A 72,089-nucleotide genomic window follows, 5' to 3' on the forward strand; every position below is an offset into this window, starting at 1 on the left:
CTCACCTTTAGGCAAAACGACCAAAAGAAGAACAGACTTATAATCCTGTTGTCAATCTTTCTAAAGTGGATTCTAGCTTGAGCCGCTGGTGATGCAGTTGGTTTCTCATCAACTCACCGTCCTTCTATTCCGAAGATCGCGGCCGAGGTCGGTGGTGGCATCTTAAGTGGGTTTAAATGGGACAGTTTTCGGTCATGGCTTTTTTAACTGTTAACACATTGAAGACTGAGCAGATGAGTGGGATCTTACACTCTGGACTGAGCATTTTAGTGCGTTTTCACATTTTTATGCAAAAATAACTGATAACCTTACTTAGTCACAAACCTATTTTGGATTCAGCAACGTTTGAGGTACGCATGCATACCTCGTTTTTCAAAATTGGGGCAAAACCACTAACTGTTATAAATAAATTAAAATGCCTTTTTCTTACTTTCAATTTTTCAAATTTTTACAACACATATTAAAAGTTATGTATTCACACATACCACAATACATTTAAGAAACACAACATATACCATATACTAATCGTTGAGACATGAAAAAAAAATTACATTAATTGTGGAAATGGGCTCTAGCCATCGGCCACACGAGACCATGCGGCTATGAAGCTGCTTCGGTAGTACCAACTTAGTATCGTAATAGAATTAGGTTCCAATGATGTGCTGCTACCTTGTAATTTTTTAATGAACTACAAGCACTGCAGAATGACTTCCAGTACTCTGCTAACATTTGTAGTACGTTAAAGCAGATATATAAACATTACAACGCAACAGCATACGTCGCTCGTTGTCCACGGAACATTACCAGCCATGTACGGCACATGGTGCTCGTCTTCAAAGTGTTAAAGGACATTTATGAGTCTAAAAATTTACAACAAAAGAAATTAAATGTAAATAGAATATCATTATTATTGGGGACATGATTAGCTGTTGGTATCCACCTGAGGTTCTAATCCCAGTCCATTCCAGGTTGCAATTTTCACCTGAAAATTCACATGGTAAGAAAGGACATCCAACCTTTTAACCTTTGGTGAGAAACAAAATGAGCCAAGGTGGCTCCTGTGTCACCGAAATACTGGAGATAAGCCAAAGAAAAAGTTACTATTATTACTAGAACTCAGATTTTTAGGTGCTAAAACTGTTATTTTACATGCCTAAAAGAAGATAAGAAAAAAAATAGGCTCTAAAAATATATTTTAAGCAGCTTCAATTTTACTTATTTATCAATTAAAATGCAATGTTTATTTTCCTAAATTGACAATAACGTTTTAGTGGGAAATATAAAACATACAGTTTTGCCAGAAAGTTTAGGGACACACTATAATTTGAACATTGGGCACCCTGTCGCTATGCTCCATGGCTAAGTGGTTAGCGTGCTGGTCTGTGGCCACAGTGGTCCCGGGTTCGATTCCCGGTAGGGTCGGGAATTTTAACCATCATTGGTTAATTTCGCTGGCACGAGGCCTGGGTGTATGTGTCAATTTCATCTTCATCATGACGCGCAGGTCACCTATGGGGTCAAATCAAAAGACCTGCACCTGGCGAGCCCAACATGTCCTCGGACACTCCCGGCACTAAAAGCCATACACCATTTCATTTTCCTGTCGCTGTACTGTTAGATTAAACGACAATGGTTTCAGCTGTTAACTTACAATGGGACACGAGTATTAGTTCCGACCAAACAAGGCACAAAGAAGTAACAGTGGGTGGTAACAACATTGCACATGTACCTCACTGTCTTAGAGAACTTCTGCATCTGGGTGCAATATTCAGAATGAGCACAGGTTTCATGAGTAAATGTTTAGACTGTAAACATTTCTCTACTGGTGGTCCAAACTAAATACAAGTACATGTGAGTTCATCCAAGCACCAACTTGGTCTGTGTATCACACCGGGAGGGAATTCTTGTCTACTTTCTTAAAAGCTCTCAGATTTTTTTGATTTCCCAGTTAGAGTGAGAGGAAACTTGTGTGTTCCCAAAACATGTATGGTAAAATAAATAGTTTTCTATCATTATAAGGTTTTTTTTTCTAGTTGTTTTATGTCACACCGACACAGATACGTCTTACGGCGACGATGGGACAGGAAAGGGCTAGGAGTGGGAAGGAAGCGGCCGTGGCCTAAATTAAGCCCCAGCATTTGCCTGGTGTGAAAATGGGAAACCACAGAAAACCATTTTCAGGGCTGCCGACAGTAGGGATCGAACCTACTATCTCCCGAATACTGGATACTGGCCGCACTTAAGCGACTGCAGCTATCGAGCTCGGTATTATAAGGTGTATTGACAAGGTGGACTCAAGTTAAAACTATTTTAAATACTTCTTTAATAGATTCAGACAAGTCAATACAGGATCAAACATAATACCTATTATGGTTAAGTTTATCAACCCATCATCAGATTCGAGACCTGTGAAAGCCAACATGAAGGAGTTTACAAAAAGAAAATAAACAAATCATTTATGAACGTACAATAATTAAATTCATTTGAGAAGAATATCATCTTGTAAATGTCTGTCATTGGTTTAATGATAGGAGCTAGTGGGACCATCCCTAAATTCTTTGCTGATTTCTACAATTCTAATAATAATGTTATTGGCTTTACGTCCCACTAACTAGTATTACGGTTTTCGGAGACGCAGAGGTGCCAGAATTTAGTCCCGCAGGAGTTCTTTTACGTGCCAGTAAATCTACTGACATGAGGCTGACGTATTTGAGAACCAAATACCACCGGACTGAGCCAGGATCGAGCCTGACAACTTGGGGCCAGAAGGTCTGCACCTCAACCGTCTGAGTCACTCAGCCCGGCTCTACAATTCTACTCATCAGAGTCTTTAATTGCACTTGTATGTTCAGGAACGATATTTTTGGACCAAGTAGTCTTAGAATCTCTCAAGAGGAAATACCAGCAGAAATTATTCACCCTTCTGATCATGATATTAGATAACAATGGTGTGTGGCAGGTCTTTCAAGTTGACGCTGTATGGACGATCTGCATGTCTGTGAGGATGGGGTCACACCTATGATGGATTCTAATGCTGAAGACGACACACACATCCAGCCCCTGAGCTGTTGGAATCAACCAATGAAGGTTAAGATCCCCGACCTGGCCAGGAATCTAACCCAGGACTTCTTGGGCCAAAGGCCAGCATGCTAACCACTTAGTCATGAAGCTGGACATGATATTAAATGAAGGACGAGAAGTGGTTGAAACTCTGAAACAAGAGGACATGTTGGATGTTGTTTCATGGATTTCAGACGTATGGGGCAATATTCAGCCAACAACTCTTGGACCACAAAGAGGATGAGAATTTGGGTGAAACTCGCTCTAGTGAAGACCAACACAAGGATGATGAAAACTCTAAAATGAGAGCAATGACAGAAAAAGTTGTGGGTAATGAGAGAATTGAAAATGAAGACATTGATGAGTGATGAAATGCACAAGTTGACAGATGACAACATTGTTGATATGGTGTCGAAAAAGGAAACTCAACATGGTCATGAAACAGAAGAAGAAAAATAATCTCTGTCAGCATGAGTCAAACAGAGGGCATGAAATTCCTGGAAGGTGCTCTTGCATATGTACCAGAGCAGAGCAAGGTGGCAGCTGCTGATCTAATTCTACTGTAGAGATGGAGAAATATTGCACTTGAGGAAAACAGTGCAATACAAGATTCAAGCAACAACAGCCAAATTTTTCAAGAGACAGTAGGTCATGTACTACTGACAAAGTTTGATTTTTTCTTAACTGCACGGTGGTGTTGTTGTTGTTGTTTGAGTCATAAATCCATAGACTGGTTTGATGCAGCTCTCCATGCCACCCTATCCCGTGCTAACCTTTTCATTTCTACGTAACTATTGCATCCTACATCTGCTCTAATCTGATTGTCATATTCATACCTTGGCCTACCCCTATCGTTCTTATCACCTACACTTCCTTCAGAAACCAACTGAACAAGTCATGGCTGTCTTAAGATGTGTCCTATCATTCTATCTCTTCTTCTCGTCAAATTTAGCCAAATCCTTCTCTCACCAGCTCGATTCAGTATCTCTTCATTCATGATTAAATCTGTCCATCTCACTTTCAGCATTCTTCTGTAACAACACATTTCAGAAGCTTCTATTCTCTTTCTTTCTGAGCTAGTTATCATCCATATTTCATTTCCCTACAATGCCACGCTCCATACGAAATTCTTCAAAAACATCTAATTCCTATATCAATGTTTGAAGTGAGCAAATTTCTTTTTTTTTTTAAGAAAGCTCTTCCTTGCTTGTGCTAGTCTGCATTTTATGTCCTCCTTGCTTCTGCCATCGTTAGTTATTTTATTACCCACGTAACAATATTCATCTACTTCATTTCCTAATCTAATATTTCCTGCATCACTTGCCTTTGTTCGACTGCTCTCCATTACTTTTGTTTTGGACTTATTTATTTTCATCTTGTACTCCTTACCCAAGACTTTGTCCATACCATTCATCAGCAAATCTCAAGGTTTTGATTTCCTCTCCTTGGATTGTGATTCCCTTTCCAAATTCCTCTTTGATTTCCTTTACTGCCTGTTCTATGTAAACATTGAAAAGGAGGGGGAACAAACTGCAGCCTTACCTCACTCCTTTCTGGATTGTTGCTTCCTTTTCAAAGCCCTCGATTCTTATCACTGCTATGAACATTATTTAAAGTCAAAACTATCAATGTTCAGACAGTACTGTACTGTATTATGAATACAAATTTATTGTGTATGTGAGTAAATCTTTCTACATTACTGAGACCCGTTATTAATACTTTATCAAAAATTATATAGCACTTTCACCTTGTGAATTATCTGAATTGACCTTGGCTCATATAGTCTGGACAATCGAGACTGTTATAGTGAAAAATCAAATATGGGCTCTTAAGTAATAATTAATAAATTAGCAAAGGACCTGTAATCTTCTACCTACTGGTTATCTTGCAACCAGATGTGGACCAAGCGAGTTGATGCGTAGCTGTTTGCATTTGGAAGATGGCGGAGTAGTACCACAAAATTGACAGCCCGAAGATGGCTTTCCCATATCTGCATCAGATAAATTGCGGAACAGTACGCCTCAGAGGCTCTTAATTTGGGAGAGTGGTTTGACAACCATTGGGCCCTTAGCCGAGTCCTGGCATTGCTTTCACTTAATTGTGTTAGGCTCCTCACTTTCATCTAATCTATCCAACCTCCCTTGGTCTACTCTCGTTCTTTTCCGACCCTGGCAGTATTACATTTCCAGGGCCTAGGGAGGCTTTCATTTTCACTTCCTTCATACCCCTTGTCTTTCTCTGATATCTTCATTTCTCGTCGTCTTGGACTCTTTCCAATTTTTCCCTCTTACTTATAGTATGGCTTTTTAGTGCCAGGAGTGTCCAAGGACATGTTTGGCTTGCCTGGTGATGGTCTTTCTATTTGACACCCATGGGTGACCTGCACATCTGTGAATGTGGGTTGATGACGACGATGAGGTAGGGAGAGGGTGAAACCTGGTGTCGGCACATAGCCTACTCCTGTCAGATAACACCAAGGGGGCTGCTCTCAAGGCTTTACGTCTGCATCCACCGGACAAATCACCATCAATAGCGTCATATGCCCTCACTACATGCAAGCACTGCGAAGAGATTTGGAATTGAATCCAGGCTTTTGGCACGCAATCTAGTGATTAGAAATTGTATACCACCACCTCCTCTACCCTGCTAGCCAACATTCTGATGGTGAAAATGTTTTCGACCAAGGGGACTCGAACTGGCTAACCATGGCGTCAGACCCTTTAGACTTGATGCCTTAAGAATCGTGGCCACGAGGCAGTCTTTGTCCTTCTGATTAGTGTTAATAAAAAAATGCTTACCCAGTTATACTTCTTCTTAAAACAGTAATCACCACCACCACTAGTACAGTACCTTAATTAAGGCCATGGTTTCTTTCCTCCCAGTTCTTTCCTATACCATCATTGCCAAAAGTCCTGACTGAATGGTGCAATAATTACCTGGAACAACTAGCAGAATAAAAAGGAAGAAGAACCAACCAGAAGTATTCTGCATATTGAGACGGTTGTCGTGTTTTGGATAAATCTGTATTAGTTTGGACGGAAGAAATCTCGGAAATTTACTCTCTACCATTTGCTCAACAACATGACAGTAGCATGTTCTGACCTGCTTCTTCCAAATACAGGGTGTAACAACAAGGTACGATCTAACTTGTAGCACACATTCCTCACACATAGAAGAAGAAAATATCATCCCCACTATGGCAAACTAGCAAAAGTGATGAACTAGGGAACCTGTAGTTCTAAATTTTTGGTCTAGATTTTATTATTATTCATGTAATATCTACCCTCTGACAAAGTCTCACATCTGCAGCTTGTTCTGTATGACTTAACACACAAAACCAATCATTAAATATAAAAATGTATGACATGAGTAATCACAACTTCTTTCAGCTCTCCTAATTATTTTATTTTTTTACATTTGTTAGTTTGCCAGAGGTGGGACAATATGTTATATGGACATGGGTCTGTAAATGCTTTATTTCCATGATAAAACTGATTTTCTCCAACTCTACATGGTATATTAATTATGGGAAACACACAGAAACAGAATGTACCAACATACCACATGAAACTCTTTCTTGTATGGAATGCTGAAAATGTCCTCTGTTAGCACTGATATTTACGTCAACCCATTGTGGCATTGAATCCCGGATTTGCTGATGTATCCTTATGACAGCAGGTTGATGCATGTATCATGTGGTATGCTGGTATATTCTGTTCCTGTGTGTTTTCCAATAATTGATGTACTGCTATTTGTTTTACGTCACACCAACACAGATAGGTCTTATGGTGACGATGGGACAGGAAAGGCCTAGGAATAGGAAAGAAGCGGCCGTGGCCTTAATTAAGGTACAGCCCCAGCATTTGCCTGGTGTGAAAATGGGAAACCACGGAAAACCGTCTTCAGGGCTGCCGACAGTGGGGTTCGAACCCACTATCTCCCGAATACTGGATACTGGCCGCACTTAAGCGACTGCAGCTACCGAGCTTGGTATTGATGTACTGTACTCTGTAGAGTTGTAGGGAAACAGTTCTGACATGGATATTAAGCATTTTCAAACCCATGTTCATATAACATATTTTCTTCTTCTACGTGTGAGGAAACTGTCCCCAAAGTTTGGCCATATCTTTTTTTTTTTTTTTTTTACAACTTGCTTTACGTCGCATTGACACAGATAGATCTTATGGCGACAAAGGGATAGGAAAGGGCTAGGGGTGGGAAAGAAACGCTCATGGCCTTAATTAAGGTACAGCCCCAGCATTTGCCTAATGTGAAAATGGGAAACCATGGAAAACCATCTTCAGGGGTGCCAACAGTGGGGTTCGAACCCACTATCTCCCGGATGCAAGCTCACAGCCGTGCGCCCCTAACCGCATGGCCAACTCCCCCAGTATATCTTATTGTTACACCCTGTATGTTGAACAGTAGCATAATACTGTTCAAAGAGTGTTGAAAAGATCACAGGACATAGGATTAACTACATAGCTGCTTAGAAGCATTTATTTCTCGCTTATTCACTCGCATCTACTTTACATGAATGTAATTTGGGTTTCATGCAATAGAGAACAAATAAATTAACTTGAAATACTTCAGAAAAGTGCCCTAAGATTAATCTATAAGTACAACTTTTTGAAACGCTCCAGTGAGATATACAGGACGCGAATATCTTACCTGTCAGAATGCATAAGACATACTCTGAGGCACTACTCGTCTACAAATCTAAAAATGGTATGATCTCCTTAAACACAGAAATTAGATATAGGAAAGACATTCATAACTATCAAACTAGGCCAGTAGATCAGATATACACTGGCCATGTACCTTCTTCATGGTATGGAATAAAAAGTACTGAGTTAAGGAGTATTTAAAAAATTCACTATTCAGCAAGTCTGTTTCTAGATATTTATTACAAAAATATATAGAAATGTATTAATTATTATTGCCACATTTAAATATAATTGTTCATTATTTCCAGTCCTTTTCAATGGTTACCATTACTATGCAACATTCAGCCTCCTCACATCAGATGGCAAAGCACCCTTGTTAGACTGTGGACCAGGTACTGAAGAACAGTTACTTGTACCTCCCAATACATCGGGATACAGATAAAAATGTAGTAACAAGACTGAAATCATGGAAACCTGCCTGGAAGATGGCAAAGGAATTAGTTAATTCACATTTTAAACCTGATGAAACATGGAAACATGAATAGTTTCAATTACACTCTCACAGCATTGTCAACATCAGGGATCCAACTACAATGTTGCCTGGGTTCAAGCTTCCTCGCTCCACCTGGACCACACTTAACAGGATATGCAACGGAGTCGGAAGAAGTGCTTCTGCTCTGCATCAGTAGGGCTGGAAAGACTCTTCAGCTTGTGACTGTGGTGCTGAAGTTCAAACCATCATGCACGTTCTGAAGGAATGCCTTCTGCGAGTGTGACACCTGAGGCACTCTCGTGGTGGGTAGAGCTGGACATTTGTCTATAAGAGACTGAAGGCCCTCCACATTAACATTTTAATGTAGACTTTGTATATATACACTGAAACCGAGGTTTCGTTTGTCTCCTTTCCACCAACGTTTTGAGTTTGCCTATTACGGTGTAGAAAACTGTGTTGTAATTTTCTTCTGCTTTCAACGGTGTTCTCACAATATTTCATGTTTATCTCTGCGAGCGCATGTGAGCTCTGATTGTTACCGCCATCTACGGCTATGTTGGGAACTACTTATCCCCTTTCTCCTTGAAGCTGCTCCGGCCAATCAGCGCTTGGTGTCAGCCATCTTGATGTAGATACTCTCTCTGGCGCGAGAGAGAGGGAAGCGAAGCGAGCAGGCAGTTGCTGCTTGGCAATCATGGCTAAAGGTCGTTGGCGTTCTGTACTCAAAGTGATGCTTTGGGATAGCATCATGGAGGGTGGATAGTAAATCGTAAGGATGTGGGGATGTGCTCCACACCCTCATAATATTTCCTTTTTTCTCAATTTGTAACCTCGTAGTGAGTGATTGTTTTTAAAATGCTGCAAAGGAATATCTCCAACTGGTAAAGTACACATGGCCGAGCCATGTATATATCATACTACTGATTGAGCAAGCAACCATCCTGTAAGTCAACCTTTGTTTTTTTTGGTATTTTCATCAGCGGTGAACTGTTCGTGTGATTTCTTCGGTGGAAACTTATTAATTATCAAAGTAGTGCGTTTCGATTATAATGATGTGGACCTTTTCATTGTTGGGTAAAATTATTGTGCTCTTCCAAAACAAAGTATCGGGTTGAAAAGACCTTGTTAATTCAGATTACCTAGTGTATAACATTTCTTGTAATGGAATTTAAGTGTTACTTGGGGTAATTTTCAAAGAAAAGCAGTGGTGTAAAATTTTTATTATTATTATTATTATTATTATCATCACACCGTAAAGATGATACTGCTGCTCTGAAATTTATTTTGGTTTTTAAAAGGTAGGGTAATACGTGGGAGATCCAGTAGGGATTATTGGTGCTATGCTGGTTTATTTTAATTTAATTTACCTTTTTTGGGGGGCTTTATACGTGTTTTGCGTATGATCTTTGCCCTTCTGGCCTCCATTGTTTTGGTCCCATTGTTGGTTCTTCCATCGGGATTGGTTCTCCCATGGTTTAACAATTGCTTTTGTTGCCGGGGTAATGGATGTTGATTTTGTAATGGAATGATGTTGGTGATGATTTTTATGTTGGGAGACTACCCTGTCTGATGTTGTTTCTGTATTTTTGACACCCCGTTGCGCATTTACTGTTTCTTGGGCACCCCAGTTGCTCTCTTTCCCTTTTCCTTCTATGTTTGTTGTGGAGGGTTTCTTTCCCTTTGTAAATTATTATGAAAAGCACTTAGCATCCCATGACTGGAACTCCCACCGTATTAGTGGTACCCGTTTGTTGATGTGAAACGGATAGAGAGTAGGAAACTCTCAAGGAATAACGGTGAACCAAGAAGGTTGTATTTTCTAATTTTTAACAAGGTATCCTTTCCGAATGGAATCCACTGATAAATGATTTGGTGGTTGTTACTAAGTAAACTGGTTGAGGTGATTGTAATACTTTCTGCAGCCTATATCTTTCTTGCCGACTGGCGTTTTGTGTTTTAATTCCTTAATTTTGGTCTTTTCCTAACTCAAGGTACCATTTAATTTACTTTCATTACTTTCTTACCGTCCGGCGGTTTTTTAAAAAATGATTTTTCTTTAATTTATCTTTTGGTGTTTCTTGAGTTTAATTGTGTTTTCCTGTGGTTTTAAGTGAGGTCTGCTTCCCTTATTTTACCTAATTTAAATTAATCTTGTTGAATTTTAAAGGCCTCCTTATTTTAATCCTATGTCATCTGATTTTATTTAGTTTCTGGTACCTATTTTTTTTTAAATACTACTAACTACGAGGTTGTCATTTTTTTAAATTTATTAACCTGAGTTTGATGAATTATATATATTCTTTAAAAAAAAAAAAAGGAAGTTTTGTCTTTATTTCCACGCCACATTTATTTGACACACTGTCGGTTGGTAGCTTGATCCACCGGTTTATTTCCTACCACCTGGAGGTAAGTTGGTTTTTTTCTATGTTCCTTTTGGTGTTTTCTGGGTGTGTAGTGTTTATCACGCTTCCGTTTCGTTCCTATCAACTAGATCTTTGTTCTGTGTTGTGTTTTTACTGCCAATCAGTTTAGTTGGCACCGGGTAACCTAACTGGTGGGGCAGTAAGTGGTAGCTTCAGAGCGTGGTTCCTAAGTTGACTACGCTCGTGCTAGTGTTAATTACCTGTAGGTCGGTCGTATCCCCCTTTCTTGAAAACTGTACAGTGTGTCAAATAGTTGAGTGGTGGAAAAAAGGCAAATGGTCTTAAAAGTTACTTACTTTTGTGAAAAGAAGCGCATTTATCTTGATTAATTTGTTGGAATTTTGTTTCATGTACCTCCACGATGTCTCGAGCGGTCCTGTTTCCCCACAAGCTCCGTAAGGCAGAGTTAACCTATGAGCTAGCGATACGTGGAGCTAGTCCTGCGGGTTCTGTTGCTGATTGTGCTAATCTTCTTTCCGAGCTTATTCAGGTGCCCATTAATCCATCCCGTGTTCGCCCCAGCAATGTTGGTGAGTCTCTTCATTTTATCACTGAGGCCTTGACAGAGATAGAAGTAATTAGGGAAGAGTTCTTGGAATTGTCTCCTACTAAAGCACAAATTGACCGTTTAAAGGCCAGAGTATATCACTACTTGGGAAGGATCCATGATTTGTTGTCGCTTAAACCTGAACCCGAGTTTATCTCTCAGTGCACCAAATTGTTGGCTATTGCCTCTAGCATTTCTGCTGAGCTGGACCTGATGATTGCCAGCAGAGATATGGATTACCTAAAAATCAGTCAAAAATGTAATCCTTCTGACCCTATTCCTCAGTGTTCCTCAAACCATGTAGTTACCCCTCCTAATAACCAGGGCTTATGTTGTGCTGCCTCTCCCGTCCTGGAAAGTTTGTTGTCTAAAATGAGCCTTACTCCCACCTACAACCCTTTAAAGGAGCTTTTCCATGGGGTGAAAAATTTCTCAGTAGATTCGATTGAGGAAAGCATTCGTTTTCTGCGGTTTCTAGTAGAAATGAAGGATTCCGGTAAAGTTTATTCTATCGATGATTTGGGTATCCTTCGTGCTCTTTTCTCCCATTGTGAAGGTATTCTGAAACGGGAAATCTCAGAGGCCATTTCATCAAAACTTAAGGTTGATGAATTTCATGAATCGGTGTTGAAAAAATTTATTCCCTCCTTGGCGTTACAGAGCTTAATTCCTCAACATTGTTTTCGGACGCAGTTCCTTCATGAAAATTTACTTTCTTATATCCTTGACCTCAGATTTTTCTGTAAAGTTTTCAAAATTACTGTTCCCGAGGAAGAAATGGTGGCAAGAATTTTAAAAGGGATCTCTCCTTCATACAGGTCCTACCTTTCCCTGAGTAAGTGCCCCACTAATTTTGATGAACTGGAGGTTGCATGCTCCTTCGCTGAAGACGTCAAGTATGGAGATGCCTCCAGAACTGTAAGTTTACCTCCACCCGCCAAACCTGTTCCTCCTGTCCACTCTTCTATGTATAATGATGCCAATGCCAAGAAGTGTTTTAACTGCGGTTCTAGGAATCACCTCAGGAATGCTTGTACTGTAGTTAAGCGCAACTCTAGGGGTTGTTGCTATACTTGCGGATCTGCTCAGCATCTTAAGAATAATTGCCCCTTGTCTGCTCCAAAATCCGGTCAATGACTAGGAGTTTCCCAGATAAAGTATAAAAATTCTAATTTTGGAAGGTCTCCGGGTTCTGCTAAGGTTATCTGTCCCCAAAGGTGTAATAAGATTTCTACCTGTGGTGTTTCCCAGGGTACTTTTGCTGAAGTGGAAGTAAATAACGAACCCCTGTTAGCTTTGATTGATTCTGGCAGTATTGTCAACGTGATTAATTTTGGATGGTATTCCAAGCTGAAGAGTGCTTGTAAACTGGATGAATTATTACCTGTTGGTGTGAAGTGTGTGGCTGCTAATGGGAACAAGTTGGAAATTCTGGGGGCTGTAAAGGTAAAAGTAAGAATTGGGAATTTCACCTGGAAAATCACGTGCCTTGTGGCACCTAACCTGTCTTGCAACATGATTTTAGGGACAGGTTTCTTGTCGAAAACGGGACTAGTTATGGATCTTCAAGCTAGGATGTTTTTCTTTAAATTTTCTCCTGATTCTAAATTTAATTTTAGGGATCTTTCCTCGTGTGCAATCAAGGTTTCCTGTGTAGATGAGTCAGTGCCGGAAGGAGTTGGTGAAATTGATAAATTGGATCTCAGCCATTTAAGTGAGGAGGAAGCTGAACGTATTCGTGTTCTATGTAATGATTTCCCTGATGTGTTTACTAGCAAGCTAGGAGTTACTGATGTTCTCGAGTATCAGATTGAGTTATCAGATAACACTCCTGTCAGATCCCCTCCTTACCGCCTCTCACCTCCTCGTATGCTCGAGCTTAAAAAGATTATTGACCAAATGTTAGCTGACGGAGTGATCCGTCCATCTACCTCTCCCTATGCATCCCCGGTCTTCCTGGTACCTAAACCCTCTGGAGGTTTCAGGGCTGTTATCGATTACAGGGCTTTAAACCGCAAGGTCATCTTGCAATCCATCCCTTTACCCGATCTGCACACTTGTTTTGGGTGGTTCTCGGGTGCCAAGTTTTTCACCGTGTTAGATCTCAATCAGGCATATTACCAAGTCCCATTGTCTAAGTCTTCCATTCCACTGACCGCTTTCATCACCGATTGGAACCTCTATGAATTTCTGAGACTTCCGTTTGGCATCTCTTGTGGCGCGGCTGTTCTCACGAGGCTGTTAGACACTATTCTCTCTGATATTAAGTTTAGGTTCATCTTTAATTACCTTGATGACCTGGTTATATTCTCAAAAACCTTCGAAGAACATGTCGAACATGTTAGAGAAGTCTTGGATCGCTTGAGGAAAGCTGGACTGACTGTCAAGTTGTCAAAGGTAGCGTTTGCTAAGCCGAGTATGTCTTTCCTTGGACATGTGGTTTCCTCCGATGGTATCTCCATCGACCACTCTAGGACTCAGGCTATTAGGGACTTTCGACCCCCTAAAGATGTTAAAGGCATCGCACGGTTTGTAGGCATGGTCAATTTTTTTAGGAAGTTCATTCCTAATTTTGCAGAGATAGCTGCTCCGTTAAATCATCTTAGACGTAAAGACGTGAAGTTCTTCTGGGGTCGTCCTCAGCAAGAAGCCTTTGAAGCTTTGAAATCCGCTCTGATGAATGCTCCCGTTTTGGCTATTCCAAATTTTAATAAAAGGTTCATAGTGCAAACTGACGCCTCTGGCAAAGCGATTGCTGGTGTTCTTCTACAAGAGTACGAGGATGGGCGTAGGCCCGTAGCTTACGTGTCCAGGACTCTTACCAACTTAGAAAACAAGTACTCCATTTATGAGTTGGAATCTCTGGCCGTGTTGTTTGCCCTGGAAAAATTCAGACCCTTCATCGAGCATGTTAATTTTGATCTCGAGACAGACAACCAAGCTCTTTCTTGGGTATTGAACCGACCCAAGAGAACTGGTCGTATCACTAGATGGGCTTTGAGGATTTCATCTTTCAATTTCAATGTCAGGCATATCAGGGGTTCTGAGAACGTCATCGCTGACAGCCTAAGTAGGATGTTTGAAGATAATTTTGGCACCGATGTAAATCCTGATGATAAAAAAGTTGTAACTAACGTCTTTGGAGTTAATGCCATTCTTTCGGATCTTCCTCTACTATATCATGAAATTGCAGATCATCAGAAAACTGATCCTGATTTGAAGGATATCATTGATAAGCTTAACGGAGGATCTGTAGTAAAGCCATACTCTCTTGTTAAGGGTGTTCTTTGTTGTAAAGGTCGAAAGAGTCGGAATTTCAAAATTGTTGTCCCTAGGGTCCTTGTCCCGGAAATTTTCAAATATTATCACTGCTCTCCCATTGGGGGACATTTGGGTACGTTCAAGACTAGGGAAAAGATTAGACAGATCTTCATTTGGAAAAAGATGGATAATGACATTAGAAACATGGTGAAATCTTGTCAAGCCTGTGCTATTAGCAAACCGAGTTTGAACAACCGTGTGGGATTTTTATCTTCTTCTCAAGCCTCTCGCCCAATGGAACGGCTCTTCATCGATTTCTTGGGTCCGCTCCCCCGTTCTACCTTAGGAAACACCCACATTTTCGTGTGCATTGATGCCTTTTCTCGATTCAGCTGGATTATCCCTACGAGATCTACTGACACTCGAACGACTATCAGTTGTTTGAACTCTATCTTTGCGTCCTTTGGTCCTCCCAAGTTTTTAGTCTCCGACAATGCCAGTACTTTCACCAGCCATTCATTCAGGAAATATTTGTTCGAGTTGTGCATCTCACATGTAACTACCACTCCATACTATCCTAACCCATCTTACGCTGAGAGAATGAACAGGAATCTAAAGTCCACCTTGATTGCGTTTCATCATAACAATCAGTCCAAGTGGGATTCTTGCCTGCACTGGTTGGCCCATGCGTTCAACTCAGCCTTACACGAAACTCATGGTAAGACGCCTATGTCTCTGATGTTTGGTTATCCTCCGTATTCGCCCATGTCCAACCTACTTGGAATCGATGACCTTCTTCCTGACCTGTCCAAGCCCAATGATCTTCAGAAAATTTGGGATGAAGCGAGGAAAAATCTGTCTGTATCGTACGAGAAGGCTAAGAAACGGTACAACAAGGGTAGAAAATCAACAAGGTTGAAGGTTGGAGACCAAGTCTTCATTAAATGCTACCCAATTAGTAAAGCTATCAAAAAATTTACTGCTAAACTGGCTCCCAGGTACCAAGGACCTTGTACCATTTTGCAGTTCTTGTCCCCCGTATCAGTGTTAGTTAGTGATCCCATCGCTAAGAGAATTAGGCGAGTTCATCTGTCTCAAATCAAATCTGGTTAAGGTGTAGTTTCCCTTTGGTTTCCCTTTAATTTTGGTGTTTGGTGCAACCTTTGGTTGGATGTGGTGTACGGTTTAAAGATGCACCTAAGAACTACCTTTAGTGGGCTAATTAGGGTTAATTCATTGGTAGTGTGTAAAACCATGGAATATTTTCTGATTTTTTTTTTTTTTTTTTTTTTTTTTTTAAACTCTGTATTCATTCCCTGGTTAATGATGATTTCCTGTGCGAGCTTTTCCTTCGATAGGTCTGGAAAATTATCCTGTAATGTCTCTTGTTGATATTTCGTAATGAATCGGACTTGGCATGTGAAGCTTTATTATCTTATGTAGACCTTGTAGCTCCGCTATTTGGTGAATTTCTAGTCAATCTACCTGTGTTAAGTTAAAACTTGGCTAAAATCGTCCTGCCTGTGCTATCTTTCCGTGCCCTGCTAGGTTCTATTTCTTGTTCCCATTCTAGGGTAGCTTGGGTTTGTCTACAACCCTGGATTGTTCTCCCAAAAAAAATTAAGTCTGCATAATCTGTAGCTATTGATTTTCATCGTGATTTGCGTATGCACTGTGGGGTTAGGGCTCCCTTTCGAGATGTTGTACATTATCATTATCTCTGATTTCTCTGGTTCTTCTGTCTCTGGGCTGTTTGTTTCATTTCTACTGTAAGATTGCTCTCTCGTGCTGATAGTAAGGTGCCATTGCAGGATTTGGCTTCCCTTGTAATATCATTTGTTAATTGGGGTAGGTTGAAAAACTCTTCTAATGTCAGTGAAGCCTTCTTTATGTTAAATCTTTGGCGGATGTGATTAGTTGTGAAGGAGCTCTGTTGATTGGTGTTGAGAGTGGTAACCTGTTTGCCTTGTGCATGGACTTGAGTCTTCCTGGTTCTCCACTGCCTGACGGTTGGTAATAGGTGCTCCTCCCTTGCTAATTCATCTTATGTCCTGTTCCTTACTATTCCCATGTCTTTGGGAGTTGTGAGTTCCTTTTGAGATTGGCTGGTCGCTAGTTCGTTGTATCTAAAAGTTCTTCGTACTCTATTTGATAACTGTTGGAAATTTCCTTTTCATTATTGATTTCTGTAGCCCCACGATAATCTTTTAGTTCTCTGCTCCTCTGGAAGCTTTATTCGCCAGGTTCCTTGTTTCAAATTATTTGATCTGTTTCCTGTTCTGTGCTGTTCTATGCGAGTTGTGTGTTCTTGTAGTATATAGTGTATCCTACCTTATCTACCTGTTGTGTTTGGTTGTCAAGTAAGGTCCTTAACCTGAGAATTCTACTTCTTTAGCTGCGTTTGGTTTGGTGTTGGGCCTGTATCTGGTGGCGTTATCTCGGTACCGAAGTGTTGTTTGATGTGTAAATTTTGATGGTCGCATGATGACTTCTTTGCATGGTGTTGAAGATTGTGAAATCTTTTAAACCCTGATGGGCTGGCACATGTTTCTGGAAGTTATTGTGGTTTTGATGTTGTGTAGTCATTATTGGGTAGTTATGACACTTGATAGAAGATTGTACGGCCTTCTGATTTCTCCTGTGTCCTGGTAGATTTGGGAATTGTTGTTTTTTGGTTGCACGCAACTCTTGTAGTATTGTATGAAGGTGGATTTAGGTAACTGGTTTCCTGTTGTATTTTGTTTCTGCCATTCCCTTGTTTTCATGCATAACCTGTTTCTCTGATGTCATCATGTATTCCTTTATTATTGCTATAAGTTCATTTAATGTCGACCTACCGCTCTAGGTGTTTCTTGGCGGATTTCGATGCTTGTCGATATGGTCGTTTTAACGTCTATCGTTCTGTGTTTCTTCAAATAAGTATGGGATTATTTGAGGAAACTCTGGATGTATGCTAGCGTCCTTCCGCTAAATGATCATGAGGTTTGTGGGTAGCCTTCCTTCCTTCTTTCTAGTCTTATGGAATGTTTTTCCTATCGTCCTGCCTCGTCTCTGCCATTTATTCTTTTATTTACCTCATCTCCTTGGGAAATGGAGATAGGTACCTGTCTACTGTTGAGCAACAGGGTGATGTCACTTATCTTTAGTCCGATTTGTGTCGAGGTCCTGACGGGCTACTGGTAGGTTATGTTGTGTAGGACATGGTTCCCCTTCTTCCTGCTGGTCAACTGATCTGAGGCGTATTTCACGTTCCTTTTAATTTGATTAGCTGTCCGGGTGGGAAATAACTGGAGTTAGCGGACGTTGGTTGGTCTTTGGGTTGTGCTCGTCTCTAAACTCATGAAATTTTATTTTCTCAAAACCTCTCCTGTTATGTTTTTCCCATGGTACTGCTATGGTCTTGTGAAATTTAATTCTGTCCATCCCGGTTACTCGTTACCTGATGCTGTTGATAGTTTGGTCGTTGATGACCAACTTGAACGCGTGCCCTCCATCTATTTGAGCTCTAGATGTCTCCGTCCGTTCTATCAATTTGCTCTTCCTGAGTAAACCTTTACCCTGTAGCCATGGATTTGTTTTTTGCTAAACTTGTCTTTCTGGTGTACTTATTCTGATCGCTATACTGTGTCATATTTTCTTTCTACTGGGTTATGTATGTGATTTCTTGTGTGGCACTGTAAACCTGAGTATTCCTAATTTTGGGAAGATTTCTGTAGTATATTTGGTAATCTAGCCTTTGGTTGGCTCCACTATGGGTGGTTCTGCGGCGTTTCTGTGGCAGTTCTGTGGAATTGCATGGTCATGTTGCCTATTTCCTAAACTGTACTTTTCGAGGTACGTGGTTTTTTTTTTTGCAATCATGTATCTACCGTCTAGTCATCTTGTTGAAACTCCCTAAAGTGAGTAATTGGGCTTCGTTTAGTTTTCCTTTCCTAAGGTTAAGCTGTGTCTGTGCGTAGCCTAGCTACCGTGTTGTATTTAATATGTAAGTGTGCTCCTTCGTTGAGGGCATTAATTCTCCTTAATTAATTGGTGTAAATTTTAATTGACCTTATTTTAGGTGGTTTCTTTCTGATATCGGAAACCTTGATTGTGCTCCGATTGTATGCATGTGACATCTGTTATTGTAATTTTTGCTCCTTGCTTTTTTTTTTTGGAAAATATTCTGTTTAGTATGGTTCCTTTCCTTTCCTTTACTTATTTTTTGTTTTCCTTGCTCTTGGTACCTTCTCAAGCCAAAGATATACACTAGTGCCAACCTAAATAATCTCGTGACCTGGATATTTTGGATTTTATCACCTTATTTTTGATTACTCACCAACGTTGCATTTTCCTTCCCTCCCTTTGGTCCTTGTTTTTTCTCTTGCGGGCCATTTCGCTGTAATTGAAACAATCTTGATGGTGCGTTTCTTTATTAGCAACCCGATTTAACAAAGAAAATTGGTTTAAAGGTTGGAAGGGTACTGTAAGAAATGTTAGGTGATCTACCCTGAACTGTAGTGGACTTAAAATACGATTTTCTAAAGGTCCATTGAACTTGTAAACAAGATGTGTTTGGTGATTGAAGTCTGCAAGCGAAGAACATTGGTTCTGGTTATGTGAAAATTTTTAAAAACTTCCAGATTCCACATGAACTCAGGAATGGTTAGGGTAAAGCGTTTGCTATGAAACTGTATGTGAAAGGTAATCTAAAGCGAACTTGGTGTAAAACATGTAGGAAAATTGAATCTTTAAACTGTTTGGAGATTGTGAATTTCAAAAGAAAAACTGTGTTGTGGCGCTGTGTAAGTTTATCGTAACCTATAACTTCCGGACCTTGAACTGTGTTCAATGAACTTAATGGTTGATTGGTGGTGAGCTATGTACATTGCCCGTTTTGGAATGCTTTAACTTCTGCATGCTATGACAATCTGAAGATGGACTTGGTACCAGTGACTTTTATTTGTTGTGGACTGAAACACTTAAAATCTAGCTTAATTTCATACACTGGACTACGTCAAGGAGTGATGTAAGAAGATATGTAACCCTTAAAGGGGGGGAGGCTGAAACCGAGGTTTCGTTTGTCTCCTTTCCACCAACGTTTTGAGTTTGCCTATTACGGTGTAGAAAACTGTGTTGTAATTTTCTTCTGCTTTCAACGGTGTTCTCACAATATTTCATGTTTATCTCTGCGAGCGCATGTGAGCTCTGATTGTTACCGCCATCTACGGCTATGTTGGGAACTACTTATCCCCTTTCTCCTTGAAGCTGCTCCGGCCAATCAGCGCTTGGTGTCAGCCATCTTGATGTAGATACTCTCTCTGGCGCGAGAGAGAGGGAAGCGAAGCGAGCAGGCAGTTGCTGCTTGGCAATCATGGCTAAAGGTCGTTGGCGTTCTGTACTCAAAGTGATGCTTTGGGATAGCATCATGGAGGGTGGATAGTAAATCGTAAGGATGTGGGGATGTGCTCCACACCCTCATAATATTTCCTTTTTTCTCAATTTGTAACCTCGTAGTGAGTGATTGTTTTTAAAATGCTGCAAAGGAATATCTCCAACTGGTAAAGTACACATGGCCGAGCCATGTATATATCATACTACTGATTGAGCAAGCAACCATCCTGTAAGTCAACCTTTGTTTTTTTTGGTATTTTCATCAGCGGTGAACTGTTCGTGTGATTTCTTCGGTGGAAACTTATTAATTATCAAAGTAGTGCGTTTCGATTATAATGATGTGGACCTTTTCATTGTTGGGTAAAATTATTGTGCTCTTCCAAAACAAAGTATCGGGTTGAAAAGACCTTGTTAATTCAGATTACCTAGTGTATAACATTTCTTGTAATGGAATTTAAGTGTTACTTGGGGTAATTTTCAAAGAAAAGCAGTGGTGTAAAATTTTTATTATTATTATTATTATTATTATCATCACACCGTAAAGATGATACTGCTGCTCTGAAATTTATTTTGGTTTTTAAAAGGTAGGGTAATACGTGGGAGATCCAGTAGGGATTATTGGTGCTATGCTGGTTTATTTTAATTTAATTTACCTTTTTTGGGGGGCTTTATACGTGTTTTGCGTATGATCTTTGCCCTTCTGGCCTCCATTGTTTTGGTCCCATTGTTGGTTCTTCCATCGGGATTGGTTCTCCCATGGTTTAACAATTGCTTTTGTTGCCGGGGTAATGGATGTTGATTTTGTAATGGAATGATGTTGGTGATGATTTTTATGTTGGGAGACTACCCTGTCTGATGTTGTTTCTGTATTTTTGACACCCCGTTGCGCATTTACTGTTTCTTGGGCACCCCAGTTGCTCTCTTTCCCTTTTCCTTCTATGTTTGTGTGGAGGGTTTCTTTCCCTTTGTAAATTATTATGAAAAGCACTTAGCATCCCATGACTGGAACTCCCACCGTATTAGTGGTACCCGTTTGTTGATGTGAAACGGATAGAGAGTAGGAAACTCTCAAGGAATAACGGTGAACCAAGAAGGTTGTATTTTCTAATTTTTAACAAGGTATCCTTTCCGAATGGAATCCACTGATAAATGATTTGGTGGTTGTTACTAAGTAAACTGGTTGAGGTGATTGTAATACTTTCTGCAGCCTATATCTTTCTTGCCGACTGGCGTTTTGTGTTTTAATTCCTTAATTTTGGTCTTTTCCTAACTCAAGGTACCATTTAATTTACTTTCATTACTTTCTTACCGTCCGGCGGTTTTTTTTAAAATGATTTTTCTTTAATTTATCTTTTGGTGTTTCTTGAGTTTAATTGTGTTTTCCTGTGGTTTTAAGTGAGGTCTGCTTCCCTTATTTTACCTAATTTAAATTAATCTTATTGAATTTTAAAGGCCTCCTTATTTTAATCCTATGTCATCTGATTTTATTTAGTTTCTGGTACCTATTTTTTTTTAAATACTACTAACTACGAGGTTGTCATTTTTTAAAATTTATTAACCTGAGTTTGATGAATTATATATATTCTTAAAAAAAAAAAAAAGGAAGTTTTGTCTTTATTTCCACGCCACATTTATTTGACACACTGTCGGTTGGTAGCTTGATCCACCGGTTTATTTCCTACCACCTGGAGGTAAGTTGGTTTTTTTCTATGTTCCTTTTGGTGTTTTCTGGGTGTGTAGTGTTTATCACGCTTCCGTTTCGTTCCTATCAACTAGATCTTTGTTCTGTGTTGTGTTTTTACTGCCAATCAGTTTAGTTGGCACCGGGTAACCTAACTGGTGGGGCAACACGGTATATTTTTTTAAGGTGTATATAGAGTCTATTGTATATCTTTCTTTTTTCTGTGTGTGTGTGTCAAGAATGTGTACATAGAGTCGACTGTCAACTGTAGCATCATATGCTAAATAATAAAATAATAAGAAACAATAAGTATCTCCAGCTTACTGCCAATGTAGTTGTGGAGAACATATAATATGAATATTTAAAAAAATGACCATTCATTGTAAAGCCATAACTACAAAAGGCAGTCTGTCTTTCAAGCCAATAACTCACTGGGACAATACTCAGAAAAAATAAATAAAACTCTATGTTATGTCAGACAATTAATAGAGAAAATCCAAATATCCACTTTGGGAAACAATACTTGATTGAAATACATACTCAGAGTAAGTGTATGGAACTGATGACCGGGATCTGTATCAGTCCTAACTGAGTGAGAGGACCAAATATTTTACTAACTTGTAGATCAGATTCTTATTGTTGTTTTGGTGTTATCAGCAATTTATAAACACCCTGTAGCAAGGAAATTCCTCTGCATCCTTCACTCACCTATTGACTGGCATAACAAAGAAACCTTATTAATGTTAAAGAAAGAAAAACTGGTTTGGATGGCTGAGTACCAAAATACATTCTTATAACTCTGCGACAAGACAGGCGGGACCTCAGTTTTGTTATAACATCAGCCTTGGCAACATCTCCAGATATGAGAGGAATTGTAGTTGTTTGCCTTCTGGTGATATACCCGAGGTATATGAACACAGAAAACACAGATGAAGTAATTCTATCTACTATCAGTGACATCATATCTCAACTGAACAGTTCTGTCCCAGAGAATTATCAAGACACGACTATACATCAGACGGATCACAATGAGAAGGAAAACTTGAGAATCACAAAGTCTGTCCCTTCAATTAATGAGAGCAGTGAAGAGGCAACAGGCAAGAACTTGGAGAGTTCTGGCAACAGCAGTAAGAAAGGTGAACGGAGAAGTCGGCAGATATTTCAGCCCGTTGTTGGAGTCCCACTACTGTGGAGGAATGGTAAAGTACAAATCTCTCATACATACAATAGTTAAATGTTTCAGAAGTTCATCCAGTGAAAACAAATGATTTTGAAATTCATAAATGTTTTGTATGGGAAATATATCAGCAAATGATATAATACTCAGTCCTTTGCATGTTATAAATTGCATTCCATATTGACTGATATCACTTTACAAATTATACAGTCTTATATTGTCCTCCTTTTCAATACAAAAACCATCTATATTAGATGTAATAATATCTATATATCCTGTATCCAGTATATATATATATATATATATATATATATAAATAATAAGTATCTCTAGCTTACTGCCAATGTAATTATGGAGAACATATAATATGAATATTATGTATATATATTTGTTAAAGGTGTATATAGAGTCAATTGTATATTTTTTTCTGTGTGTGTGTTAAGTATGTGTACATAGAGTCGATTGTCGACTGTAGCATCATATGCTATCTATATTAGCCTATCTAAAAGGCTATCCTCAGTAGAAGCTCAAATATCACATTTATAGAAACAAATAAAAACACACAAAAAAAAAGTGTGTGGAATTAAAAGACAATGATCATAAACATATTAAAAAGATACAAACATGTTGAGGTAGAAAGAATTCCACTCGTCTAAAAACTCATTTGATTGGCATAAAAACTTGCTAATCCTATTAAATATGAAAATCTGTGTTTCGCAGCGTAGTGAGACCGCCATTAAGAGGATAATGAGTGTGCATCATCTGCAATCAGAAAAAAGGAATGAATGGATGAAACAAACAAACCCAAAAATATCACGTGAAAAGAAAAGGCTCAATTAACTTACTCATTAGAAGGCTGTCATCTCGAGTGATACGACCTTGTTGGTCTTTAGATAGGCTGAAACATGTATCTCATCTAACATAGATGGTTTCTTCGTTTTGAAAAGGAGGGTAATATAAGACTTTTTTTTACTTTTTAAGGTGATACTCAGTCCTTATATATGTAAATGCTGTGTTGGCAATGTAGTTTCTTCTAAGGGCAGCATTTTTGTTCCCCGCCCCCCAAACCCTATTGCACAACAGCCCCAAGGGGCCATGGCCTACCAAGCAACCGCTGCTCAGCCCGAAGGCCTGCAGATTACAAGGTGTCATGTGGTCAGCACAACGGATCCTCTCGGCCGTTATTCTTGGGTTTCTAGACTGGGGCCGCTATCTCACCGTCAGATAGCTCCTCAATTGTAATCACTTAGGCTGAGTGGACCTCGAATCAGCCCTCAGATCCAGGTAAAAATCCTTGACCTGGCCAGGAATCGAACCCGGGGCCTCTGGGTAAGAGGCAAGTACGCTACCCCTACACCGTGGGGCTGGCTATTTTCTATTTGCATTGTTTATTTATCTAATTTGATCCGAAGTAGGTTTGCCAAAGAGGCATAGCATAACTAACGATATACTTGTTTTAAAAAATATAATTATGCCTCAAGTTCATACTAATAAAAGGCTAATGATTACTAGGCAGTGGTTTCATATGCACTAAAAATAACTATAAATTTCCTGTTGAAAACTGAAAAAAAATATGCATTACATGTTTAAATACACGTAAATATTCATAACCTTTATTGTTTTCACTTTACAAAAGAAGAGTTTTTATTACGTCCTTCTATTTGATACATCTATCCACCTTTTGATGGAGTGATTTTAATCAAACATGTTTCAGCACATTTGAGCCATATTCAGTGAAAACATGTTAAAAACTTTATGAATTTAACATTAATTCATAGATATTTTAGATTTTTGTAACAAAAATATATACAAATGTACTAATTATTATTGCTACATTAAATATAACTATTAATTATCTGCCATGTATTGCCAAAATAGTGGACAACATATATTATAGACATAATACAGGCTTTTGGGGTTATGCCGTGTCAAGAAAATAAGGTGAAATTCTTTACGTTTTGCAAAGAACTGTGCTCTGCATCATCAGAAGAAAATCTCATGGACAGATTGTTTAAGAAGCTTTTCTAGTGGACAGTCGAGATTTCCTTCTGATGATGCAGAGCACAGTTCTTTGCAAAACGTAAAGAATTTCACCTTATTTTCTTGACACGGCATGAGCCCAAAAGTCTATGTCATGTCTAGAAGTACGGGCCGGGAAACCGTCAATGGCAGCATATATTATATTAGGAATATTAAATATTTTTACCATTAATTGTAAAGCCATAAGTATAAAGGGTAGTTCCTCCCTTGAGCTAATAGCTCATTGATAAAATAAATAAATAAATAAATAAATAAATAAATAAATAAATAAATAAATAAAACTATATTTAGTTGTTAGACAATTAATAGAGAAAATCCAAATATCCCCTTTTGGGAATCAATACCTGATTGAGATACGTGCTCAGTACTCAGTGTAAGTGATGAGCTGATGACCATGATCTATATCAGTGAAAAAATGTTAAAAATTACATGAATTTAACATCATTTCATACTGATAAAAGGTTAGTGATAACTAAAAATATCCTGTTAAAAACTTAACGAAAAATGTACATAAATTCATATAGTTTTTAACATTTCTTCACTGCCAAAAAATGTTTGATTAAAATCACTCCATCAAAAGATCGGTACATGTATTGAATAGAAGGGCATAATTTAAAAAAATTATTTTGTTAAGTAAAAATCATCAATATAGAATGATATTAATATCTTGTAACTCCATTGTTTTGTTAATTTGTACTAAACTGTGGACCTAAATATATAAATAGAGAACTGTCAATTATTTTCAATCTGAGACAGTTATGATAGATTGGGAAATAAGTTTATTAATTTCTGTTGGAGTTATAATAAATTATAATTTTTTTTCAAAATTCTCAGAGAACAAACTTCTTCTGTTACCCAAAAGAAAGTTTTTAAATGACAATAAGGCTCTTTCATCATTCTGGCATGTTTTGGGACAATATTTAAGCAGTGGAATTTGTGATATCTATCACCCGAAATTAGTTTCCCTCTCGCCCCCTTTGAGAACACCATAGATATCAGAAAATAATTTTAGTCCTGGATTTCCATCCTCTACTTTATTAATTTACTCTTCTACTACCTTTTCCACATCACCTGGTTCTCTATTCCTGGCAAATAAATAATCTTTCTCTAAAGGAGCAGCATACAGCGGCAATCCTCTCACTGCTAGACCAGCTGTAGTGGATGACAGTTTCCCAAAATATGTTCAATCAGTCAATTACCTGGCAGTTGGCAGATTCTCTGTCTATAGTTTACCTAGTCTTTCCTTAAATAATTTCAATGAAGTTGGATATTTATTGAACATTTCTCTTAGTAAATTATTCCAGTCGCAAACTCCTCTTCCTGCAAACAAATATTTGCCCCTAATTTGTCCTCTGAATTCCAAAATGTATCTTCATATTGTGATCTTTCCTACTTTTAGAAACACACTCAGCGTTATTCATCTACTAACATCATTGTGTGCCACCTCTCCACTGACAGCTCAGAACATACCACTTAGCCGAGCAGCTCGCCACCTTTCTCCCAAGTCTTTCCAGCCCAAAGCTGACAAAATTTCTGTAACACTACTCTTTTGCCGGAAATCACCCGGAACAAATTGTGATGCTTTTCTTTGGATGTTTTCCAGTTCTTGAATCAATTAGTCCTGGCGTGGGTCCCATACACTGGAACTCTACTCTAATTGGGGTCGTACCAGAGTCTACACGATCTCTCATTTACATTGTTACTTCAAATGCTAAATACTCTTGTAACTACATGAAGAAGAGACCTTTATTTACAATCCTGTTAATGTAATTATCCCAATGAAGACCATTCCTTATATTTACATCTGGGCACTTGCAGTAATCTCCATGATGTACTTTCATCCCAACAACACAGTAATTAAAGCTGAGGGACTTTTCCTCTTTGTGAAACTCACAACTTGACTTTTCACCCTGTTTACCATCTCACAGCATCATCGAGGTCTTTTTTTCAGATGCTCATAATCCTGTCACTTACTTATTACTCTATACAGTATAACATCTTCCGCAAAAAGCCTTATCTCTGATTCCAGATCTTTACTCATATCATTTATATGTATAAATGAAAACATAAAGGACTGATAATACTGCCTTGAGGAATTCCCCTTTTAATGATTACAGGATCAGATAGTGCCTCACTCTTCTTCTCAGAGTTCTCTTATCTAGAAATGTAACTACCCGTTGTATTGTCACTCTTTTATCTGGTCCAGTTGCCCTCATTTTTTTTCAGTAGTCTCCCATGATCTACCCTATCAAATGCCTTAGATAGTTCAATAGCGATGCAGTTCCTTTGACCTCCTGAATCTAAAATATCTGCTACATCTTGCTGGAATCCTACAAGTTGAGCTTCAGTGGAATAACAATTCCTAAACCCAAACTGCCTTGTATCAAAACAGTTAGTAATTTTTGCAAACATATCTAATAAAATCAGAAAGAAAGATTTCCCATAGCTTACATGGAACATGTCAAACTGACTGGCCTGTAATAATCGGCTTTATCTTTATCACCCTTCCCTTTGTACACAGGGGCTACTATAGCAACTCTCCATTCATTCGGTATAGCTCATTCATGCAAAGAGTAATCAAATGGTAATATTTCCCGACTAATCGCTTTTAGTATAGCCCCAGGAATCTTAACAAACCCAGCTGCTTTTCTAGTTTTCATCATTCATATCTTAATAGCATATCTTTGTTGTCGTAAGTAAATTTCAATACTTCGTTTATATTAGTCACCTTATCTTACTCAACATTATCTTTGTAACCAACAATCTTTACAAACTGCTAACTGAATACTTCTACTATCTGTAAATCCTCACTTATCCTTGTGCGCTGATGGTGGTGATTACATCCTTTATTAACATAATCAGGGAGAAAAATGGAAGATGTCCAATAAAGGTATCGGTGAAAGAAGGTGGAGGACTCCCTACGCCTCATAAACCTAATACCTGACAGAAAAACTCTCGACTGTGATGGACATAATTTCAATGAAGGTCCCTTAAAGGATGTTCCACCTAATCAACACTACATCAGTTGCATTAAACAACCTATTTTATTATTTCAGGACTAGTTTGGTCCCTATTTAGGACCATCTTCAGCTAACATAACAAGTTAGCATAATAGGAAAAAGAGGGATTGCTTTCAACAATAATGGAATAAGCCTCCTGTTAGAGCAGAGAACTGATGATGATGATGATATCTTTTTATTTATTTATTTATTTTTTTGCTATTTGCTTTACATCGCACCGACACAGATAAGTCTTATGGCGACAATGGGATAGGAAAGGCCTAGGAATGGGAAGGAAGCGGCCGTGGCCTTAATTAAGGTACAACCCCGGCATTTGCCTGGTGTGAAAATGGGAAATCACGGAAAACCATCTTCAGGGCTGCCGGCAGTGGGGTTCAAACCCACTGTCTCCTGATTACTGATTACTAGCCACACTTAAGCGACTGCAGCTGTCGAGCTCGGTGATGATGATTTTGTCTTAAAAATGGAAAACTTTGTTTTGAGGACTGTACAGAAATGTACTGTATTGACAAGAAGACAATAAGGCAGGGCATCTCAAACGCCCAAAATCTCACGCGTGCAAACAGTGGCGCAGAGTTCCTGTGTACAGTGCATCGGTCCCGCTCGGCTCAGACCAACGCTTCGTCTCTGGGCTATTCGGCTAAGCTCGGTTCAACTCGGCTCAATTCAGCTTGGATTTGGAGCGCTATGGAGCAAGTGAGGAAGAGGGAGACAGGGGGAGCGAGCGACACAGGCGTGAGGAAAGAGAGAGACAGCGCTATTGCTCCAAATCAAGGAGTGGGGATCTGCACTCTGGTCAGCCAAGCAAAGTCATCTTTTGCACCGTGCACAGCGCCTGCACCAGGCGCATGCACCTTGAGAGGCCCTGCAAAAAGGGTTGCCTGCTAGCTATTCCATACCTTTAGCTAAAAGCAGATGAATACAGTGTCATAAATTTTAGCTGACTAATGGGTCCTAATTTCAGTTACGATGATCAATCCTACAGTAACAGTAACTTCATTTTTCTCTTTACTCACTTGTCTGTTGTTTTATAGTTGTTTAAATAGAAGAAGTATTACAGAATGCATTTTAAAAATTTACAGCTAGATTGTGCAATCTCCCTCCCAAGAAAGGATTCTCCTCAGATGCGGACAAATTGTTCCATCTCTTTGACGTCTGTAAATGAGACGTTTCACTGTAGACTTTCCTGTTAATTTGAAATCCATAACAAGAGATGTGGCTCTGTGCACTGCGTAAGAATTGAACCATGGGTGCCTGGGTAACTCAGCTATCAAAACCCCTGGGCCACAGTAGATGTCAGTGCACTCTTCAAATCATAGTAAATGCTAGGATTGTTCTACATCCACTAACAAGCTTGTGCTACAAAATTTCTACATGCGGTACTACTTCATCATATGAAGTTTTTGCATGATTTTTTCAGCTCTGTCGCCTCAACTGAGAATACTGGTGACTCCTTCACACAAAGCTGTACAAGGGAAGCAGAATAAAACTACAGGACCTGGAGAACAAACCAAATTATTTGGTAAGTCAAGAATAATAATTATTATTTCCTACCTTTGTAAGAAATGTGATAGACTAATAGCTGTGATGGCCACTAACCATGCATCTGAAAGATGTAAGAGTGAAGGCTTGTTCATTCTTAAACTTGGCCTGCTGGAGTGGAGACACGATGATGATGATGATGATGATGATGATGATGATGATGATGATGATGATGATGATGATGGTATGTTAAAAAACATTCCTCTCCACACGGGATGATCAGAAACAATGTGAACCAGGTATATGAGTGTTAGAGCGTTGTCCATACCAATAAATAATTTGAAAAAAAAAATTGATATCTCACGCCATTATCATTGTATCAGCTGCTGGAGTTCCAGCTCCTTGGCTGAATGGTCAGCATGCTGGCGTTTGTTTCAGGGTTTGATTCCCAGCCAGGTCGAGGATTTTATCCTTCATCGGTTGATTCCGATAGCTCAGGGGCTGGGTATGTGTTGCATCTTCATCATTAGAATTCATCATAGGCCTCATATACGCGCAGGTCGCCTATATGTCGTCAACTCGAAAGACCTGTACCAGGCCACTTACAGTAAGTTACCCAAGCAGATTCCTGCGCTGATGAATTCAAATGGACTTTGCAAGGCGGTGTTGCTAAATCTGCAAGTGCCGCGAGTCCAAGTGCACTTGACACATGCCATATGGCTACTAGACGAACATTTCCAAAAATGACTGATTGCCTAGCTGCTATCAAAAACAAACACACCATGGGTTTCAGCCGGTTTAACCGTAGTGTACTTGCCATGGGGCGTTCCTGTCAGCTCTGAGGTCTGTGTTTAAATTCCTTCCCTGCTGAAGTTTTTCTTTGATTGGAGCTCTCCAGCTCTTCTACTGTGTATGGTAGGACTCAAAAATATCACAGCAGCAACAACATATGAGACATTGCCTGGGAGGAAATAAGCACGGCTCTGAATCAAATACAGTACATTAGAATATTTAATTTTGTGGTAGATTATACCCATTTATTTTATAATAGTTGGTAACCTTATTACAAAATTATGTTATCATGCTGGAGTCCATGTATATCAGTATGATAACTGTCCGGCTCCATGGCTAAATGGTTAGTGGGGTCCTGGGTTCAATTCCCATCCGGGTCAGGGGTTTCGACCTTCATTAGTTAATTCCAGTGACTCGAGGGCTGGGTGTGTGTCATCTTCAGCATTAGAATTCATCACAGGTAGGACCTTATCCTCGTCTATATGGCATCAGTTCGAAAGACCAGCACCAGGACTCTTTGGAGACCAAACGTCATTATTGGTATGGTAATTTACATGACTTGGGATGTATCTCTTCAAGCATTTATTTGAACTTTCAGTAGGCTCATTCTAGAGTACCAATACTGTCGAAACTTGGCAGCATCACATAATAAATCATCCTCCTCCTTACTCCTTAAGCAGCTCCTGCCCAGTCGGGGCATTTATGGCAATTCTCCACCTTCCTCTCTCCTTCCACCATTCCTCTTCCATCATTTTGTCCCACTCCAGTTTTCTTCTTCTTGCATTCCTCTTTATTGAATCGATTCACCTTGTTCTAGGTCACCACTGGGCAAGTTGGCCGTGCGGTTAGGGGTACACGGCTGTGAGCTTTCATCCAGGAGATAGTGGGTTCAAATCCCACTGTCGGCAGTCCTGAAGATGGTTTTCTGTGGTTTCCCATTTTCACACCAGGCAAATGCTGGGGCTGTACCTTGATTAAGGCCATGGCCGCTTCCTTCCAACTCCTTGGCCTTTCCTATCCCATCATCGCCATAAGAGCTATCTCGGTCGGTGCGACGTAAAGCCAATAGCAAAAAGTTCTCGGTTTCCCTCTTACTCTCTTTCCCTCAAACTTTATCTCGATCTTCTGTTTTGGTATTCCATCACGTAATAAATATTCAAATAAATTTATGTATTCATATCCTGACAGAATACACATCCTAAATACTTGAATTGATCCAGCTGTTCCAGTTTTGTATTCCCTAGGTGACATCACTTTAGTCTTGGAAACACTAATTTTCATATCAAACTTGTTGCATCTCTTTTCAAGCTTGAAGATAGTAGATGACAGGCTTTCAGTAAATGACACATGTAAACTATAATAATAAGAGTAAAACAACCCTGCCTTGTGTAACCCCCGTAACTACTTTGAACCAAGAACTCATTGTATAAATGCTTTTGATTGCCAGTAATATACTACCCCTGACAATGTAATCCATCAAAATGGCCAGCACCTTTTCCCTTGGTGCTCTGCCATATGCAGATCTATGAAATTTAACTGCCTACTGCTCTCATGGCATTTTTCAGTAACTTAGCACACACTACAAATCTGATCCTCACAGCCCCTCCATGGTGTGAAACCGCATTGCTTTTCATCCTATTTACTCTCCGTTATTCACTGCATTCTGTTTCCTAAAATGCATCGGAGTTCCGTGCAAAGTTTACTAATCACTTAAACTTCTGATTACTATTGTTGCTACCCTTCCCATTACCTTGCTCCTTCTTTTCCTTAGGACGCTCTCTCCCTATGAAGACTGCCGATCCAATTGATTATGATTACTTATGAAACACCTGCTCAGTTTTATGATATTATCAATAAAAAGTTTCACCTTCACAATAGGCCTACTCAAAAACTTTAATCTCTAAAACAAAGTTAAAGGAACAGGTTTCGTTCCTTTTGATGACATCTTCAGCTTTGGAAAGAACAAAAGTTAAATGGCAAAATAAAAGCATATTTAAAATGTTATTACATATGTCTTCAATAAACATAAAGCTATAAGGTCTGTTCAATGTTGAATGATGCTAAATTGCACACAAAGATTCAACAATGAACAGACCTTATAAATTTAAGTTTACCAGGTGAGTTGGCCATGCTGTTAGGGGCGCACAGCTGTGAGCTTGCGTCCGGGAGGCAGTGGGTCCGAACTCCACTGTCGGAGCCCTGAAGATGGTTTTCCAGGGTTTCCCATTTTCACAGCAGGCAAATGCTGGGGCTGTATCTTAATTAAGGCCACGGCCGCTTCCTTCCCATTCCTAGCCCTTTCCTGTCCCATCATCGACATAAGACCTATCTGTGTCCGAGCAACGTAAAGCAAAAAATTGTAGATTTAAGTTTATTGAAGACGTGCGTAATAAAATATTAAATATGCTTTTATCTTTGCCATTTAACTTTTGTTCTTCCCAAGACTGAAGATGTTCTCAAGAGGAACAAAACCTGTTCCTTTAACTTTGTTTTAAAGATTAAATTTTTTTAGTACCGGTATTGTAAAGCTGGAACTTTTTGTTGATAATATCATAAAACTGTTTAAAGTTGACAATACGGGCTAAATATGACTTATATAAACAGCAAACCCTAAGGCCTTCGATACTTGGACAAGAGGTCACAGCTGCTCGAGAGATTTCAATACAAGTTCATCCATACCAGCAGCGCAGGACTTTAAGCTGGGAATTTCTCCGTATCCCCACAGATCATTGTCCTTCAATTCCCCCCTCTCATGATCTGCCCGATATATAAGAGCTTTCACTCGTTGATAGTTGTTACAAGCTCTTTCTTTCTTATTTAACAAGTTGAGGACTTCCTCATTGGTCTCCTTTTCTACCCAGAATATTCAAAGCATTCTTCTATACATTTCAAAAGCTCCAGTCTGCCTCTCCAACAAAGGGTTCAGCATCCAGCCTTCAAAACTATAGGTAAAGACAGGGAAAACTTAGCATTGCAACATCCAAACTCAGAGTTGAAGGTGAATAGGATTCTCATAGTGTTGAACAAATTTATGGCCTGCCCAGTTCTGGATAAGATTTCAAGTCGCAACATACACGAGAGTAATGACTAGAGTTCAGAAATTCATGACCTAAAGAAGTACAAAATATCCAAGCAAATATGCCCTAAAAGAAGGTAAAATATGACTTAAACATTTCAGAGATAGCTAGCAAGTATTAGTATCAACAAACATGTCAAAAAGTGAAAAGCAATAATAGAGCAGACACATTTAATCATACAAACTGACAGAGCTACAGTACATATGTTAAAAATGTATACATTCATTCAGGAGCATAGCCCTTCGACACAGTTCTCACTCTGTTTTCAAAAAAATAACAAAAAATGTATTAGCATGCTTTTTGGTATTTGTCGGCATATGTTCGTACAGCATCGCTTTCTTGACATCATGTCTTCTAAACATGCTACCTATTTGTTTCTGGAAAAGAAATTAAAATACATCTACTACAGTATTTGAAATCCTGTGTTTGAAACTTGATGCAGATAACATGTACCTTGTTAAAACAACGCCTAAATTTAAACAAAAATGCTGAAAATATAACCAAATATTACCTTATATCAGTAAAATGAGCAAAATATGCAACATAAAATTGCTTTTAACAGCATCAGGAACCCATTATTAAAAGTTATTTTTCAGGTTTTGGGTAAAATGTCCTCGGGAACCTCCGAACCTCAGTAATGACTAGAGCGTGGATTATACGTAATGTTGGCGAATCGTACTAAAAGGACCATTATTCCAGAAGTTTAAAGTTACATATTTTTTATATATTTCTATGCGTAAAAAAATATTTTGATAAATATTACATATTATAAATATTTTGCGGGAATAAAACGCATTTGAAAGAAAACACAATTATTCTTTTACTGATTTTACATCTAAATAAGTTTTTTAATTAAACACTTAAAAATAGTTAAAAAAAGCCTGCATGTCTCTAACATCTACACTTAATGAGATAATTTAAAGTGAGGTATTGTGTCAAATAATCATGTCCCTTAACTATGTTGACGGTGCAAGTCGGGTGTATCGAGCTGTGTCTAGCAATCTTCCCTTGCACAAACTTTGTCACATTCTTCTCCTCTCAGATTTATGACTTTTCTTTTGTGATCCCTTCTTCAGTCCCCGGTTTAATGTCACATGTCAAAAGCGCCTTTTCTCTCTCTTTCTTTCTTTCTTTCTTTCTTTCTTTCTTTCTTTCTTTCTTCTTTGGTTATTGCCCATGCTTCACTTCCATAAAGGGCTACACTCCATTCAAAAGTCTTCAGAAACATTTTTGTAATAAACATATTTGTGTTTGATGAGATCAAATTTCTTCTCTCTCTTAATAAGGACCATCGTTGCTTGAGCAAGACTTCAATTAAATATTTCTTTGCCGGGCAATTTGAAATACACACCAGTGACTTCATGTGAAGTTGAAATGTCTTTTCCTATATATAACAACATCCTAACAGACATAAGGCATTCGATGACCACAGAAAATTTGGAAAACTATTTAGTTATTAATTGTGCCTCCAAATGAAATTTAGAGGTTGAATAACATCTGCACTTTTAACTTTTTTCAGTTTTGTTTCCTTTTCTGTGTACAAGAATACATCAGATAAAGCTTAGATATTAAGTTATATATTTATTACATATGTGTGTACATATTTCTCATTTTTATCTTACATATATTCCGGGCTCGAGTAATGACCAAGAAATCCCTAGTCATTAACTGAAGCACCAATAACGACCTGTCTGTAATGCAAAGGGTTCATGCAGTTGCCAGTAATCAGAAGAGTCTGTTATGTACTGTAAATTAAAGCATAGATGTTATTATTTTCTATTTTCAGAAAATCAATACTACGACACTTCCAACAGAATTGTGACCTGCTATCCAAGTAATCGAAGGCCTTACGAGGGGTTTGCTTGTGATGAAGAAAACTGCGTCCCCCTCGAGTGGGTCTGCGATGGTGAACGTGACTGTGACAGTGAGTATATTCTTGATATGGGGATTCTGAATAAGAAAAGATTAAGAATCATACTCTTAATGAATAAGTAATGGAAATAGATAAACAAATTATCCTTTTGATAAAGCTGCTCAAATACGTCAGTCTCGTGTTGGTAGATTTACTGGCACGTAAAAGAACTTCTGTGGCACAAAATTCTGACATCTCGCCACCTCCGAAAACCTAGGCTTACTTTCAAAACCACCCTTTACATTGCAAGATCCATTTAAATTCTTTAAACGCTTAAAGGTGTCAACAGCACTTACATCTTGGGTTTGATGCCTTTGGGTATTTTTGAAATTCAAAATCTGTTCATAAGTTGGGTTAGCTGGCAATAGGTGTCTGGTTATCTGTAATCACTTCTGCTAATCTGTTGGTGAGTTTTGAATATTTGAGTATTGTTTGTCTTTTCAGAGATTCTCTGACTAGCTTAAATTGAATGGTGAATAGCAGCAGTGTGCAGGAATATGGCAGCCATGTGTTCTGTACGATGCAGACTCTTGCATGATCCTTGCATCGACTCTCCAGATGTTAACTACCTCATTGTGCTCGCCTGCAGTATTTCGTTCTTGAAATTCACCATTTCAAGTAAATAACAATAACAATAACAATAATAATAATAATAATAATAATAATAATAATAATAATAATAATAATAATAATAATAATAAATGCCTATATGTGAGTGAATGTCTGGTACTTAATTACAACCTGAGTAAATTAGAAGTAAGTTAAAGAAAAATTATACGGAAAATATTTGGCCCGCTAAGAACAACAGAACTCTGGAAATCAGGAAGTAATAATGAAATATATCAGAACATAGAAAACATAACAGATACAATGTGGAAGAGGCGATTGATATTTTTTTGGACATTTATACAGAATGGATGACAACAGGTTAACCAAATATCTTCAAATATCTTTGGAACAAGAAGTCAACAACAATGTGGATTCATGAAGTCAAGGAAGATTTTGAAAAAAACAACATAAGGGAAGAAGAATCAACAGAGAAAGAGGGTTTTAGAAAAAAATATTAAAAATGGAAGGATTCCAAGGGCACAAGGGAAAGAAAACAGGCTCAAAATGGTCCGAGAAGAGGAAAAGGAGCCATAGTGAGCAGATGAAGTATTGAGCAGGAAGAAGGAACAACGAAGGATGAAGCATTGAAATTATCTCATGGTCCTTAGAAGACCCTAACAGAGAAAGAATAACAAAAATAATCTTATTATTATTATTGAACCAAGAAATGCGTATCATTACATGGTGCATCTGACCAACTAACACACATTGGCTTCCCACCCTAAGCCACATACCACTTCCACCCTAAGAAGATTACAGTCACTGCTTAACTTATGGAAGAAAATAGAAAACAATCCTCACCTCCCTATTCATTCTGACATAGCAGCTTCTCCACCTTAACGACTGAAATCCAGACACCCTTCTTGGCGTACTGCGATGAATCTACAGGACACCTCCTTTAATGTATCGGGTGCCTGGAAAGAACAATGGCAACAGCAATCCTCATTATCACATTATCACATCATTAAGAACCCCTGCAATTGCCCAGATGGATTTTCCCTTCCCAGATGGCAGTGGAGGATGCTAAACCGAATTAGGACCGGCCAAGGTAGATGTGGAGCCACTCTCTTCAAATGGGGACGGAAGACATCACCGCAATGCGATTGCAGAGAAGAGGAGCAGACAGTGGATCACATTGCATTTGAGTGTCCTTTGCATGTTTGTAGAGGTTCTATACAGCACTTATACTGTGTCTCAAGCGAAGCTCTTTTCTGGCTCTGAACTTTTGATGTGAAACTTTAGTTATGAACTTGAGATGGTTGTTGTGCATGTTGTATATAATATTGTATTCATCATATGCTAAATAAATAAATTAGTTTTATGTCCAACTAACTAATTTTTCGATGGTTTTTGGAGATGCCAAGATGCCAGAATTTTGTCCTGGGGAAGTTCTTTTAAGTGTCAGTAAATCTACCGACACAAGGCTGACGTATTTGAGCACCTTCAAATACCACCGGACTGAGCCAGGATCAAACCTGCCAAGTTGGGGTCAGAAGGTCAGTGTCTCAACCGTCTAAGCCACTCAGCCCAGCATTTCATGTACATTTCTCTACAAATACATGTATCCTGTTTTATATCAGCGAGTGCTGAGAAACAATTGGGAGTACCATAAACATGAGTTGGACTCGAAAGACACTTAATTCTGTAACTGAAATGAAGTAGCAGAATATTTATTATAAGATAGTGCAAGTGATGCAACTGTAATGGGTATATTTACCCTTGATGGAATGCTTGACTTCTTCCCTCATTTGTCATCATCCATGCATCTTCATTTTCTATAATGGTCTCCCCGTAACATTGCTTTCTTTCGACTGCCTGCCACTCTCAACTGATGTGTCTCTTCCAATGCTGACCTGTCATTGTGTTTATCCTATTTTATATTCTTATTTTTCTATATAGCTTGCTTTTGAACCCCTCAACTGGCTGAAGTTTCCTAGCGCCAGTAGGTAATTATTCCGCACAAATGGGATTTGTTTGATCACGCATAGTTAGCTTGTAGCAGATGTAATCATCCAACAGAGGATGCAATTTAATTGAGTTACAGTATTTAAATTAACTTTATTAATTCTAAAAATTAATTAAGTTTTATTTAAAATTAATAAATATTTAAATAATAAGTTGCAATAATGTAATAATAGTTTACTATTATCATCATCATTTTAATATTCAAAAGAAGAAAGTTATCTAAAATATGTACAAATGTCAAACCACTGTGATGATAGAGGAATATGATAGAGAAGCAGTTATCTATAAATGAATGGGGCAGCATCACAATTTATCTAGGTTTCTTCAAAAGTCTTTTGCAGTTGACCATTCCACTTGAATCAAAGCAAAATCGAGTTTATGCTGTAAAGCAGTCAAAGGACAAGTGCAAGCTTTGGAATTGCAAGGTGATGTCATCAAGTCAGTTACTTGAGGCAGATTTTACAACAGCATGGAAAAAATCAGACACCCCACTGGAATTCGACTTGACCGACGCAATGGTAAAGCGCAACTGGACTGAACCAAACAACGATCTACGGAGTGCTCTAGTGCCTCCATGAGCCATGTTTGAAATGCATATGTAAGCTCTGCGACAGGCTTTGTGAACGATATCATTTCACCAATTGTAACAGAAGAACAAAATCTCTGATGGACTATGGCAAAGAGAATTGGGATTTATGTTATTTTATTTTTGTAACGTTTGGGTGCTATTCTTTAATAATAATGGAGATGTCATCCAAGCAGAATGGAGAAACTGGAGAGAAATGTCAGGAGTTCTCTGTGGTAGGAAGCTACTGATAAAACCTAAAGGAAAAATTTACAGGACAGTTGTGAGACCAGCTATCCTGTACGCCATTGAACGATATCAGAAGGATAGAGGTAGCTCAGGTAAGGATGTGCGGTGCCACCTGAAAGGATCTGGAAGCTGACATATGTTTTTATTAGGAATTTAATTAAGAATAAGTTTTAATTATACTTTAATTACATCTCAAGTAATTACTTGGTAAAACGTTAATCAGTGTTTTTTTTTCAAATATGCTTCTGAACAGAAGCTAAAAAGGAGACTTAAAAGATGTTTTTATCTTCTTATTGGAGGAAAAAATTTGAACAATATTTTAGTTAAGGACAAGTTATTAATCACTTTTTTTAGCATTCTTCCCCTCCCCCCCCTCACTTCCATCATCCTCCCCCAATAGTTAAGAATTTTAAGTTTCCTATCAGAAGATATCAAGGCTAATACGAGAACATATATTGTGCATACCTTTACCTTATTTACACCTAAGCTTACGTGAATGTAGCAGATGATGGCTGCGAAGCAGTCGAAACATGTACTATTAATGATTTTATAAAATTGCCAAAGGCAAATAAAGGTATCAATTAGGTGGCTAAATAATTCTTAGATTGTCATATAGATATGGACATGACGTGGATAGTTTGTAATCCACAATGACCACATACGGGGCACTCTGAAAACTATCTTTTTCTTTTTTGCTAGTGGCTTTATGTCGCACCGACACAGATAGATCTTATGGTGATGATGGGCTAGGAAAGGCCTAGGAGTTGGAAGGAAGCGGCCGTGGCCTTAATTGAGGTACAGCCTGGGGTGAAATTTTGAAACCACAGAAAACCATCTTCAGGGCTGCCGACAGTGGGTTTCAAACCAACTATCTCCCAAATGCAAGCTCACAGCTGCACGCCCCTAACCGCATGGCCAACTTGCCCAGTCTGAAAACTATCAACATCGAGGCAAAGATTGGGGTGGTTTGGCTTTCTAATATGGAGGGACAATGACTATGTTGGCCAAAACATTACATGCATGGATGTTGAAGAAGAAGCATTGAAGTGGTGGATCTGGCAAGATAACAGTAGCAGTGATTGGGAATCGGAAGTGTGGGGGCACAAAAATGTATAGGAAACAAAAATGTACAGAGGGCCTGGGAAATATAGTGAGGGGGCACAAAAATGTATAAAAAGCAAAAAGTACAGGGGGGCCTGGGAAATATAGTGTGGAGCACAAAAACGTATAGAAAACAGAAAGGTTCAGAGGGCCTGGGAAATATAGTGAGGGGGCACAAAAATGTATAAAAAACAAAAAGTACAGGGGGGCCTGGGAAATATAGTGTGGAGCACAAAAACGTATAGAAAACAGAAAGGTTCAGAGGGCCTGGGAAATATAGTGAGGGGGCACAAAAATGTATAGAAAATAACAAGTACAGGGGTGCCTGGAAGTATAGTGTGGGGGCACAAACATGTATAGAAAACAAAAAAGTGCAGGGGGTCTGGGAAATATAGTGAGGGGGCACAAAAACGTATAGAAAACAGAAAGGTTCAGAGGGCCTGGGAAATATAGTGAGGGGGCACAAAAATGTATAGAAAATAACAAGTACAGGGTGGCCTGGGAAATATAGTGAGGGGTAGACAACAGTATTGAAACAAAAAAGCACAGGGGGCCTGGGAAATATAGTGAGGAGTAGACAACAATATTGAAACAAAAATGCACAGGGGGCCTGGGAAATATAGTGAGGGGTAGACAACAAAATTGAAACAAAAAAAACTATAATGTGGTAAGTGTTTGACGCTTTCTGAGTGAATTTCAACAGAGAAGTAAAGGTTGTCAGTTTACCAAATTAACTGCAACAATAATAGTTTTTTTAAATTTATTTTTAGATTCAATACTACGCAATAAAACTTTACCAAAAGAACAATTACACATGTACACAACTAAGGTTTTATGTCATCAGATACTAATAGTTCTTCTAACATGCTGTTAAGTCAGTCTCTACTACTTGCTACGGCACTGAAAAATTGGTTGGCTGCAACAAATCACATTTTGTGCATATTTCTGCAAAGTATTCTTGTAATATTTAAAGTAATAATAATGTTATTGGCTTTACGTCCCACTAAATACTCTTTTATGGTTTCCGGAGACGATGAGATGCCAGAATTTAGTCCCACAGGAGTTCTTTTACGTGCCAGTACATCTACCGACACAAGGCTGACGTATTTGAGTACCTTGAAATACCACCGGACTGAGCCAGGATCCAACTTGCCAAATTGGGGTCAGAAGGCCAGCGCCTCAACTGTCTGAGCCACTTAGCAATTTTTAAAGTAATTAAAGGAAATATTTAGGTAATAAGACAACAGGATTTGAATAATTTGCTTTTTGTTTTTAATAATTCCTAGTTTTAAATGGCTAAAATGGAATTAAAATGTAATTTTTCTCCACAAATTGGGGGGCAGTCACTCCTCCTAATCGTCACCACTGCAAGACAAGAACCTAAATAATGAAGTAGCGTAGGACAGAGAACGAGGAACAGTAACCCTGAATAGTGCAGATAAGCTGCAGAAGAAGAAGAAGAAGAGTCCTTTGTTTTGTAGCATACGGTACTTGGTAGCACCATAACGACCCTCCCAAGTGTTGACTAGGGGGATGCCTCAGAGATTTTTAATGACTTCCATTGTTTTACTACAGCAACAGTTACTCATTAATTTAAACAAATTTATTTATTTATTTATTTATTTATTTATTTATTTATTTATTTATTTATTTATTTATTTATTTATTTATTTATTTATTTATTTATTTATTTATTTATTTATTTATTTATTTATTTATTTATTTATTTATTTAATTTTCCATACACTGCACAATTACATTTTATGAAATATGCCAACAGTATAAGAATTGTCAAGTGATTTCTTAAAATTAACAATAATCTATGCACAATGATGAACACTTTGTAAATATATACATTTTTTTTTTTTTTTTTCTATTTGCTTTACGTCGCACCAACACAGATAGGTCTTATGGCGATGATAGGATAGAAAAGGCTTAGGAATGGGAAGGAAGTGGCTGTGGCCTTAATTAAGGTACAGCCCCAGCATTTGCCTGGTATTAAATGGAAAACCATTGAAAACCATTTTCAGGGCTGCCGACAGTGGGGTTCGAATGCACTGTCTGCCAGAATTTGTAAATAAGGAAATATCTTGACATCAGAACAAGACAATAGGAAGGTGGAACGGGGTAGTGAGAGAGAGAAAAGCAAGGAGGATGAGAATTCTGCAGGTATCAGGTAAGTTAAGGGAGATCAGGAGTGGAGGGGATCTAATGAGGGTGGGATTGAGGCTCTGGTTATGGGTGACTCAATTGTCAGACGTGGAGAAATGGGAACCAGGGTAGAATGTTGGAATTAGGTTAAGGCAGATGTCAAGGAAAATACAGTAGAAGGAAGGAGGGTAAGAGAAGGTGTTAATTTTTCACATTGGTACAAATAACGTATGGCAAGCAGGGATAGCTACTAACATAGTTGGGATGTTTGGAGTCTGATTACAGTACCACAGAAGAATTTTAAGGAAACTGAGATTATCAATGATATACTAAATGGAGGGTGATTGGTGATTTAAATGAGACTATGGACTGGATATGTGGGGTAAATGGGAGTGGTATTTGTAGATCCTAATTGGTGGGTAGCAGATAAGGATCTACGCTCAGATGGTCGTCACTTGAACTGCAACAGTACATATAAATTAGAGGGTTTGTTTTGAAGAGTTAGAGAGGTACATTTAGGGAAACAGGGTGGACCAGGGAGCAGTGATGACAGTATAGGAAGTATCAAGTCAAGTAAGGATGACATAAAATTGTTAGTGTTAAACTGTAGAATTATTGTAAAGAAAGGAATGGAATTAAGAAATTTTATAGATATATTCACCGGATATTGTAATAACAATTGAATCATGGCCGAGAAGTGATATTATGGATGCAGAATTTTTCTCATGGAATTGAAGTGTTTATAGTAGAGACAGGTTAGGAACGATAATAAATAATAAGATTAATTATTAATATTTTCAAGAAACAGAATAAATATCTATGAAGGAGGTTAATTTAGTTGTGCCACTCTGCTTATGCCGAGTATTTAATTCTACATACTGTTTCAACCAAGCATTTTGATCAAACGAAATAGCATGAGGAATGTACTGTAGATGCAGGCTAAGCCATAAACACTATACCACATTTTCAATGTGTGACACGCCATTTGGAACACAATGTTGCCATGAACTATTGTTCCCACTCTGTGTTAGCGAGGTATAATTAACATATACTTAATTCTTTGTTTTTCTTGTTGCAGGTGGAGCTGATGAAGCAAACTGCCGAACAAATTTCTGTGTCAATGGTCAGTTTCGCTGTGTTGCCAGGGGGAAACACGTCTGCCTATCACCTGATCGTCTTTGTGATGGACATATTGACTGTCAAGATGGGTAAAGTTTAGACTCTGAACTTGCTATTCTACACATCCAGACATAAATTGTTCTTAAAACTGAGTTGTCACTATTGCTGTTTCCTTTAGGTGTTTCAAACAGTCTGAAATTTTGATACAATTTGCTTTACGTCGAACCGATAGGTCTTAAGGTGATGATGGGATAGGAAAGGGCTGGGGGTGGGAAGGAAGTGACTGTGACCTTAATTAAGGTACAGTCCCAACATTTTCTTGGCATAAAAATGGGAAACCACGGTAAACCATCTTCAGGGCTGCCGACAGTGGGGTTCGAAACCACTACCTTCCAATTGCAGTCTGACTGCTATGTGATCCAAACTGTGCAGCTACCTGCTCGGTCAAACAGTCTGATCATGAACCTGTAAGTGAGTGAGTGGAAGTTGATCAGTTGTAGAGTGTTGGTCTCCAGATCCCAAGATAGCAGGCAGTGCTGCCAACCCAGAAGGATGAAAAGATCGGGTGAGTTGGTCGTGTGGTTAGGGGCGCGCAGCTGTGAGCTTGCATCTGGGAGACAGTGGGTTCCAACCTCGCTGTCGGCAGCCCTGAAGATGGTTTTCCATAGTTTCTCATTTTCACACCAGGCAAATTCCGGAGCTGTACTTTAATTAATGCCACAGCCACTTCCTTCCCATTCCTAGGCCTTTCCTGTCCCATCGTCGCCATAAGAACTATTTGTATCGGTGCGACATATAGCAAGTAGTTAAAAAAAAAAAAAAAAAGCTCTATGGGTCATACAAAATTATGCTACACAAGTAATCCTCCTAATGAACTTACAAAAACAAAAAAGATACAAACACCACTTACCTTCTATGTCAAAATTGGGTATCTGTGGTGGTGGGCATAAAATCAAACTGGTTACTAGCAGCGTACATCGCAAATCACTGAGTAGCCGTCACTGATGCTGTAGCAACAGTTGTAATTGTTTCTGATAATATACTGGTTACTGTGCTATTCATTCATAATATTCTACAGTCTATGAGAAATTTATTTTACAGAAAAAGCAACACACTCTTATGTGGAAGATTTCAATCAATTTACACTTGACAGGAAGAAAACATTTGGTTTCAAGTAGCGCATACATATTTTTACTTAAATTCTTCTAGTTTCTGTTTCCTCGATTTTCTGTCCATTTCTCTGCTGTATTATTTTTTTATCTTGTGTGTGAAACACCCTGCTTCCCCAGTATCGCTCATTACAAACGTAGGCAACTGGGATCAAGATTTAAAACATTCTGATGTAATTAATAATCAGGACATAACCTCGAGCTCTATTGGCCAGATTGCTGAGGTAGCAGGCATTTTATGAAGAGAGGGAAAGAACAGTTTTTATAAGGTGATTTGAAAGAGCTAGGATCCCTTCTCTCCTACTTGATTTGGTTCGCTATTCAATTACATAGAGGTGACGTGCAGGTCGCCTACGGGAGTGAAATCAAAAGACCTGCACCTGGCAAGCCGAACATGTCCTCGGGCACTCCCGGCACTAAAAGCCATACGCCATTTCATTTTTTACATAGAGGTGCATGTTACTGTCAGCTCGTTTAGATGCTGGGGAGAAACCAACAGAGTTTTCGTCGCTAATATTCTACAGATTTATATGTTGTTTTTTTTTTTTTTGTTATTTGATTTACGTCGCGCCGACATAGATAGGTCTTATGGCAACGATGAGGCAGGAAGGGGCTAGGAGTGGGAAGGAAGCGGCCGTGGCCTTAATTAAGGTACAGCCCCAGCATTTGCCTGGTGTGAAAATGGGAAACCACGGAAAACCATCTTCAGGGCTGCCGACAGTGGGGCTCGAACCCACGATCTCCCGAATACTGGATACTGGCCGCACTTAAGCGACTGCAGCTATCGAGCTCGGTGATTTATATGTTTAAGATCATCATCATCATCATCATCTGTTTACCCTCCAGGGTCGGCTTTTCCCTCGGACACAGCGAGGGATCCCACCTCTACCGCCTCAAGGGCAGTGTCCTGGAGCTTCAGACTCTTGGTCGGGGATACAACTGGGGAGAATGGCCAGTACCTCGCCCAGGCGGCCTCACCTGCTATGCTGAATAGGGGCCTTGGGAGGGATGGGAATATTGGAAGGGATAGGCAAGGAAGAGGGAAGGAAGCGGCCGTGGCCTTATGTTAGGTACCATCCCGGCATTCGCCTGGAGGAGAAGTGGGAAACCACGGAAAACCACTTCCAGGATGGCTGAGGTGGGAATCGAACCCACGTCTACTCAGTTGACCTCCCGAGGCTGAGTGGACCCCGTTCCAGCCCTCATACCACTTTTCAAATTTCGTGGCAGAGCCGGGAATCGAACCGGGGCCTCCGGGGGTGGCAGCTAATCACGCTAACCACTACACCACAGAGGCGGACTATGTTTAAGATAAAAAGTAAAAATTGGCAGAAAGTCACTATGTTTTTGATGATTTTTCACATTGTGCAATGCCACCTCCTAAGGGTTCAAATGGTCGGTATCAGGACCTTTGGGTCTCGGGTTTGATTTCTGGCTGCATATAGGAGTTTTATTTGTGAATGGTCAGTTCCCTTGTAGTAGTAGTCGTAGTAGTAGTAGTAGTAGTAGTAGTAGTAGTAGTAGTAGTAGTAGTAGTAGTAGTAGTAGTAGTGTAGTAGTAGTACGTGAGAATGTTGTGTCGTACGCCACCCGTACAGTACTGCCAGCCTCAGCACCAGACGAAGTGGAGACGTGACGATGGATGGTGAAGGGTCCCGTTCCCTATGGAAGGCATGCCGGCCGGGCGAGAGCCCGTGTTCGTCGGCCTATGAAATGTTAGTTGGTGGCCACTCGGCCAGCTAACGGAGCAAAGCAAGTCTGTGTCCTGCAGGCCGTACTCGGCGGCGGCGGGCTACGACGTTTGGTTTCGGCTCTCGAACCAGCCAGCTCCCTGATTGATCCTGCCAGTAATCATATGTTTGTCTCAAGATTAAGCCATGCATGCCCCAGTGCAAGCCAAATTAAGGTGAAACCGCGAATTGCTCGTTAAATCAGTTATGGTTCCTGAGCTCATACCACTTTACTTGTATAACTGTGGTAATTCTAGAGCTAATACATGCAAACAGAGTCCCGACCAAAAGTGGAAGGGACTCTTTTATTAGATCAAAATCAATCGGTCAGATCATCCTTGGTGACTCTGAATAACTTTGGGTTGATCGCACGGTCTTCGTACCGGTGACACATCTTTCAAATGTCTGCCTTATCAACTGTCGATGGTAGGTTCTGCGCCTACCATGGTTGTAACGGGGAATGTGGGTTCGATTCCAGAGAGGGAGCCTGAGAAACGGCTACCACGTGCAAGGAAGGCAGCAGGCGTGGAAATTACCCACTCCCGGCACAGGAGATAGTGACGAAAAATAACAATACGGGACTCATCTGAGGCCCCGTAATCAGAATGAGTACACTTTAAATCCTTTAACGAGTATCCATTGCAGGGCAAGTTTGGTGCCAGCAGCCGCGGTAATTCCAGCTCCAATAGTCTATATTAAAGTTGTTGCAGTTAAAAAGCTAATAGTTGGCTTTGTGCCCCACGCCATCGGTTCATCGCTCATCGGTGTCTAACTGGCATGGTTCGTGGGACGTCCTGCCGGTGGTTGCGAGTCAAAAGCATGCAGCCGCCGTGGTTAATCCGCGTGCGGGAAGGCAGATAGGAGAATTATCAACAAAAAGCACCAAATAGATGGACATTGATGTTTGTTGTGTAATGAAGTGGCATACCAGAAAAAATGAGTCAATAATAGACACAATGCAAAAAAAAAAAAAAAAAAAAAAAGAGAGAGAGAGAGTTACCCGGCTAGCGAAACAACAAGTATTCAACTACTTTTGGAAAAGTAAAACCAAGAACAAGTGGTTCAAAGAGGTCAAGAATAATTTAGAAGAGTTAGGTACAACAGTGCAACAAAGGCAGGGAATAACGAGACGTAAACTGAAAACATTTCAACGATAACAATACACTATAACAAATGAACAGGCGGGAAGAATGAAAAATTTTTGGAAGCTGAAGAGGAAGCTGAAAGCCAAATCTCTAGCTAATACAATGAAGACTTAAATGTATATAGACAGATTCAAGTGGTCCAATGTGGGCATAAAATACGTAAATAATTAAAGTAGTAGTAGTAGTAGTAGTAGTAGTAGTAGTAGTAGTAGTAGTAGCTCCTCTAATAATTTATATTCATTTTCTTCATTAGTGTTATTTATTATCCTTGATTTTTATTACGTATTTATAATATCAAAACTTGATTACTCCTTTCCAGTTCAGACGAGGATCTGAGAAACTGCCATAATCCTTCCCACGACTACTGTCGTGATGGATATTTCCGCTGCAGACAAGGACAGGGCTGTATACCATCATATAAAGTCTGTGATTCAGAGGAGGACTGCAGTGATGGTTCCGATGAGCAAAACTGCCGCTATCCAACTCATCAACATTCCTGCAGCTCAGACAATCAGTTCCAGGTGAGAAGCTAAGGTGGAGTACAATCCTGCCTGTTTTATATTAATATGTCCTTATAAAAATGGTAGTAATTCTATACGTGGAACCTAACATTTAAACATTTTGTATCATTTCCCACCTGCATTGGTTTGCACAGTTTCTCAATGTACTTTCCAACTGAGCTCAAAGTCATGTAACCTATAAACAAACATTTCTTGAGGTTTGATTATTTCTTCTATAGTTTGCTTGTGATTAGTGATGCGCAGAATCAAATATAATGCTTCTGACAACTTTTCATAATGGATATTTGCATTCAAAACCATATTCTAAGTACAATATAACCTTTAAAAGTTGAGTAGGCTTAATTTATGTGGTACGCAACTTACTACATAAATTACTACAAAGGAAGATTAAAATAAAGAAAGAATTTTGCCATCATGTTGGGCGCTTTTGTATCAGATGTGCTTTATTGTATCAAATTAGAGAACAAGAACACTAGGCCTACTTGTGAATGAATGCAAGGTGATAGCTACATTATCCAAACCGCACGCAGCCGCTTGCTTCGTGATTCATCTCTTTTCAATTCTGTTTGCTTTGGTTGGATTTTCAATAAGACATTCTGCCCAGTGTCTATCTTTTGAGCAAAAATGCTGATAGAACAGCTAGATAGACCTTCCTTGACTAAATATTTCTCAGAAACATGAAAAATATACCCAAACATTTCAAGAAATGTGTTATAAGAAATACTAGTGGTTGGTATGGAAAAAACACATATTATAGTTACTATAGTTATATTCCATTCGGCTTACCTGAAGAAAATTTCCATGCTACACCACTGGAAAGGGTGTGACTAAATAAATAAAGGAATAAATTCTTGGCTGTCATGCACATGAATGACGCATATACAGCAGAACCTCTGTTATCCAAAACACTTAAACCAAAATACCATTTAATTAAAATGGCCACATTATTTCCTGCTTAAAACGAGTTAATATTTTGGCGACTATGAGACCCTACTGGCAGGTCATGCCAACTCTTTACTTCTGGACGGTAAAACCTGCCGGCGGTCATATGATGCATTGTACAAAATTGAGCTGCATTGTTCATCATTTACAGATTATGCTTTCGTACTTTCCGTACTTTCTGGTTCATCTGTACGCAAGGTAGACTGACTGATACCAGGTGTATGCATAAATCTTTTCCGACTTCACTGGCACCATGCCAGTGAACAGTACACAGCGTATGAATTTGACACATATGTCAGTTTGTTTCTTCTGACATTAAGTCCGAAAAAGTCTTTGGAAAGTCATAGTTTGCTGGTAGAAACATATGGTGAATACGCTCCATCGTATAGAACATGTGAGACATGGTTTCGACAATTCAAACGTGGTGATTTAAATGTGAAAGACAGTGCGTGCTCTGGTAGACAGACTTGAGAACCATGCCGAGAAATCAGCATCAAACCGTTAATGCACAATGCTATTGCCAACAAATAATTCATTTAAATCACGCATTGATCGAAAGTCGACTGGTTGGGCCAGACGACATGGCAAAGTGATTTTGTTACACGACAATGTGCTGTCTCACATAGCAAAACCAGTGAAAGGCACCTTGAAATCGCTTGGATAGGACATCCTTCTGCACCCACCATACTCCCCCGACCTGGCGCCATCAGACTATCACTCTTCGGATCAGTGAGGCACACACTCGCAGAGCAGCACTTCAGCAATTTTGAGGAAGTTGGAAAATGGCTCGACAAATGGTTTGCTACAAAAGACAAGCAGATTTTCTGGTGTGGTATTCATAACTTACCTGAAAGATGGGTGAAGTTTGTAGAAGCCGATGGCCAATATTTTGAATAAACAAAAAATGAATTTCCCTTGAAAATAACACAAAAACTGGCAAGAACTTATGCATACACCTGGTAATTGTTTTAAGAGGAAGTACAACTGGGCAACCATCTTCTACTAACACTAATCAAAGGGAAAAAAGGGAAGGGATCCGACACTTCAAAAAGTGAAGGTATTGGCCAAAAGAAAGACAAGGGCCATGAAGGGCACTCCCTAGACCTCGGAAACCTAATACAATCATGGTCAGAAAAGAACATGAGTTGACCAAGGGATGTCAGAAAAGATAGATGAAAATGAAATGCTTGGTACAAGTACATGGAAGCAATGGCAGGACTTAGCTAGGGGCCCTGTGGTTGACAACCTACACTGCCAATGAAGAGCCCCCTAGGACACCTTTTAGTCACCTCTTACAACAGGCAGAAGATACCGTGGGTGAGATTCTACCTCCCGCACCCATAGGGATAAGGCAGACTGACTTCTTATGATATGGGACATGTAAGGCCTAGATAGGAGATAGTATAATTAAGATTTCAGTATGGATGTTCTATGTCTTAAAGCCTTTTATATGAAAAAATATATACAAACATACAAATAAAAGTGGTATAAGTAATATTTTGACCAATAACCCCATATAAATCATGAGTGCGAAAAAGTTCCACAGCTCCCCTACATCTGTCCATTTATTTTGTCTTGTACTTCTTCCATTGTGGTTTCTTTCCACCAATACCAAATTAATGATTTAATTACTAATTAGACCTTTGAGTATCTTCACAACACTATCTTTGATCGAAACAAACAATAATGCATAAAGACTGCCACTTTCATGAGGTTCGCTGATGGGTCACGGAGTGTGCTCCAAACCTGTGCATTACTTATGGACAATGAGACCCGCTAGGCAGTCTCAGCACACAATGCACCTTAACGCCTCAAGGACGTACTTAAGATATATAATAGGGTCTAATATATACACTAGAGTTAAGGTGTCCCTGATTTTTTACTTCATTCCTAATGAATAAACTCTGAAAATTAAACACCGTCATCAAGATGTTAAACATAATTTGTAATGTTATGACAAAGGGGAAGATTAACGGACTGCATGGGCTGCCTCCTTTGCTTCCCTATTGCCAGCTCAGTCTGTTTTGACTCTTTCATTAGTGCGCCAGTAACTGTCCATGCAGTGGTGATTGTACCATTTTTGCTATGTGTTTCTATTGTGTGTCCTGTCAACAAAGCCGAACCAAGTTGTGATAGCGACAGAAGAAAAATTAGCAGCAGTTAATTAACAATGGTGAGAATTCTGTAATGTGACATCTGATTTTAGTGTTGATGTTTCCACAGTTTCAAAAAGCCTGTCAAATTGAGAAAGTAAATGAGTCCGTATTTTTATGATTCATGCAACAGAGTTGTTTGTTAACATTGTATATTTATCGTCTTCATTTACTTCCACCTAAAATTCACATATATGTATATTTTCCCATGCCTACATTTTTCCTATTCTTTTTCTTTTTAGATATCCTCATTTAACACCCTTAAGGACAGATGCAAACTCACTTTAAAACACATTGGGATATCCTTCAAATATTCTATCTTTGATGGTTGATCATTTGGCTACTTTGTTGTTTCATAAACTAAATACATCAGATTCATCATCAATAGACAGTGATATACATGTTATTCTCATAGACTCATTGCATTCCAGATTAAATAATTTCTTCACGGCACAATTTAAACTATGTGTTTTGAACATCTTAACCACCATTATTAGGTTGTTTTGCCTGTAATTTGTACATAATCTTTTTAAAACATTGTTAATTTGTATGATGCAACCTGCACAATTGGTAGAGCCCTGCAGGGATATACAAAATAATATCTGCATACACACTACCTTCATCCGCATCCGCGAATGGTTATCCGTGGATAATTTAAATTTTTAACTACAGTATATTACACCAAAGGTATTGAAACAGATAAATCTATTAACATAATACAATAGACCTGATATCTGGTACTAGATCCCCTACTGTCACAGGTTCATGAGGGATTTTCTCTTGCGACAATTACCGACGTATTGACCTTTGTTCCTTCCTTCCATTAATCGCGGGCAGAAGCCAGTTAGCCTTAGGTCAGATTTACGGCTTTATGGTTTCAAGGCTCTTTATATATCACTATTCTCCCATACCAATGTCAAGGGTTGCATAAATACAAGAAAAAACAAGAGCATACCTGAGTGAAAATCAATAAACGTCATTATTTAGAAATTATCAGCAAAATTATCCGCACTGCCATACAGTTTGTATCCGCCAAGACACAAACTTCGCGGATATCCTCCATATCTGAGCAGGGCCCTAACAATTGGAACATTCCTGTCAAGTTTTTAAATTTACTGTCAAGTGAAAAATTCAAGAATTTTATGTGGATTAAAGTAATTTACATCATATTTATACTTTTAGCTCAGGGTTTACAAACCCACAGTCACATGCAGTGAACAACTAAACAGCTCAACAGTATTCAACAGCAGGACGATGCTCACAACAGCGAACATTCCACACAGGTCCATTTACCCTCACACTCACGATAGCGCATTTCCTCGCTAGTTCACGGCGATCCACAGTCCACAGAAATACACAAACACACAGTGCAGTCTTCCGTTTCATCGTCTCCAGCCCACCTACTCACTGGACTCCCTAATTCCACAACAACAGCTCCTGGTTCAGACCTCGGTGGAACACTAGCGACAGCTAACACCTCTGTCGCCCTCAGCCCAGCCACCGAACCCTAACACACTGAGTCTCTCACTAACTTCACTACAGAATCCAACACTGATCCTGTGTCCAGCACTGACTGACTGTCCGCGACTAGCATCCCTTTTTATAGCTCAGGTGATTTCAGCCAGAATTTTCGCGAGGTAGCTGGAGGCAGAACATTGCCGTTGAATCTCCAAGAAACTCACAGGTAAGCTGGCCAACGAGAACAATACACGGAAAGGCCGGTCCCACACCACAAGCCGGCTGGTAGATCCCAGGTTGTCTTGAGTCACTAGCCCCTTCCTGGAAGTACCAAAAGGAGCTACCATGGGGCTGGCACGTAACAATATAAAATGTATGTATTGATTAGATAGAATAAAACATCAAGTTACAAACTAAGATTGTTAAACGTGAGTTACATCCATCAATATGGGCAAAAAATGAAAATTATTTCTTTCACCTTAAAATGTCAAGAAGCATTTCTTAATCCATAAAAATGACATTTTAATTATTACCTAAAATTTTGGTTATCTAACACCAAATTCAAACCCCCTTCCTTATTCTAGTAAACAGAGTCTCTACTCTACATTCTTCATTTCCAGTGTTACAGAGGCTACACTCGAGACTACACTCCCAAGTGCATCCCTCGTAGATGGCTGTGTGATCGACACTATGATTGCCCGGGAGGAGAAGATGAACTGGTAGAGAACTGTCCTCGGAGTTCCCCTAATGCCCTTCAGCGCATGTTCAGAGCCTTCTTGCTCCTTCCTGCTCTGGATACTAATGCTAACGCTGGTGTCCTCAGATTCCCTCCTAGCTCATATATCGTGGATGATCCAACCTACAAGTAAATGTGGGTGACACACAAAGAGATTGGTTCTCACTGGTTAGAAGAAAATGGCAAAAAGAAAAAGGATTCTGAGAAATGACATAAAATGTATTCTATTTCTACTTAATGTAACTCAAATAAATTAACAATAGTAATTCATATAATATACACTTTTAAGAGTTTTGAAATGATTTGTGAATGTTGGTGTATACATTGTAGCCTCCTTTATGGAATTGCAGTATGCAGATGATGCTGCTGCACCTGCTCTCTCACCTGAGGAGCTGCAACAGTCAGACAATTGTTTCAAGAGTGCTTGAAGAGGAATGACGGCAAAGTGAAGAGGATAAACGATAAGCATGGAAGCTCTGTCTAGCTCAGTTCCGCCCTCCCCCACTGGTCACTCCATTAATGTTCAGTAAACCAAGGTACTCTCACAGCCTGCACCTGGATCAAACCTCCCACCTTTCAATATCTCCATTGCAGATACTCCACTGGAGCAGGTTGACCACTTTTTATATCTAGGAAGTAGCCTCTCAACAAATGCTAACTGCTCACAAGATGTTGATAGGAGAATTACCGGGCTGATGACCTAGCTGTTAGGCCCCTTCAAACAACAAACAGGAGAATTACCAAGTGAGCTGGCCGTGCAGTTAAGGTCTCGCAGCTGTGAGCTTGCATCTGGGAGATAGTGAGTTCGAGCCCCACTGATGGCAACCCTGAAGATGGTTTTCTGTGGTTTCCCATTTTTACACCAGGCAAATGCCGAGGCTGTACCTTAATTAAGGCCACGGCCACTTCCTTCTGGTTCCTAGCCCTTTCCTATCCCATCGTCGCCATAAGACCTGTGTGTCGGTGTGACATAAAGCCAGTTGTAAACAACAAACAACAACAACAAAAAAGGAGAATTGGTGCTGCCCACTCAACATTTGGACATTCATCCCATCACATCTTCATGAATAAGGACCTTACAATGCATACCAAGATCATGGTTTACCATGCTGTTGTCATATCAACACTGCTTTACGGTTGTGAAACATGGACCCTCTACCGTCAAGATATCAAAAAGCTAGAGCGCTTCCATCGGCAAAAATTTAGATCCATCTTGAACATCAGATGGGAGGACCGGGTCACCAACCTTGCAGTTCTTGGCTATAAGCATTGAGGCTACCATCATTAGCCACCATCTCAAATGTATAGGGCACGTTCATCGCATGAGTGAAACCAGGCTTCCTCGTCAATTTCTGTATGGTGAACTCTGTTCCGACACAAGACCTCATCGAGACCCTTTGAGGCGTTTCAAGGATCAGTTAAAGCATAGTTTGAAAAGAGCTGGAATTAAAACTCAATCCTGGGATACGCTTGCTGAGAATTGTATACTTTGGTGCCACACTGTTTCTACATAAGTTTTAGTGTTTGAAGAGGAACGATGGCAACGTGAAGAGGATAAGTGATAAGCCCCCAACCATTTCATGTGATCTGTGTGGACATATGTTTCGTGCCAAGACTGGGTATGAAACATATTCACAAAGCTTCGTGAGTGAGAAGATGTAAACTACTGAAGAATATGTTTATTCAGAAACAAGTTGCAGATGACAACATTGTGGGTTGATAGGAATGTAGCCCAAGGATGTCAATGTGATGAGGGGTTGAGAAATGAATTGAGGGAGATTGATTTTTCAGATGAAATTGCTCTCAAAATCCAACTAAGTGCAGTAATTTTAATTTCTAGCTTCTCAGATAGCAATAGAGAGAGCTATTAACCTTGAGAACCACTGGCCTACTGACTGATAGCTAGCTGCCTTCTTTGGTAGGCAAGAACCGCATGTTGTGTGATCAATACAGTAGATCCCAGTACCCTCTCTTGTCAGTTTATTAGGCAACCATTTGACTCAGATAACTTGCCCATTATCCCCACGAGGAAGAATGAATCTGGTTCTGGTTTCTTTACCTACATCTGAAATTTGTGATGGTGCTGGTGGATGACCGTAATTCCTTCCAGACAACAGCTTATAACTCTAATAACTTTAGAGGATTTTTAAGTTGAAAAAACCTCTTTATAATAATACCAATATAAATGGTCCGTTATTGGACATTATAAATTTTCCAGCTAACTCATTCCTGGTTGCCAGCATTGGGATCATCAGTTGGTAAATAGCACACCCACCAAGACGCATGGCTAGTGCATACCGTGGAGGCCACTGCGTAGGCTACGTAGAGCCACCGGCAGTGCCAATGCACTATGAGAGAATTGTCTCATTACTATGGTATGCACTAACCATGTGTCTTGGTGGGTGAGCCCAACTTAGCACACGGGGGCAAAATGCCGGCAACCAGGAATGAGTTAGCTGGAAAATTTATAAGGGATCAAAATCTATATCAAATGATTCTATTTCATTTCATTTGCTTTCTAAGCAACACATACATGCTATAAGTGATTTATATACTGATAAGTGAAAAGTATAAACAGGTATAAAATAATTTATTGTTACTCAACAAAAATGGATAAGGGTAAAACTGCACTGAATTTTGTGAGTACTGCTTAAAACTTTCAGTAATAAATTGGCACATTCCTTACACACATGATTCAATGAATTTACATTTAAGAGCTGGAGAATTTTCTATTCCCATTTCTCTAATCTTCTTCTAATCTTGTCCCTCCTACTCTTCTGTACCATGGTGTGAAAGAATTTCATTTCAGCTGCCAATGCACTACTGATAATCCACAGTTTCTAATTTCCAATCCATTATGCTGTATGTCCCATTCTTACATATGGCATTGAAACCACCACAGTGACCAATAGGGATAATGCTAAACTCCTGGCAGCTGAAATGAAATTCTTTCACACCATGGTACAGAAGAGTAGGAAGGACAAGATTAGGAGAAGATTAGAGAAATGGGAATAGAAAATTCTCCAGCTCTTAAATGTAAATTCATTGAATCATGTGTGTAAGGAATGTCCCAATATTTTTATTGACAAGTGTCTTAATGTAATGATACAATGCTTTTAAATGAGAAAAAAGACAAATCTAGCCGTGAAAGTTCAGGCAGGTATGTTAAGCTAAAAAAGTAATGCATAAATGAAAGATCAATCCCTTTCAGAGCAGTCCATTTCACATCTTGATTATATGTATAATTTCAGTCTTTAAATAATAACCTGTTAAATAATTCTTCATTCATTTATCCAGAATTGCTTTAGCAACTTTGAAGTTAATATCTTAGTAACACTTTCTTTCTAGACGTAATTTATTTATCCATTTCCGTATATACATTTCCATTGCCAGGTCAAGCCACTAGGAGCGCCACTTGCGACTTGTCTCCCATTTTAACAAGCCTAAATCCGGAAATGTTGCGTATTGTCTACTGTATTTGGTACCGGTATAGTATAGAATCATTCTTCAAGAAATAAAATTGTTCTAATGTCTGTGGTGCATGCTGCACTGCTACTACATAATTAGAAGCTGCTGCAATGTGAAATGAACAAAGTTGTCGTTGAATTTTCTACTTAGGTATATAAAAATGAATGTCCATAATTGAAAGATCCAAAGAAAATGAACTAGAGTCTATATAGCAGAGTGTCTATGTTGCATGGTTTTTCAATTATCAAGTGAAATTGTCAAGATGAAATTCACCAATTGTAGTTGCATGGTTTTCTTTATATCTGTTGCCAGGAATTTTATACCATTATCCATTAACAGGAGTGTCTGCCTTAAAAGTTGTCTGAAACCAGAAGGTTTTTTTCTTTTTCTTTTTTTTTTTCTTTTGCTGTATCTACAGAAGTCTGTGGTGATTCATGGTAGCACTTCAGAAAGACTAGTGAATTAGTTCTGCAAGAAAGTACTTCAACAGGAATGGACAACAATGTGTTGTTCTTAGCAGCTTACTAAGGCCACCAGACTAAATGTTGACAAGAACACAGTTTGCTAGATAATGATAATTTTTCCACCCTGGATTTCTTTACAGCATAAGGAGGAAGAGAGAGACAGAGTGTGTTTGTGTGCATGTGTGCATGCCCATGTGTGCCATCATTAAATTATAAAATGATTTAGAAATATTTGTCCTGAATGAGAAATGAATCCAATAATGTGCAATTTATACGAGGGTTGGGGCAAAAGTGACGGCAACTATTTTTTTTCTTGAAGATACCAGTCCGGTTAGAAAATGTGACATATACAGACGAAAGGACAAGGTGTTAACTACATGTGTGGACAATGAATAGCACTGAAATATCGTAACCCACTAATTTATTACGGTAGTATAGGGCAATATGGCCTTCCCGGTGCAAAAGAATGACAACACAGTACACATAAAGTTGACATGATAAAACTGGACCTAAAGACCCTCAAAGTAGTCCCCTGCTACTGACACCACACGCTGCCAATGGTGTGGGAGGCGCTGAATACCATCTGCCTCAGCATTTGCCGCACCATGTGTGAATCGGGTCACCTGTTGTCGCACAGCATTAGCAATGTCCTCTCGTGTTGCAAACCGCCTACCACATAGTGGTTCCTTAATCTCTCGAATGAGATCAAAGTCACAGGGCAAAATGTCGGGAAAGTGCAGTGGGTGCTCCAATTCTTCCCATTCCCAACGTCGCAGTAGCTGCCTTACACACTCTGCTTTATGTGGTTTTGCATTGTCGTGCAGGATTATTGCACTGTCCACAAGATCCGGACGTTTCTCCCGAACACCACGTCGTACCTTTCGCACAAGGAAGTCCCTGTAGTACTGTGTGGTCACTGTTCTACCATGTGGAACAAAGTGGCAAACAATGACACCCCTAACGTCATACGCGACGATCACCATCAATTTGACTGGGGAAGGATTCTGACAGACCTTCTGCCTCCTTGGTGATCCAGTATGTTGCCACTCCGCGGACTGACGTTTCGGTTCTGGTTCGTATGCCTTGGCCCAAAATTCGTCAATGGCAATTATTCGTGACAAGAATTGATCGCCGTCCTGTTGCCAGCGTGCAAGGTGGTCGGAGCATATTGTATAGCGCACCCATCTTTGAAGTTCTGTCAGTGCATGCGGTACCCACCGCAATGCAATTTTGTGCAGTTGCAGCTCATTACGCAATATCCTGTGGACGGTGTGTTTCTCGATGCCACTTGCCCTCTCTAACTCCACTAGCGTCCATCGTCTGTCTTCATCCAGGAGCTGCTTGATGACAGCACGTGCCACGTCGATCCGCACACTGACAGGTCGTCCCAAACGTTGCTCATCACTGGTTGACACACGTCCTTGCTGAAACTTTCCTACCCACCATGCTACTGTAATACATCACATTTCTCACTCGGAGAATGGCTATTTTGATGTAAGCATGCTGCTCAACACGGGTTACTTCCGTCTCGCACGACACTCACCAACTGACTGATTTCACAGCCATCGCTGCGCTACTATCAGCTATCACAGAGCATCTGTTGTTCTGCATACACACTATGCCTGCAGAACTTCCACATGACACATATACGTTTGTAATTCATTCACATATCTACAAGAAAAAAAATAGTCACCATGACTTTTGCCCCACTCCTCGTATTGGATTTATCATTGAATTATTCTGACAATAGCAGTGCTTCTTCAGTCAACTACTTTGGAAAATGTAGATCAGTTTGTGATATTTTATTATGGGTTGGTGGATTCCCAGCAGTCACAATGAACACTTCTGCCTGTCCTGAGGCAAGATTGATAACATTAAAATTCCTAACTTGTGTGATTTTAGAAATGGAGCTCTCCTGAAGTTTTACTGTTACTTGCTTCTGTGAAACAGATATAGATTTTTCAATAAACAAACTAAGATACATTGAAATGTCTTATAGATTGAAACTACAATTAATTGGATACATTTTCAAGTTGCGAAGATTTTTGCCCACTGTCAGCAGCCCTGAAGATAGTTTTCTGTGGTTTCCCATTTTCACACCAAGCAAATGCAGAGGCTGTACCTTAATTAAGACCATGGCTGCTTCCTACACACTCCTAGTCCTTTCCTATCCCATCGTCGCCATAAGACCTATCAGTGTCGGTGTGACATAAAACAAATTGTAAAAAAAATCATTTATAGGAAGAGGAGTTAGGGACTAGAATAATTTACCAAGGTAGATGATTAATAAATTTCCAATTTCTTTGATATAATTTAGTAAAAGACTAGGTAAACAAATATCAGGGCATATGCCACATGGGCTACAGCCCTAAATGTAGATCAGGATTGATTGATTGATTGATTGATTGATTGATTGATTGATTGATTGATTGATTGATTGATTGATTGATTGATTGATTGATTGATTGATTGATTGATTGATTGATTGAAATCTCCCATCACTAGTAGCGCTGGGAGGGAGCGCCAAGAGGAATGACAATGCTGCCAAGTGTTAGCTGTTGGTTTCATATGTCTATATTAATACTTATTTTTTCTTGCCGTGCGGGCAGTGTGCGCCGCGGCGATAGAAAAGAGCCTCTCGAAGGGAGTGTGGCGAGTCACGCAGTGACAGTGGTACGGTACACTACTCTACTTGTGCGAGTCAGAGGTGCGCGGTAGTGGTAACCACTTGTGTTTTCGTTCAAGTGTGGTGCGGGAGTGACAAGCAATGGAGACCGACAGTGGAGGAACGTCGGCGGTAACCGGGAATTCCTTACGAGTGGAGCGTGAAATAGTAGTACCTATGGAACAGGAACCCATACCCAATTCATCCAGTAATACGACACGACAGCAAGGTTCTCCGTCAACTGAGTCTGATGTACAGAGGCGTACCGTAATACGGAAGTGGTAGACCGTTCTAATTCCGAACAATCTAACAATCAATCCGAGGCGTCCCAAGTGGCTTCTACCCCGGAATATTATAATCGCTTTCATCATGGACCTTTCTTTGTATTTGTTGAATCCATAAACGAGCAAAACATCGGCAATTTACACCCTATGGCACTTGGTCGCCGATTTTACGAAACTAAACTCAATGTCAAATCGATCCAACGTAAAGGACGTAATCGACTACAAGTTACCTTCCATACGGCTTCTCAAGCAAACGCATTTTTGAGTAATCCTATGCTTGAAACCCTCAAAATTAAAGCTTACATTCCATCATCACAAGTGTTAAGAATAGGCATTATTCGTGGAGTTGAAAAAGGTTTATCGAATGATGACATATTACAGTACCTGGAATCCGAGGCACCAGTTAAAAGCGTGCAACGACTTAATCGCCGTGCAATTCAAGATGGAGAAACCCAATACCTTCCTACGGGTTCAGTAAAAATTGACTTCAGATCACAAACATTACCCTCCCATGTCGCCTTATATAAGGTGTATATGGAAGTTGAACCTTACATCTTTTCACCCATTCGCTGTCGCAAATGCCAGCGCTATGGGCATACAATTCGGCAATGTCAAGCGAAAAACGCTCGTTGTGGGAAATGTGCGCAACAACATGAAACCCAGGCGTGTACGGAGCAATTTACACAACGTGCGTACTGTAAGAAAAACCATGTCACAGGTTCCTCAATTTGTCCTGAACATAAGTATCAGGTCACCATTAAAAAATTAATGAGTACTGAACACATATCTTTTCCCGAAGCTAAAGCCCGAATCGCCCTTCCAATTTATCATTCCGAGCAACAAGAACTTCAGTTCCCTCCTTTATCGTCGAACCCCCCATCCCCTTCGACTCCCAACCCGCGTAAGCGTAAGTTCACCCAAGTAATCATGCAATCTCCCCCTCCTACACCCGAACCCGGTTTCGACCGACAAGGATACATGGCCATTCTGCGAAACGAACCTTCGGTTCCAGTACATTCGATCCCGTCAACGAGTGCCATGCAACAACCTCTGCAACTAGCATATCCCTCAAGTGCGCCCACATCTGCTCGGCAGCAACCCTCTGCAACCCTTCAAGATATACATTATCCTCCTTCCAAGGAACGCCTTCAACAAGAAATCCAGCAATTGCTGGTAATGTTAATCCAAAGTATGGGTCACGAGCCTCAACTTCACCATGTATTATATAAACTACGAGACTCTATCATGAACATACTAGCATGATTACTTTACTCCAATGGAATTGTCGAAGTGCCGCCTCTAAAAGACATGAGTTACAAATATTGCTGAATGAAACACGAGCTCATTTTATCTGCTTACAAGAAACGTGATTTCAACCGCATTTCATTTTTCGATTACGAGGTTATCAAGTTTTCCGACATGATGGTAACGGATTTGATGGAGTTGCCACATGTGTTCATACTTCCTTATCAGTTACACATTTCTCTTTACAATATATCATCCCGCACACTTATGCTGTAGGAATAGTACACCATAATACTTGTTTCATAAACATCTATTGCCCTCCTCACTTTTACATTACTCAGAATCAATGGATGCATTTTATTCAACAATTTGACACATTTCCACCAGGGGCGTATTCTCCTTGAATGCAAGGCATTCACTGCATGCGTTATGATAACACAAAGAACTGTCTGATGAACGATTTTAGGTTGTTTTAAGTCAATAATATTAATGATTTCATCTCTCAGAAGTTCAAAATGTCCGCGCAACTGTACTAGTTCCGTTGCTTGACTACGTGTGGTGCTGGTGTAGTCTCGCCGTCTACTCCTCTCTAGGAAGAAAGAGACAGCATAGCGGAGTTAATGATGCAAGGCATTCAATCTTAAAATTGCATTCGGTGGCAGACGTAGTTCTGAAACCCTCTGAACGATGTCGCTGCAATTGGAACTTGGTCAGAATTTGTCACCCCATACCCGTGCTACCCTCTGCCATCTGTTAGCAACTTGGAGAAAGTCGACATGTTTACAGCGAACGGGACCCACAGATTATCCCCCAGCGAGAACCCAACGTGACGAAACTGACCAATGCCACTGAGGTGACTTTCCTCCAGTGCTTCAGTTGTGGCTAACTAGTGAGTTAATTCATTGTGTGTTTTGCTGATTAGTGAGTTCATTCTGTGTGTGATGTTCCTGTGCTATTCGTCGTTTTCGGTCTTTTATTATATTTTGTGCTTATTGTGGTATTAACGATGGATGAGTCTAAAACGGATATAATTGTAAATCAGTTTACTGGCCGTTCGTTTGATGAAAAGATTCAATTAGTTCAAGCCGGGAGACCTCTACCTTCCCTCGTATATTTCTTCTTTACCGGGCGAGTTGGCCGTGCGTGTAGAGGCGCGCGGCTGTGAGCTTGCATCCGGGAGATAGTAGGTTCGAATCCCACTATCGGCAGCCCTGAAGATGGTTTTCGGTGGTTTCCCATTTTCACACCAGGCAAATGCTGGGGCTGTACCTTAATTAAGGCCACGGCCGCTTCCTTCCAACTCCTAGGCCTTTCCAATCCCATCGTCGCCATAAGACCTATCTGTGTCGGTGCGACGTAAAGCCCGTAGCAAAAAAATTCTTCTTCTTCTCCTTCTTAATCTGCTTACCCTCCAGGGTTGGCTTTTCCCTCGGCTTTTCGGACTCAGCGAGGGATCGCACCTGTATCGCCTCAAGGGCAGTGTCCTGGAGCTTCAGACTCTGCGTCGGGGACAAAACTGGGGAGGATGACCAGTACCTCGCCCAGGCGGCCTCGCCTGCTATGCTGAACAGGGGCCTTGCGGGGGATGGGAATATTGGAAGGGATAGACAAGGAAGAGGGAAGGAAGCGGCCGTGGCCTGAAGTTAGGTACCATCCCGGCATTTGCCTGGAGAACTGGGGAGGATGACCAGTACCTCGCCCAGGCGGCCTCACCTGCTATGCTGAACAGGGGCCTTGCGGGGGATGGGAATATTGGAAGGGATAGACAAGGAAGAGGGAAGGAAGCGGCCGTGGCCTGAAGTTAGGTACCATCCCGGCATTTGCCTGGAGAAGTGGGAAACCACGGAAAACCACTTCCAGAATGGCTGAGGTGGGAATCGAACCCACCTCTACTCAGTTGACCTCCCGAGGCTGAGTGAACCCCGTTCCAGCCCTCGTACCACTTTTCAAATTTCGTGGCAGAGCCGGGAATCGAACCCGGACCTCCGGGGGTGGCAGCTAATCACACTAACCACTACACCACAGAGGCGGACTCTCGTAAATTTAAAAATAGAAAACAAGAATTGTGTACGCACGTTCAATCCAGGAACTTACAGTAAAACTGTTTGGCTCGAGTTCACTTACATGTAATTAGGGTGAGTAGAATTGAAATTGACTTAATACATTGTGTTAACTGCATGGTTACTAGTTGCATGCCTCAGTGGAGATTCCAGGATACGCCACTGATTTCCACATCTTTTTTTCTCGATGATTTTAATTGCCACCACGCTGAATGGGGATGTATGGCGGATACAATCAAAGGTTCCAATTTACTTACTACTTCAACTCATCAGAATTTGTTTCTTTTAAATGACGGCTCCCCGACCCGTTTAACTCCGCCTGGTTCTCCACCCAGCGCAGTAGACCTTACTTTCTGCCGCACAACTATGGCCCCTGTCACCACCTGGCATACATTATCTGATACTCACACTAGTGACCACTTCCCAATTCTCATCACATATGGTATTCACCCACCACATTCCCAGTTTCAGACACCCTCCTGTATAAGTAACGTCCGATCTTATAAAAATTTCAATGTTTCTAACTATCAATCATACCTCAATTATATCTTGCAGCAGAAACACAAGTCCCCTATTTCCTTTACCCTCTTACTCCCTTATTTAACCCAATATTAAACATGTTTCATCCGTGTTGACCATTAAAAGTGACGACCCATCCACAGGAATATGAACTAAAATGGTGGGACAAAGAATGTCACGATCTTATTCATAAGCGCAAACAATTATTCAAACATTATCGCCAATCAATGACGCAGCAGCATTACTTTCAATTGCGAAATCATATTGCGAAAACAAAGCTCGTCTTTAATGCAAAAAAACGAAAAGCTTGGCAATCTTTTATTTCTCAATTAACTCCACAACTTCCAGCAACGAAATTTTGGAACGCGATCCGCATGATCACGAGAACTTTCCAATACCAAACTTCTTCTGCTTATCCGCGACAAGTTCTAGAAGATTTTTTATACACCCTTGCCCCTGTTACCGCAAATCCATTCTTTCTACCCACCTCACAGAATAATTCTTGTTCTTTTATTTCCCTTTTGAATCCAATTACATATAATGAATTACACTCTGTATTATGTACCGTCAATAGCTCATCACCAGGACCTGATGCAATTACTTACCACTTACATGTAATTAGGGTGAGTAGAATTGAAATTGACTTCATACATTGTGTTAACTGCATGGTTACTAGTTGCATGCCTCAGTGGAGATTCCAGGATACGCCACTGATTTCCACATCTTTTTCTTCTCGATGATTTTAATTGCCACCACACTGAATGGGGATGTATGGCGGATACAATCAAAGGTTCCAATTTACTTACTACTTCAACTCATCCAAATTTATTTACTCAAATATTATAATAGTATTTTCGAGACATTACATGTACCTGCATCATGGAACGAGTTTTTCATCACACCCATTCTGAAACCAACAAAACGACCTACCGAACCTGAACATTTCCGAGGCATAGTTCTGGGATCGTGTATACGCAAAGTCTTGTGTAAAATCCTTATGAAACGAATGGCGTGGGTATTGGAATATCACTCGCTATTACCCAAGTATCAGTTCGCCTTTCGACGGGGTAATAGTACATAAGACCCTATTATTATTTTCTTACTCGACATCTTATTAGCAAAATGGCGGAAACAATCTATCGTGGCAGTTTTTTTGGATATTAAAGGTGCCTATGATGCTGTGTTATTGCATATCCTCTGGGAGAAATTATTTAGTGCTGGATTCCCCATCCAATTCCTTTCTATTTTAAATCAACTATTTACTAACCGCCGATTAACTATTAAATCTCCCCAACACACAATTGATAGCCGTTATACATCACAAGGTTTACCACAGGGTTCGATACTCAGTGGAATTTTGTTTGCCCATTACATGAAAGAGCTTGAATCTCTTGTGCTACCACACGCTCGTATTCTAGCTTACGCGGATGATTATGTTATTTATTGTGCTGACTCCCACATTGACCTTTGTAGAGCCACAATATCTCGGGTTTTAAGTTTAGTCTTTCAGTGGCTAACGGCCCATGGACTTTCTCTTTCTATACCTAAATGTGCAGAGATGATCTTTACACATAAACGAACCTTTGATAAAAGCCCTATTAACTTTGACACCTATAGCATTCCCTTGGTTTCACAACACTTATATTTAGGAATATATATCCATCAAAAACTCACATGGCAAACTCATATACGACATCTTATTAGGAAATCAGATCGTTATATCACCATCCTACGAACGGTAACGAAACGTGCATGGGGTGCTGACCCCTTGTCAGCACTACAGCTATATCATGCAACCATTCGGTCCATACTTGATTATAGCGCCCACATTATTGATTTAACCTCTAAACATAGTTTATTAGCTTTGGATCGTCTCCAATTTTCAGCACTACGTATCAGTGTGGGTGCCCTCCGCACAACACCAACTAACGCTTTATTAGTAGAAACTACGGAAGAACCATTGTATATTCGCAGGATAAAACTTTCCAAAAAATTCCTACTTAAACATATTAGTAGAACGAACTCCCTTATTGTCCCTAAATTACAATTATTATATGAATATTATCAACAGCGTCCTCCTCCCAATCATTGGTATCCCGCCATATATATGGCTTATGCTGAAATCCACCATCTTACTGAGACTATACTTCGTACACCACGCGTTAATACGTGTTCATACCACTATGACATTCAAACATTCCGTCCTTCTATTATCATTGCCCCTTCTGATGCATCAAACCAATCAATGTCTGCACCTTATCCCACATTATACGCTCATAAGAAATTTAAAAGTCCCATAACCTCACCAGATTACCACCTATTTACCGATGGGTCAAAATCAAATACTGGAGTCGGAGCAGCATTTTACGATCCACAACTACTCATTAGCTTTAAATATCCGTTACCTAATAATTTAACTATCTTTACAGCAGAATTATATGCCATATATCAAGCCCTCGTATATGTTCAACAGTTGCAATCCAAAAAAATAAATATATTCAGCGATTCTCAAAGTGTTTTACAAGCTCTGCAATCACTCGCCCCTCATACAAATACATATGTCTACGAAATTAAGTCTCTTCTATTTCGGCTTGAAACATCCGGTTTTGTTATAACGCTAATATGGATTAAAGGGCACAATCGGCACGTAGGCAACGATATGGCCGATATAGCAGCGAAAGACGCCAGTGCAGATACCGCGAATATATTACAAATCAAAATTCCGATTCCCGACTTTTTTCCACATATCAAAACTGCAGCTCAACACACATGGTGCACACAATGGCGATTATCTGCTCGTACGAAAGGCCAACATTACTATCAAATTCAACCGAGTATTCCCACACTGCCGTGGTTTGCAAATGGTACGTATACACGACGTCACATTACTAATATCATCCGACTACGTTTTAATCATGCCTTAACCCCAGTATATTTAACTCGATTTCACATTACGAACGACCCAACTTGTTCCTGCGGAGAATCTGAGGGCGATAGTGACCACATGTTTTTTCATTGCCCCCAATATGCACATCACCAGGCCATTTTAATGCAGAAATTATTTAAAGTTCAAGTATCTTTCCCTACACGACTTTCAGTTTTGTTGCACCAACCTTCGCCTACTATCATTACTATTTTAAACGAATACCTTGATAACACTCACATCAAATTGTAATTATGATCTAGTTTTTCAGTTGTTTTGTTCCGACATGTTTGTGAGGTGGCACTTCTACATGTCCCTGGTGAGTAGATACTGTATCAAGGTTTTTAATTACTTTCCGATCTTGTACAGTGTAACACGTTACTCCTATTCCAGCTTACTAAGTTATTTGTGTCTCTGCTCAGTACCGAATGTAATACTTCCATGAATCTACTCATACCAGATATAATTTTGCTTCTTTAAGTGCATCTATCTACGTGTGATCATGCTAAAATCGGGCATTAGTGATGTAATCGTGTGCTTTTGTGATATAAGTGTAATATATTAATGGTCTCGTGACTGGGAAAGAATTTGTTGAATCCCAAATAAATATCCGCAAGACAAGACAAGGGAGTGTGGCCCCGAAAGGGCCACTGTTCCTATGACAGAGATTGGCCTGGATGTGCAAAAATACGTTAAAGCTAATAAATGACCTTTATTTATCGCCGTAAGCCTCGAGACTAAAGGAGGAATTGAGAAAGTGTAAGGCTACCGTACCGTCCGACGCCATGACACTTAAACTTCGCTCTTCGCTGACCGCTTAATAATAGAGGTGTGTCGGTACTGGCGTACCGGTACGCGTCACCTATTCTCCGAATGGAGCAGTGACAACCTGCTCCAGGATACTCTTCTCTACCGGTCGACTGCTACTGTGACAGTGTTGCGAGGCGTCGTGCAGTTTGCTGCTACCGGTTCACTGCTACTGTGACAGTCTTGCGCTGCGACTCGCAGTTTGCTGCTACCGGTCCAGTGCTGTCTGCTACTGTGACCAAACTGTGAAGCCCCATTCACAATGCAAACGTGACGTAACGTAAACTTAAAATTAACGTTAACTTAGAAGTTAGCGGCCATCTTATCTAATGGATCCATTCACAATGCGCCGACGTAAACTTAACTGCGAGTCCGTAAAATTAAGGGATTGCAAACTCCAAGCTCTTGCGGTTAATTTTACGTTAACTTTAAGAACCAGCCAATCAGAGCAGAGGTAAACATTGTGTGTTGTGCACGATATAATGACTTCTTTGGACGAAACTCTTGTAATTCTCTTTCAAAATAATCTTTGTGTATAGGCTATGTATGTTAGAAGGAAAAAGAATTACAAATACGCTGTACCGAAAAATAATAGGTGGAAATTAATATCCTGTAGTAATGAAATCTGACAATAAATGGCGGGAGACAAGCTCGCAGCGCTGGCAAACGGACGAGAGACAATCCCTGTCATAAATAAAACAGTCTCCTTGTATATTTCTTAACATTATACGGACTACTAGTTTACGAAAACGATATCATCTAAACAAACAGATCCAAACATCTCATCGGGGTGTGATAGATAGGGGCATAGATGTCGGTAAAGGAGACCTTACAATCCTGTTTATTAGAAAAGGGGAAGTAAATCGTAAGAAAGGCAAACAGTTCAGGTTCCATCCACATGTCCAAAACGAACTGATGAAGGTCATTTCTTACATTAGATTACCGAAATCGCATTGAGGTAACCTTCTTTGATTCAAGGGATGGACCCATTTTCTGCACCGTTGTTTAGATCGCCTTTTAGCCTTTTCCCAGGAGCAAAGCAATAGATGTTTGAAGTAATATTAATTCCGCTACCACGTTGTTTGATTCCATCGAGGTATTGAAATATAAAACTGCGAGATAGTCCAAAACCCGATTTCCGTGCTAAATAACATGGCAGTGTTTTGATTGGCTGCTGTGTATACTCTTTACGTTAATGTTACGTTCCTCCATTGTGAATACCACAAATTTTACGTTAATTTTACGGTTACGATACGTCGTTAAGTTTACGGTTACGTTTGCATTGTGAATGGGGCCTGACAGTCTTGCGCTGCGACTCGCTGTTTGCTGTACCGGGAAGTGTTGTTACTGCTATTCGCAAACGGTCCAGTGACACAGCCGTCGTCGTCCCGTACCGTTAGGGAGGTTGTGACAAGAACAGGACGGACACATACCGGCATGGTGTTCAATATTTCATGTGAACGAAAGAAATCCACCATACTTCACCATTTGTGATTATTATTAATGACTTCTTAATATAGTTAAAATATAGTTAAACGTCACTTTTAATACTATAACTAATTATTTAATCTGGCGAATATGATCAATGAACATTTTAAATTCACAACACTGTATTGCACCATCCTGAGGGGGGGGGTTTCTGTCATGCACCATATTGGGCAACCATTTCTAATATGTGCGTCCCATTGGGTGACCTAACAATTGCTCCGGCTATTTTCCCCTCAATCACCCATCACTCTTACAGACCATTAAACGGATGAATGCATAATAAAATTGATGCTAAGTGTCGTTGGCTAAGTTCGGTTTAAATCCTCATCGTATAAACAGTTATCGCATCATAGAATTTTAGCGATGTCGTAACCTTCAATTTTCCCATCAGAGTATTTGATATGGTAATCCTTACATTGCCATGCGACACTTCTCAGGGATAATTAAATTGCATCTACGAACCATAATATTTTACGTGAGATCAACTGAGACACCTCATTTCCTCTTCAATAAATTATTATCGATACCATTCATTATCCTGAATCAATATTAGGTTTTTCAAGTCCAATCATCCGAATATAAGTGAAGAAAATAAATAAAATATTTTTTTAAATGGATTAATTCAAAATTACTTAAATCCTAATAATATTAGCCTATCTCCTAAAATAATAACATCTAAATTGGGTAATCTATAATTTGTTTCTTGATTCCGGAATCATAAAAGAAAATCTACTAATAATTATCATCATCAAATATCTTCTTCTCTAACAAAGAAAATAAAATTTAAGTTAACTTCAATCTGATTCAACTATTCTTCTCCATTAGTTAAGCGCATCACAAAAATAAGGATAAGTTTTCTTGATTATAAAGTTGAAAGTACATTTTCTTTCTATTGAAAAAAAACGTAGTATCATATTTTTAGGTTGAAAATAAATCTAAGTCCCTAATCCTAATTAAACTTCATAATAAAATTGTATAGTTTGAGTCCATCAGTTCTTGTTTCTTTCTTTTATAAAAAAATGCTTATTTTCATCATTATCACATCAACATTTTGTCACAATGATTCACTTATTTTGATATTATAACGTTAGCAATCACAAGTAAGTTCCAAATATATCGGCCCAAAAATGGCTATTTCAAATATATATTGTTCTTTAAATGAGAAATATTGGTCACCTCGACCATGTCATTTAGTTAAAATATTCAAATAACTCCTTAAAACTAAATGTAGGTATCGTACAAAGAATAATTATAATCGTAGTTCAAATAGAAATTGTACCTAACATGTTTTATGGTTTAGCAATATTTAATCAGGTATCTATAATTCCGTAGGAATGTATTTGGTATCCTATTTTATGTAATTGTGGTAGAGATTTTAAATTATGGGATTGTTCTATGAATTAAATTCATTCTTGACAACATGCTTCCAATAATATTCAGTACAACGTTGATATATCCTATCTATGAAGACAACAAGTTTCCCTTCTTTTATTTATTCCCTACTTGGATATTTCCTTTGAAGACAGTTTATGGTAACCCATGTATGAAATCCGCGATGTATTTAATTGTACTCGTGTACCACTAACCCAATATATCTCGCATACCATATATATATATATATATTGCCGCGTATGGCAAACATCATCATCGGACCATAATACGCCGTATTTACCGCCACAATTATCCATAATATGTCATAGCGAATAATTATTCATAATTCCACATTAACATGCCACTCAAATCATAATTTCTCTACGTAAACATTTATCATCATCAACATGACGGCAAATCAACTTAACACCACATTACTGTACTATAACGGTACTCTTTTGGGTTAGAATTCATATATTATGCGCATAAACACATTAGCCTAAAAATGAAATGCATATATAAATCAAATAAGTTAATATGTACTCACATTTCATTGCGTCGTATCAGCAAACACATATAGGTTATTAGAAATCAACTATCTTCTTCAAGAATATAAAATTAGGGTTACGTCATTTTAAATACGATGTTTTTGTCCCATAATGGTTAAAAATTACATTCTGAATCTCTCCTTGCTCAGTTATAAGCATTCCTATCTTATGGCATTGATTGTAACTCCTAAAGAAATACCTATTCCCACATTAATAATAATAAGTCAACAAGGACAATCTCATTGCGAAGATGGTAACGACTGTGATTTTATCACGAAGAACTACGTAAAAACAACATACCAATGTTCACTATAATTATAACTACTATATTTACTGCATATTAATTTCAAGAAAATAAAGTAACTCTTTGGAACTTATCTTGCGATCACTGACGTTAGATGACTGGCTCTGGCTTCGATGTTGTCATCTTAGGATTGCGTAGAACGACTCCATCCTTCGTTATGTCACCATCAGGTCGTAGTTCTGGGACTCGGGATAGTAGAAACAGCTGGGCGGTTTCCGTCAGACAGCCGGCTCTATCTCCGATTTAACCTCTCATCATGTTGTTGCAGTCAGTCATAAAAGAAAGAAACATTTCCAAATCGGGAGTTAATTTCACATCCATACTCTCAGGAATGTATATAAAGTTTGTATCTAAGATCAGGTTTTTAGGACAGTAATTCACGGTTAATTCTTTGTAGCAATTTAACAGTTAGAATATATCAAGTTAGCTCTCTAAAAATTTCTTTTGTTCGGCTAATCAACCTATACTGCGTTATATTCAACTTGATTCCTCGTACGGTCTTGAGCCTATACTCCGACTACTGTTTGGGTATTTTCTAACTCGCTCTTCACGATATTCCTTCGTATATATTTGATTTCCAAATATTCCTTCGCTTCGAAGGTTCTCCAGCCGGAAATTACTGCAATATCTCCCTTCTTATTTACTCAAAGATTGGCTTTACTTCTCGAGGATAAATTTACGTCGTTTTTCGTAACGGACTTTTTTTTATTGTTCAGCTACTTCTTCTTGTTTTAACAATCTTGAACACCTTCTATTATTTTTTTACGGCCGCATGGATCCTTTATAACTTTCCGTCTCAGTCAGTGATCTAGGCATCTTTAATTCATCAAATAAATATATTTGCCGTCTCGTGCATGGCCTTCTTGAATATATACGTTCGTAAAATGTATACACTTCGAAATCACGGCCTATTTTACTTAATATATGCATTCTTTTCTGACGTATGGCCCAATTACGTAATCTTCGCGATCATTACCGTGCATGGCAAACTTATAATTTCGTACGACGACCTTTATTCCGATCTCTGGACGATGAAAACGGTACAGTATACTAGTTTAAAACGTCAGGTATTTCAAAATGATCATCGGCGATTTCTAAACAACATTATAGGTCATTCACATGTCAGAATCTTAGGGAAGAATTGCACACAAAATATTATGATTTTCCTAGTTGGGAAGTAACTGGGTAAAAGTAATCGGATTACTTTTAACGATTACATTTAAAAAAATTACCTGTAATCATTACTTTTCCCAAAAAGTCTACTTGTAATTTACTTCTTGAAATAAAATTGTGCCGGACGAAGTAGCTTGGTCGGTACAGCGCCG

The 72,089-nt window shown here is 39.4% G+C and overlaps 1 protein-coding gene across 1 annotated transcript; it reads left to right on the forward strand.

The window, feature by feature from the left end:
* The first annotated feature begins 22,367 nt into the window (after window positions 1-22,367).
* LOC136886740 (uncharacterized) lies at window positions 22,368-52,865 on the forward strand. Its single transcript, XM_067159543.2, has 6 exons — window positions 22,368-22,704; window positions 29,163-29,264; window positions 34,880-35,017; window positions 42,724-42,853; window positions 47,128-47,329; window positions 52,503-52,865. The coding sequence occupies exons 1-6, from the start codon at window positions 22,368-22,370 to the stop codon at window positions 52,749-52,751; spliced, it is 1,158 nt and encodes a 385-aa protein (XP_067015644.2). The 3' UTR covers window positions 52,752-52,865.
* Window positions 52,866-72,089: the final 19,224 nt, after the last annotated feature.

The sequence above is a fragment of the Anabrus simplex genome, chromosome X, assembly GCF_040414725.1.
Source record: "Anabrus simplex isolate iqAnaSimp1 chromosome X, ASM4041472v1, whole genome shotgun sequence".
NCBI classification, from domain to species: domain Eukaryota; kingdom Metazoa; phylum Arthropoda; class Insecta; order Orthoptera; family Tettigoniidae; genus Anabrus; species Anabrus simplex.

Excerpts from the sequence above, each read along its gene's own strand:
- LOC136886740 (XM_067159543.2), top strand. The coding sequence starts at position 22,368 with ATGAGAGGAATTGTAGTTGTTTGCCTTCTGGTGATATACCCGAGGTAT. Across the intron at positions 29,265-34,879 it reads AGAACAAACCAAATTATTTG|AAAATCAATACTACGACACT; the intron begins GTAAGTCAAGAA and ends TTCTATTTTCAG. Across the intron at positions 42,854-47,127 it reads CATATTGACTGTCAAGATGG|TTCAGACGAGGATCTGAGAA; the intron begins GTAAAGTTTAGA and ends ACTCCTTTCCAG.